General features: G+C 38.6%; 1 protein-coding gene across 1 annotated transcript; it reads right to left on the reverse strand.

The window, feature by feature from the left end:
- Positions 1–11,858: 11,858 nt before the first annotated feature.
- Positions 11,859–19,172, reverse strand: FAM174A (family with sequence similarity 174 member A). Its single transcript, XM_062628504.1, has 3 exons — positions 18,794–19,172; positions 16,087–16,221; positions 11,859–12,326 (listed from the first exon to the last, which is right to left on the reverse strand). Exons 1-3 carry the CDS (start codon positions 19,072–19,074, stop codon positions 12,305–12,307), a joined length of 438 nt encoding a protein of 145 aa, XP_062484488.1. The 5' UTR covers positions 19,075–19,172; the 3' UTR covers positions 11,859–12,304.
- Positions 19,173–72,089: the final 52,917 nt, after the last annotated feature.

A 72,089-nucleotide genomic window follows, 5' to 3' on the forward strand; every position in this document is an offset into this window, starting at 1 on the left:
AGCAAACTCTCCAAAGTCAGTAACGTTTACTCTCTCAGAGATCACTACCCTATCTGCAAAATGGGAACAAGAACTTCTGGTGTTTCTGTGAAAATTTGTTTGGTTTTATTAATTTGAAAGTTTAAGCCACTATTGGCATGGATGTCTTGGAAGAAAGCAAAAAAGAAAGTAGCCAGTGTTCATGTAGAAACACATTTGAATTCAGGAATATGCCTAAATCATGCAGATGTGTGAGGACAACTGTACTTTGGAAATCTGTTTATTAATTGAGTTTCTTTCACCTGCAGTATACAAGGAAACTCCTGTGGAAAGCCTTTTATATATTCATGAATAATTACAAGATGGTTATGTTTATACACAATAATTAAATTAAGGCTGCACAGAAAACCAGTACGATACTTTCCAACATTTATGCACTTGATCTTTTATTGTAACTGGAGGTATTTTTAACTTCTTTATATGCAACATGTATTCCTATAACTTGTGTATGCACACATATACACATATGCACACATACACACATATGCACACATACACTAGTAGTAAGAAAAGCTAACAATCAGAGCAGTTCTCTTTGAAATGTTGCCGATATAAATTTTAACTATCAGTTCTCAACTAAGAGACCAACTATGCTGCTGAAAAGATCATATGATTTAAAAAAAAAACATGCGCTGTGTAAAACTAGATGATTGTTACTTTAAGAAAGTGGAAAATAGCAAAAAATGGAAAACCAAACTTTTGAAAACATGAAGAAGGCCAAAATATTCCCTTATGGTTACTAACAGGAAAGATTACTTGGAACAGACATTACTGAATGCATGTAAACGTTTAAGCCCGTCTTAAACACAGACTCGTATCAAACAAGAGCCTTCAAGCAAATAAATTTATTTAAAAAAAAAAAACAAGGAATTTGCCTAGTGAAACTTGCTTGAATTTTTACATTAATACAAACCAAAGAATAATGTTTAACACAGCATGTAGCTGAATTTTCAATATTGCATACTGCCATTAGATATTCAATGGTTATCTTTAAATTGAATGAGAGCTCCTCTTCTTGGTACCACTGAAGCTCCTAACCTGCTGAGTATCTGCTTTTGAACACATGCAACAAAAGTGGTTTGCAAGGTTTTTGTGTGTTGCAAGTGATCATTCGAATACATCTAGTTTAGGATGAGCCAAAACTCCACAGTCTGTCAGGTTTCACTTTGTACTACTAACTAATGTATTATTTATTGACATGAACACGGTATTGTGTCTGCCAGCATACTTCCATAGAGAATGGCTTTCCAGCAGCCTAGTACAGTTACCCGATTCTTCCTGAATTACATTACTATAATTTACAATGCTTTAAGATCTTAGCTGAGTGGAGATGCTAGAAATAGGTTAAATCCAGCTGACCTCTGTGGGAATTAAGCATATGATTAAGTGCTCTGATAAGCTTGTGTCATGGTTTAACCCTAGCTGGCATTAAGTAATACGCAGCTGCTTGCTCATTACCTCCCCACTGCACATGGGATGAGGAAGTGAATATGAAAAAAAGGAAAAATCAGGTGGTTTGAGATAAGAACAGTTTAATAATTGAAATTGAGTAAAATATAATAATGATAACAATAAAAGGAAACAGAGAGGAATAAAACAAAGAAACGAACAACAAACAGCAGTGCTGCACAATACAATTGCTAGCCAGCCACTGACTGACACCCAGCCCGGCCTGAGCAGCGATCTGGGCCTTCCAGCTGACTCCCCCAGTTTCTATACTGGGCATGACGTGCTCTGGTATGGAATACACTTTTGGCTAGTTTGGGTCAGGTGTCCTGTCTCTGCTTCCTCCCGGCTTCTTATGTCCCTCCTCACTGGCAGAGCATTAGAGACTGAACAGTCCTTGATCAGGGTAAGTGCTACTGAGCAACACTATAATATCAGTATGTTATTAGCATTGTTCTCAGACTAAAGCCAAACCACAGCACTGCACCAGCTGGTGGGAAGAAAATTAACTCCGTCCCAGTCAAAACCAGCACAGTTTGTTTGTTTGTTTCAAGTGTCAGTATTATTGCATAGTAAAAATATTGCAAGACAGAGCTGTGGGTAGTGCAGTTATTCCAGAGTTAAATGTGTACGGTGCTTGTAAATCATTTCTCCTCTTAGTACACTATGTTGAGAATCTGTAAGAATCTATCTCAATTAGAGCTCCTTAAGAGGTAATCAAATACACTGTAATGAGATATAACCATTATGCCTAGATTGCTCCTTCATATCAAATATAGATTTGAAATGAAAAATGTTATTATCTCCTGCCTGTTTGAGCTCCTGTCTGTGTAAAACGAGCTTGGTTGCCTGGATGCATTTGCCTTAGAAAAATCTGTCACAAATATGAGACAATGACTTATACAACTGCCCTGTTTGAAAATGCCATCAAGGTCAGTCTGCCACATTATTCCCAAGTATTTAGGCTACACAGCTGCACCTACATGCACATAACATTGCCACATGACAAGATATCGATGTATCTCCACTCATACCTATGCTAATAAAGCAGAGGGGGACTGCTAAATCGAGATGTAACACACAAAGAAGGCATGATCCAAGGCAAAACTCATAAAATTTGGTCTAAGTTCAGAAAGTCTGGTCTGGGTCTCTCTTCACTACTAATTCATCACACCTCTCTCACGTATTCTGTAGACTCTTTTAATCTCTGTCTGCCATTTACCCTCAAAGTTTACACAAACTTCATCAACCAGTATGGTGCACCAACGTATAATCTACAAGGTGGAAGTGGAGAAGGTAGAGTTCTACTTTACCAAGTAGAAATTCAAGAGACATCTTGAAGCACAAGAGAGTCAGCTTCTCAATCTGCAATAAGTTGGTCATAAAAATAAGAGTAAGTTGTCCAAGTAGTTTGAGTTGTTGGCAGCTTTTGAGTCTACATGCACCATTGTTAGAAAACCCCCAAAATTACAGGTATACAGTCCGATCTCCTCAACTTCTGTTCCCATAAATTTCTGGGTGCAGGAGGTTACATTCCTGAGCCGCTTCCTGGAGCTGGTGCTATGTTCAGCTCAGCAACCTGTTTTTTCTGGGCTTCTGTTGTAATCCAAAAGCAGTCAACACTAACCTTCAAGTGACCAGCACAGAAGTTCAATTAACAATTATAATCAAGTTCTGGTGCACCAACTGGAATATTTAATGTAAGAGACACAGAATTCAGGACATGTATCAGCTCAAACACTGCCAGTCAATACATGAGAAATCCAGTGACTAACACAGGGAGCCTGCTGTCACCATCAAAAGAATAGAGTGAAATGACAGCAGTGTCTCAGCAGAAGTGATTCATGCATGTTTACACTAAGCATACTGTCTTTAAACAATACTGATGTGTATCAGATCAGAACTCCAGTAGCTGTTTCCTTTGATAATCAAGCTCCTGTTTCAAACATGGAGCAACAACTACAACATTGTCAGCAGCAATGCCTTACCTCTGTTGCTCTGGTTCCTAACATTGTACAGTACAATCATCAAAGCTATTGAAAATACTGGGCCCTTAACTTGTGCCAGGTGACCATGAACTATGCTGCTGGGCATCTCCACACACATCAGCTTTGCCGTCTGCACTGACAGAGTAATTATGATCTCCTGCACACTTTCCAATTCACATAAGGAATGGAAAACCCATCCAACCTGGTGGCTTGCAGGTTCATACATTGTTTCTGGACAGTGGTCAGGAGGGATATGTCTCCCTGCCAGCACATATCTAACCTGCTGAATATCTGTCATTGAACACATGCAATGAAAGTGGTTTGCAAGTTCTTTGCATGTTGTAAGTGATCATCCAAATACATCTAGATCGGAATGAATCAAAACCCTATATAGTCTGTCAAATCAGAAATAGAATAGAAAAGGCTGGATTTGTTGAAATATGGAGGAAGGGAAGGAAGCTGATGGCAACTCATGGAATTGTTCATAGTGCAGTATAATGTAATCACCTGCTTCCTATATCCAGTATGTCCCAATACCATCTATGAATGACATCTATGCAAGGAGGTCCACCTTACCCTTCCTTTCATGGCTTCCCAAAAGCAGAAGCCTCCATTCCATTTCATATTCCCCCAGTTGGTGGACAAGTCACATAAAAGGTAGTATTTATGTCACAGAAAAGGAGAAATTCAGGGTTTTTCCAAGACAGAAAATCCCTATGTCATAATGTGCTACTATTTTGTTGCTTTGAAAAGTCTCAAAAATGAAATAAATTTGCAATAAAAGGTGAAGAAATATGTTGGCAGTACTGCATCAGTGTTACTTTGATAGCTGTTTATCCAGTGAAGGGTACTTCCCTCTTAACGATACTAGGATCAGCTCACAAAGCTTGTCTGCTGTGAAAACCAAGCTGTTCTTCACAGCAGTTTCAGTCTGCGACTGGAAGCATCTACTTTTGGATTACACTGGCTATGTGACTTGGAAAGAAAAGCCCCAGAGAATCCCAAGATAAACATGTTTCTTGAGTGCCTGGCTGATTAGAGATCAGTTTGGAAGCTGCTGCTGAAGAGAAGTCTGTTCTGGTTCACAGTACTTAGGCTACTAGCCAGTTCAGCCAAACAGCTGGTAGTAGAATTTTAGAGAGTATATTCTGGAAGGAACGTCACACTACTATTTGGGAGCACCCCCAACAAAATGGCACTTGGCTTTGGCTGGTAACATCTGCGGACGAATGCTCTGTCAGTCTTGACAGGTTACCCCTGTAGCCACACAACTATGCCAGATGTATCAGGGACATTATCCAGAAGTATCCTTGGGACCAAAGCTTGTGAGACCTTCTATTTTCATCATTCTTGGTAACAGCATACCACTTCTCCTATTAAGAATATATAGGCTAAATGTGTAGGCTGACTTTTGATTCTGTATTTAGGTAAGAGAAAGTGCCATCTTTCCACAACCACCAGCTCTTCTGATCTTGCTCTAGTCAGTAGCTCAGTCTGTAAACTTCAAGCTGGTACATGTAATTAGAAAATACGACTTTGCCATGTCAGTAAAGTTCTAGCAGCATATATATTTCATTCTTATGACCTCTTACTGAGAGAAATAAAACCTGAGGTACTAGATTGCTGATTGCTAGCTAGGAAGAAGAGATACACATATACACCTCGGAGGCTTTGTTGCAGATTTTTTAAGGGGATGTGGCATTTCACTGCATGGTCACAGAGTCCCTGACAAGTCCGCCATGCAGATTTCTGGGATACATGCCAACAAGATACAATTTTGAAGAGTGCAAATGACATTGTTGGCAACAATGCAAGTAACAATGGTCAAAATAGGTCAGTCTGTTATGAACCCAATGGTCTTACTGGTCAAAGACTAAGTATGTGCTCTCTTCCTTCCACTCTTAAGAGCTGCAACTTCACTCTAGAGCATAGACAAATTTATCTTGCTTTCTCTACATACATGACTGTAGTTGTCTGTCAGTCTGATACGTTAAATCAAAAATATCCTCCAAATGAAATATTTAGATTGAATCCTGAAACTATCAAACTATTATACCCTTGCCATTTAACTAGGAACATATTTCAAGAAGCTGCAGATTTAATGTTGCTAAGTAAAATACACTGATGGTAGCCTTGTCTCACTTATGCTCACCGGAGAATGGTATATGCTACCCAAAACCGAACTTGTGTGTGCTGTGAGAAAAGAAACAAAATGACAATATTTCAACAGGATTTGGCTCTAAAATTTAATATTCAAAATGAGTCTCACACTTTGGCTAAGGAGTGTTGAGCACAGTTACTTTGCTAGTGACCATTGACACCCTTGGCACTGAAAACCACAACTGAGGTGACAGAACAACAACAACTGCAGCATAACCCAGCTAGATGGCATGAATCTTTAATCCTAAAATTTCCTTTTTTTGGAAGAACTGTTTGGGTAAAATCCTAGATTATAAACCAGAAGTGAAAAAAATACCCTAAACGAAATCTTTGTGACTTGCATTTTTAAAACAGAATTTTGCCCTTTTATTATTTTAAAAAGAAGACAAAAGTAAATCCAACGTGGGATTTTTTATTCTCATTTAAAATTTGAAACATTACAAACAATTTTGTTTGTGATTTCAGTTATGGTAACTAACCACACAAATGGGCAGAATGGTATCTTCAGTGTTATTAATTGAGGAAAATATTTCAATTTTATAGGCAGTGAAGACAGATGTACCTGCACCAAGCATAACACAGTTTATATTCAAACAATAAAATAAAGAACACATTTTACAATTAATAAGTTTTTCACATATTTACTTTAGCTTTCTTTTTCTTGGAACTCAACACAAGTGAAGTGAATTTTCCTTAAGGACAGCTAGAGTTGCCAAGGTAATAAATTAAAATCTAAATCAGTCTTTGATATGTATATCCAAAATATTATAAACACTTCAATACTGCACACTGGAGCTCAGCTATTTCTGTATTATTTTAGCAGAGACTGTGCAACATTGGAAGGAGAAGCACCACAGCTGCTCATGCAAACAAGCTCTGCTCTCACAGCACCTCTGGGAATATGAATGCTGCCATGCCTAGCTTTGATTGAACAAAGCTCTAGAACCTCCATCCTGCTTGCAGATGTACAGCAGATGTGTAGTTACTAATATTTACTTTAGAACCCTATTTTCTGCATGTTTACATTCTAGTACTGAATGGCTCCATAAAATCTATGTCCCTAACTCAACAAAAGTTATTCAGAGCACTACCTTTTATATAGGAAGGGGAGGAAGGAAAAAGGTTTTTATTTTTTATGTTTGTAAAATTCAGAAAATTGAATGCAAATCACTGAAGTTACACCTAAACTTCCAATCACTGAGCTAACAACTAAAACTTCAGATCATCTCCTTCCACCTCATATGGGGGAAAGTTATGCCTAAGGGAAAACACCAACCTTTGACAGCTGTGACTACCAGCAGAAACACTCAAACATGCATGCTGCACATAGGTAAGATGCATATGTGATTAAGGCCAAGAGTTGCTTCAACAGGTAAAAGCAGCTGTAACTACTCCTGCCTGAGAAATAAATCTACATGGCATGAAACAGCACTTCACAAATATCTGATCCAATCCAATGAGCTGATGGATAAGAAATAGGCATGTTAAGTAGACCGGACAGAGTACTAAGTTGATGAAGACAAGCTCCATTATTTAATCTGGCTTATTTCTAGTTTGATTTGTTTGTGGTTGTCCTGGGTCCAGCAGTAGCAGTCATTTTTCTCCTTAGTAACTGGCACAGTGCTGTGGTTTTGACTTTCAGTCTGGGAACAGCGCTTATTACACCAATGTTTTTAGCTGCTGCTTAGTAATGTTTAGTCTGACCAAGGAATTTCTGAGTCTCATGCTCTGCCAGGGAGAAGGGGAAGCCGGGAGGAAGCAGAGACAGGACACTTGACTCAACCAACCAAAGAGGTATTCCATACCACAGCACGTCATGCCCAGTATATAAACTGGGGGCAGTTACCCAGAAGGGCTAGCTCATTGCTCGGTTGGGCGGGGTATGGGTTGGCAAGTGGTGAGCGGTTGTATTCTCTTCACTTGTTATCTCCCTTATCACTATTATCATTGGTGGCAGCAGTAGTGGTTTGTGTTATACCTTAGTTACTGGACTGTTCTTATCTCAACCCATGGGAGTTACATTCGTTCGATTCTCCGCCCCATTCCTCTGGGAGCGGGGTGGGGGGGAAGGGAAGGAGTGAGACTGCGTGGTTCTGATTTATGGCTGGGCTTAAACCACAACAGTGGTCAAGCATTGCCATATACTGAAATAGGAGATTACATATCATTTAGCATCGTTAAGCACACTTCAAAAAAAAAAAAACAACTTTCAGGGCAACTTCATTGGGGCAGATTGAAAGCCTTTTACATTGTGCAACCAACCACAGAGAGATTAGTGTAGACAGTCCACTCCACATTAGTTCTTTCAGTAAGTTTAAAAAGGGACAGTGATTTTTTGCAAGGATAAGGATAGGTGGGCTAATGTTGCACAAATATTTCCCATTGCTGCCACCTCATAAACAGCATCCACTGTCCTCTCTTTTGGACACTGCAGTTCATGGAAGATGTGAACCAGCTGCTTCATTTAAAGAATGCAATGTCTTACATGCCTACACCATAAGAGTACTAGGAAAGAAATAGAGGCAGCTCTGATTAGACAAGACTGAGGGGGAACACAGTAATCTTGAAATATATGGCAGATCTACAACAGAACAAAGCTTCCTACCATTCACTATAGATTAAGTGTAATAGGCTTAAAATCACTAAGTCTGAGATTTAGACTACAAATCAGGAAAAACAAAAGTAAAAACCAATCTACTAAAAAGGACAGTTAAACTTTGAACTAGATTTCTCAGCCTACCTAAACAATCTTCACATTGGATGTGAAAGAATCATCACAACAATGCTAATATATTTGATCAGTGGGTTTAATATGTATCTTCACAAAACTATGTTTTCTGAGTTTAGAAAGATGAGGGGCCTTTGGACTCAGCACAGAGCACTTGCATTTGGTCTGAATAGAAATCCACCTAGCCATGCATCTTTTCTTGGATAGTGGCCAAAGCAGGTTCAAGAGAGTAAAAACAGTGTGAACATATTGCACTTTCCCTGCATGATATCCAGGTTTTGACAAAAAGCTGTGGGAGAATTAGAATTCGTTCATAAGAAAAGAGTAATTTCTACAATGTACAATCCGGTTGCATGGCTGTTGAACTGACAATTCAAGTTTAAAACATGAAAAATTAAAAGCTTGGGTGAGAACATTTATTGTTTCATCTTCCATCTTTATGGATCAGGTTAGGATTAGGATTAGGGAAGAAGATCAATAAACAAAGTGTCCCTTTGAAATGATGGTTCAAAAAGATCTGTCATTTGGTTTAGAATCATAGAATCATAGAAGTGTAGAATCATAGAATAGTTAGGGTTGGAAAGAACCTTAAGATCATCCAGTTGCAACCCCCCCTGCCATGGGCAGACACCTCACACTAAACCACGACATCCAAGGCTCTGTCCAATCCAGCCTTGAACACCACCAGGGATGGAGCATTCACAACTTACTTAGGCAACCCATTCCAGTGCCTCACCACCCTCACAGTAAAGAACTTCCTTATATCTAATCTAAACTTCCCCTGTTTAAGTTTGAACCTGTTTCCCCTTGTCCTATCACTACAATCCCTACTGAAGAATCCAAATTTTGACCTCAGACTATGCCCTTACCATATACACAATCACAGAATATCTCAAGTTGGGACACATAAGGATCCTTGAGTGCAACTCCCTGCTCCTTGCAGAACTACCAAAAAAAAAAACCATATGACTAAGAGTGTCATCGAGATTTTCCTTGTCTGATGGACTTCATGCTATGACCACTTCCCCAGGGATCCTGTTCCAGTGATCAACCACCTTTTCCTCATTTCCAGTCTGAACTTCCCTTGATGCAGCTTCATTCTATTTCCTTGTGTTCTGTTGCTGGTCACCAGAGAGAGATGAGCACCTCGTCTTCTGCAGCCCCTCTTGAGGAAGACTTAGACTGTGATGAGGTCACCCTCAGCCTTCTTTAAGCTGAACAGACGAAGTGACCTCAGCTGCTTCTTGGAAGTCTTGCCCTTCAGAACCTTCTCCATCTTGGTCTCTGTCTTGGCTCTGGACACTCTTAACAGCTTGAGGTACAAAACTGTACATGATACTTGAGCTGGGCCACACCACTGCAAGATACACGACAAACACTTCCCTCAACCAGCTAGGTATGCAGTGCTTGATGCACTCCCACAGTTGGTCCTTTTGGCTGCCAGGGCACACTGTTGACTCATATTCAAATTGCCATCAACCCAGACTTCCAGATATCTTTCTGCAGGACTGCTCTCCAGCCTCTCATCACCCACTTTGTATGTATAATCAGGATTAGTCCATCCCAGGTGGAGAATTCTGCACTTGCTCTTGCTAAATTTCATCAGTTTGGTGACTGCCCAGCTCTCTGGTCTATCCAGATTTCTCTGTAAGACCTCTCTACCTTCAAGGGAATCCACAGCTCTTCTCAGTCTACTGTCATCAGTGAACTTACTTGTGTATATTTGATTCTTGCATCCAGATCATTTATAAAAACATACATATTGTATATTGTGCAAAGTATATTGTCATAAGCATTCAAAAGGCTTATGCCAAAAGCCTTTTGGCTCATACTCTTCCAATGGAAGAAAGCAGGAAATCACAATCAAGTCTTCATAATTTAAGGACTTTATTTGTATCTTTTAATAAAATTTTAAACTTATCCATGCATCCTGATAATATTAAGAAATCTTCCCATTTTACTGTGTCTTATAATGAAAATGCTTCAAGATGTAAGCTAAACTGTGTGCAAGCCACTTGGAATAGATGAGCAACTATGAACAGAGGAAAATTATGCAAAAGTCTCATCAGAAGATGGCACCGCAGAGATCTGGGTCTGTTCTTCAGGGGTTTAGCAGTTAACAACTTGAAACATCACCACTAGTACCATGAGACAAGAAGCCCGTAGCAAACAGCAGCTATTCTAAAACTATGAAGCAGTCCAGCCACACTGGGTCTTTAAAGACCTGCATCTTTCAGTTGTTCTTTAGATTTGAGTCCTTCCCCAGCTCTTACTGGTCAACAGAAAAAATAAAAATAGCTCCCCCAAAAATATATTAAAAAAACCACCATCAAAAGTCCAAAACTAAATAATAGCTATACCATGATAAATTTCATATTGCAAAAATTGTAAAGGTATCTTTAAAAACCTTTTTTCTTTAAATCTTCCAAGATTTTTCTCCATATCCCATTTCTGTCCCCAGGAATTCAAATTATTGAAAAAATCTAGCCTCTCCCCCAGGTATTTCCCATTAAACTTAGGGTATCTCACATCTTGAAGGAGTTTATTTCAGCAGATCAGCTCCCATTCTTTACTGGCCTATTAACATCTTGACTCCAATTGTTACTAGGGCAAGTGAACAAGCTTCAGTACAGCAAATCAGCTGAGACAGGGTTAAAAAACTATACAGCAGAGCTCCTCCTTGCCCCACCACTATAGAAATAACCTTAAAAAAAAATAAGGTATTCCAATTTTGTTGAATCACCAAAAGGGGACTGAAGAATAAGGAAATATAATGCGTCTTTCCCTGCAGCCAGTAACACATTAACTTTGAGGAAACATAGCCAGCCCAACCAATATTGCTGTATTTATGCCTTGATAACTAGATACATACAGAATTTGCAATACATTTTCAGTCATTTTTATTAACTAGAATTTGAACATTCTGTCTGTATTATTGAGATTCCTGCGGAAATTACAACACATTTTAAAAAAATTAGGTTTCTAGGTCACAATGCTTACTCTATTTGTTTTTATAGCAGTAGCTAAAAAATAAATGTAACTGCTATATGCCAACTACATTCACAGGAGTATTACCACACCTTTCACAGTAACAGCTGCCTCTGATGTCACTTTTTCATTTTAGAGTTACAGCAAATTTAGTATTTGACCTAGTTTAAATAGTGTAAAAGTAAACAAGGCTACCTAAAGGTGCTGTTTCACCATAGGTCTGAATGCTGACACCATGTGGACTACAACCCTAAGGTCAGCAGCAACATCTGTTCATTCAAGTTGAAAATGGATGTCCCAGATTCACTCAACAGTTATAACTGGCAGTCTTAACAGCAAGAAGATGCCGCAGTACTGTGTTTTATAAGATTATATTAATATCCTTAAAATCTACGATGTTGAAGTACTACACTGAAGACTAGGAACACTGGAAACAATTTTTATTTGTTCACTGAAGTTTACATAAAACATATTAATTCAGTTTAAAAAAAGTCTCAATGCAAAAGGCAGTAGTTTGGCTTTTTATTTGTAAAGGATAAAACATCTCCTGAACTAAAAGCAAGTTCTAACAATTCTGGAGGGTCCACAGATGCTATGTTCACTTACAATTTAATATCAGCAAAAAAAAATATGTCAACATTCCAGGTAACTGTAGAAAAAGTGTATACCACACTTATGGCATACAAGATTTGTAACAAGCAAAAAAATACCCTGTTTTAAAAGTAATCTCCCTTCCAAATAGGTTTTCATTTTAGTGCACTCTCCCTCTGTAGGCTTTACATTTAGAATCCTTTATATACAAAAAGGTACAACAAATTGGTACAGTATTTATTGCAACAAATTAAGGATGCTATAATATACACAAATTAAATTAGTCCCCCCAGTTTGCATACCCTCTTGCTTCTTATTCCTTGCATGAAGCAGTCTCCTTCTCTGGCTCTAAGATTAAGCTCTTTCACTGAAAGGCACGTACTTCTCTACAACAGAAGGAACAGATGCATTAATCTGAAATACCCTGTTTCAAGAGGAACTTTAGCCTACATTTTTGAAAATCAAACATTACAAAAACCCCACTGAGATATAACATTGTATTATTAAATTTGCATGTAAAAACTCAGAGTTACCATATGACTTTAAACTGAAGTGCCATAAAACTCCATTGATTTAAACTTCTCAAACAGACAGCTCACTTGCAAAAAAACTGTGTTTTTACCATACTGGATATATTTTTAAGCTTCCAAGGCTCCCCCATTCCTGTTCAAACTTTGGTAACTGTTGATAGCAACCCATAACTAGTAGGCTATCAAAAACTGAGTAAGTGCTTTTCCTTGTGCCTTGCAGTGCAGCAAGTAGTTTGCGTGTAACATGATTTAATGAGAATGACAACGTATATTAGTGTGATATGACTTTCAAAAATAATAGAATAATATACTTCAGTTGACACATAGGTAAAGCTGCATGGTGAGAAACCAAAGGTTAGAATTTAAAACTTTGATATTTAACAGTATGCTATTGAACAAAATGGCTAAAACATCCCATCCAGGTAAGCTGCCCAAACTGAAGAGGCACATAGGCTAGTTACATGGATGATGACAACAGTGAGAGTACACTTAAATGTTACAACCAAGGGCACAGGACTTTTTTTCATATAGCCCTGGAAAAAAACAGCAACAGTGGAAGTAATCATTACATCAGGACACCAGGATAGTAACACCGCTATGCTGATTTCAGGAAAGAAGTCAGTTTCTCTGCCTAGCCTTGGAAAGGGTCAAACAGTCTTACCAGCTAAAAAACAAGCCTATAGGGATTTCTAACATGCACATACTGTGCTGTAGAGTATTACTTTGAAAACAACTTATTTTAGTCAAGAAAAATGAAAGCAGAGTGGATACAATTGCAGTTTATTAACAGGTCACAAAGAAAGAAGGAAAAAACACATCTGTTTTCTATAGAACAATACTTAGTAATTTTTTGTCCATAACAAATGTATATGAACCTACCAGAACATGCAGATTCCTGTAAATGTGTTTAGTTTTTTTTTTTTCCTTCCATTATGAGTTATGAGGGTAAGAAACTTAAACTGAATAAGCTGCTGTTGACTGTAGTTAAGCAAAACTGCAACTTCGATTTACTTAACAAAGGACTAAAATGAAAAACCATTAAAGGCCACTCTTCCTTGTTTCCTAATTAGTAGCTCCAAGTATGACTGCATATTTATGCTACCTTAAGAAAACCAACCAACCATACCTCTAAATTACTGCAAATATCGTGACAAATGTAATGATATCTCCTGAGAGTATATGAGTATCATTATTATCAAGTATCCTCAGTGACTCTTGGATTACTTATGCATTTTGTATTCCCTTTGGTCATTCTTGGTTAAGAAGTGACATGAAGACTGATTACTAAACTTCAGTCCAGATGCAAAAGACTTAGTTGAAACAAGGAGAAAAAAATTAACTGAAAGAAACACATTCCCAATTAAGGATTTAAAAAAAAAAAAAAAAAAGAAAAAAAGCACTCTACATTAATTTCCGAACTTCCCTCCCAGCAATGATGTTGTTTTGTGTTTTGCAATGTTTGGACAGTATTTGATAATGCTGCTGTGTAGAGATTTGTGGAGTGCATCCACATTGTTTAGCACCGTCTTCCTCCTACACAGTGTTTCAAGATAAAAAGGAACTTAAAAAATTTGAGAGCTTCTCCCCATAAAAGACACAGCAAGATCTTAATACATATAAACAGAGTATATCCATGTTATTGACTAAACATAACTGAAGTCTCTATTTTCTGAAGCTTCTAACATGATGACTTTGATAACTTAACAACTTACTATGCTTTCTGAGCTATCCTGAAACAATAATAACATCTTCTTTCTTTATTATCAATAGTTATTCTCCTCTAAAGGTATTACTTCTTATCTGCTTAGTCAGTTCTCTTCAGCAAGTTAACAGAAACGTGTTGAAATCAGGTTTGGTTAGATCACTCAGTTACACCAATATAATTACTTTTCTTGCAGTTTGACTGAGAGGTTGACATTATCATCTCTTCTGTGAGAAACATAAAATTTTAGGTCATCTTGGAGCCCTATGAATAAAGGTCTGCCTATACCACAAGTTACATCACTCTATGTATTTACTCCAGACTATGTCATCTTCAAGCACTACAAGTCACATCACTCTCCAGTTTTTCTGGGCTATGTGGACTTGGATCAGAACATCAGGTATTGCTTTTTCAACCAAATCTGATCTTCTTAAAATCAAATACTACTCATCTAGCAGTTCTTTCACCAACAAGATACCACAGTGAGTGAAGAATTGTATTAAATGAATACCTGATGTATCTTACAATACCTATGCCATCAGGTAAATAAAACACTAATACTGTATTCAAACTGTTTGTATTATATATCATTCAAAAGACTATTTCTGAAACAGCCTGGATCAATAATCTACCTTCAAACTACCTGGTGCAGCTGAACTAAACAATGATTTACCATAGCACTTCAATTTGAAGAGAAGATGAGTATTTGGAATTTAGGACAGGGTAGAGGGGTTTTCTGTGGGGCTTTTTGTTTTGCTGGTTGGTTTTTTTTCAAAACACAGCACTAACAATGTGATTTTTTTTTTTGGTCATCATAGTTAAGGGCAAGTGCTGCTGTCTATGGTTATGAAGAGTTTGCTTTAATGCAAGTTAATTTCTTAATCATAGTAATTTCTACCACATAACCATAGAAAGTGCAGTGGCAAAAAAGATTTATCTTTGGACATAATTTGAAAAAATACATACTGGGAGCAGAGACAGGGCAATCCATTAAACAATCATTTCAACGAATTTCCAATATAAACTTTGAAAGGGAATGAATAGAATATGCTTTACCTGATTGAATAACCACAAGAGAAATATATAGGGTCCTTGGTACAGCCCTATTTAGACTTTAGAAGTTCTCAGGCTCATCTCTTAAGCCAGGCAATCAACAGGCATATATATACACCGCAACATCACTCTAGCATGTTTGTATGGCAAAAAATAAAAAAAAACACTTCATCTTAAGTATACTTCCTTTTCTTACTGTTTTCACTTTTGTTTCACCCTTCTACATTCTCTCAGGGACAATAATTAAATATCCAAGAATGAAATAAATGAAATATGTAAAGCAGGTAAGAAAGTTATGGAGTACTTTGGGAACTCCACTACTAAGACTCCAATTGCAAAGTGGATTTATAACAGTTAGAAGTCCTATGCATATTAGAATGTTCTACAATAACATACCTGAATTTATTTTTTTTTTCAGTTATAGTGTTTAGAAATGCACAGAACAAAAAACAAAACAAAACATTAGAAATCCACCCTCTGAAAACCTCTGATACTATTTTAGTGAACTTTCCCTCTAGGGTTTTCACTGCTTCTATTTTAAGGTATGCAAATAAAGAAAAAAAAAAAAGAGAAAGGTAAAAGCTAGTTGCTGACTTCAACACAAGCTTCAGTCACGAGACCGTATTTGTAACAAAAATATCCCACCTTCCCCTCCATTTCTCTGGAACTCACATGCTGAAGACAAATGGTGTTTATCTTCTTGTCCACTAAATTCCTATCCATTTAAAATTCAAGTGATCTTGACATCCCTTCTCCAACTACATGCATATGAGACACAGTAGCGAGCTTTCTCAGTGAAACTGCTTATCATCCATACTCCACCACTGTTGCTAGAAGTAACTTTGACTTCTATATACAAACCTTCGAGGATGACTGGCATCAAATAGTGTTGTATCATCATCATCATCATCTTGCTCTAATGGGGTCAGCTCCATGTTTTCTGTGTTTGTATCCAAAACGCCATACCTTCGGGTTTTTCTGCTTCGCCTTCTGATCCTGAAATGTATTTTAAAACACTTAAGTTCTATAAATTCTTCTCTACTTTCTATTCCCACAATGTATGAAAACTATCCCTTAAAATATAATGATATTGATACTTGTCATAAATTTCTAGAAAAACATAGTATATGTAAAGTGTACACATTTAGGTGTAAGAAATTCAGAGATCAAACAATTCTAAGTGCCAAGAGCTAACTTGAAATATTTAAGGCCAGTATGTTATTTGTAGTTTTGAGTAGAATTACTGTAGTGGATATAAAAAGCCTAAACAAGCACTTCATAGCTAAATGCAAGAGCCAGTGAAAAATGGCCATTTAAAAGTATGCAAAAGCATACTTTTAGCAGAGTCTACAATAAGCAGCTGGCTCTAGGACAAAAGCACTCCCAGATATTCTAGACGAGAAATTAATCTGAACACAAAATAAGAAATGAAGGCAAGGAAGTTCATGCTGTTTATATATTCAAAATTCCTGTTATCTCATGATATACTTTACTTTTTTACTTAATGGTGTAAAAAGGAAAGTGAGTCTCTACTTTGAGTTGAGAATAACCTAAGACAGTCACAGCAAATGTCCAGATTGCCGGTAATGAAAAAAAAAAAAAAAAATCTTATCAGAAGGCTGGCACAAATTTCTAGGTTCAAATGAATGCTGCTCAAAAGGGGATAAAAGAAATTGTAATGTGAAAACTTTCTCTATATAGAGATTAGACAAAAGACTAAGGATAAAAGAATAATGGAGATGCTTATGCAACATACATGGACATGGACAGTGGGATCGAGTGAGCCCTCACCAAGTTTGCTGATGACACCGAGCTGTGTGATGCAGTTGGCACACTTGAAGGAAGGGATGGGATGAGATTGGATGATATCCAGAGGGAGCACATGTGAGAAGTAGGCCAATGCCAACTTCATGAAATTCAACAAGGCCAAGGGCAAAGTCCTACAGCTGGGCCAGGGCAATCGCAGGCAGAGCTACAGGTTGAGAAGAGATTCAGTGCAGCCCTGTGGAGAAGGACTTGGGGATGCTGGGTGACGAGAAACTAAACATGATACAGCTTCAGTGTGCAGTTGCAGACAGATACCACCCATGTCCTGGCCTGCATCAAAAGGTGCGTGACCAGCAGGTTGAAGGAGGTGATCCTGCTCATCCACTTTGCTCTCATGAGACCCCACTTGGAGTATTGGAATTCTGGTGTCCTGTTGTGGTTTAAGCCCAGCCAGTAACTCAGCACCATGCAGCCACCCACTCACTCCTCTTTCTTCCTCCCCTGCTCCTGAAGGGATGCAGAAGAGAACCCCTCCTCACTTGGCAGAGCATGAGACTGAAAAAGTCTTGATCGTAATAAGCATTACTTAGCAACAACTAAAAACCTTAGTGTGCTACCAGCATTGTTCACAGGCTGAAGTTGAAAACACAGCACTGCATCAGCTACTAAGGAGAAAAATAACTGTTACAGCTGAACCCAGGACATGGGGTGCCCATGGGGCACCTCCCATATGAAGACAGGCTGAGAAAGTTGCGGCTATTCAGCCAGCAGAAAAGATGCTGAGTGGAGACCTCTTAGCATCTTAGGTAGTAGATGAGAATTTCCTTCTCCAGTTCCTGCAATGAACTTTCCGTAATACTACTCAGAACTCCAAATCTTAGGAGGTACAGGAACACTGAGAAGTGCTCTTGTCCACTTTCACTTGCTTATGTCTTTTCCTTTAAGATACAGTATCATCAAAATATGGATTCTAAGAAAAATAAAGATCTAAGCCTGCTCAAGAACTACAGAGCAATTGGGATATCCTGGCTTACTTGGACTGCATGTCTTAATAAGTGTCCACACAGACCACTGTCTCTCAACTATCTTTCTGGAATACATGACAAAGGTACTGAACATACACCAGTGTATCTAACTACAATGAAAAGTACAGAGAAAACTTGCTGCACACTGAATGTGCTTTATGCATCATCACAAACTGGGGCTCACCCAGAGGAGTTCACAGTTTGAGCATGACAGCAAGTAAAACTCCAAGAACAACAAAATACTGTGACAGACACTGCAATTAACTTAAAAATCATGTTGAGTTATGCAGTCAGTAGTTTCTATGAGAAATATAAAGGCAGATGACTGATAGCCCATGCTTTTTAAGGGACCTTTCCTTAAGACGTGAAATGGAGAAGTTAAACAGTAAGCAGAAAAGAAATATGTTTACTGACAAAAAGAAGAGAGGAAAAATAACCCAGAGAATGTAAGTTCAGGATGTCAGTGGTGACATGTCCCCTTGAAGAGAGCATGGGGGAGCCAGACAAGGCCCGACAATGTGACCGTTCCAACAGAAGAACCAGACTGAGTGCCTTTCCCCCGGCATTACCCAGACACCTCACCCGGCGGCGCTGCCCGCAGCAGCGGAGCCAGACCCAGCTCATCGGCCCCCATGCGGGAGCCGAGGGGACCCCTGACGCCAATACCGCCGGCCGGGCCCGGCCCCTCAGCGGCCCGGCGGGGACAGCAGCACCTGCCCTGCCCGCCCGCCCGCTCCCCGCAGCACCGATGGAGCCGGCGCGGCCCCCTCCCTCACCGCACGGTCCGGATTACGAAGTAGACGATGAGGGCGGCGCTGGCCAGCACCAGCACGGACAGCGCGCGCTGGGTCATCGGCTGGCCCTGCTCGGGCGGCGCCGACACCTCGGCCAAGCGACTGCTGCTGCTGCTTCGTGTGGCGGCCCCGCCGGCCACGTCGGTGGGGAGCGGGGAGGCGATGTTGGCACTCCGGCGGTGAAGGGCCGCCGCCGCAGCCTCCCCGCAGGGGGCGGCTAGCAGCAGCCCCGCCAGCAGCCAGGGCAGCGGCGGCGGCCACATGTCGGCCTCTGCTCCTCCCGGCGCAGATCTCCACCACCGCACCCCGCCGCCCGCCGCGGCCTTAGCGCTGCCGGGCCCTGCCGTTGTCTGGCCGCCGGAAGCGGAAGCGCTGCTCGCCGGGCGCCCGCCGCTGCCATGGGAGCGCCTGGAGACCTGGAGTGGCTGTCGGTGCTGCTGGTTAAGGGCAGTTAAGCAGAAGGAGGGCTTGGAAAATATTAGTGCTTGAAGGCTGAGACTACAGTTTTGTTTCAGCTGAGGCCAAATGGTGGAAAGATCAAAGAGTCAGTAGGGTTGGAAAGGACCTCTGGAGATCATCCAGCCCACCCTCTTGCCAATGCAGAGCAACCTGGAGCAGGTCACACAGGAACATGTCCAGAGAGGGCGATTCCACAGCCCCACCCTGGGAGCCTGTTCCAGTGCTCTGCCACCCTCAACGTAAAGAAGTTCTTCCTCTCTCAGTATAATTTGTTGAGGTGAAACTTGTGTTTTAGTTTGTTGCCATTGCTCCTTGTCCTGTCTGGGCACCACTGGAAAGAGCCTGGCCCCATCCTACTGGCACCTGCCTTTGAGATATATATATGCATTAGATATGTGCCCTCATTCTCTCTTCTCTAGACTAAACAGGCCCAGCTCCCACAATCACTTCTCAGAGATACTCCAGGACCCTGATCATCCTTGTGGCCTCCACTGCACCCTCTCCAATAGCTCTTTGTCTTGTACTGAGGAGCCCAGAACTGGACACAATTCTCCAGATGTGGCCTCACCAGGGTCTAGCAGAGGGGGAGGATCACCTCCCTTGACCTGCTGGCCATGCTCTTCCTGAGGCACCCCATGACACTCTTGACCCTCCTGGTCACAAGGGCAGACTGCAGGCTCATGGTCAACTTGTCACCAATACTCCCAGGTCCTCTCAGCTGAACTGCTCCCTAGGAGTCAGCCCCAGCTTGTACTGGCACTCGGGGAAAGTGGTTGTGTCTCAGCAGACAACCAAAGGTCATGGAGTAGTCAATGCGTTTTGAAGCTGGTGAGCATTCATGGACATGTAAGACAGGTTAACACTTTGTACAAAGCCTGACATAGTGATTATTATGTTAGTGTCACATACTTTCCTTAAATAAAACGCTGTTCTGGTAGGATAGCCCTTTAACCATTAAAGTCAGTTGTTAATTTTCTTTGGCTTCTATTTTATGAACAGTAAACTACAGTGAGGCTTTCAGGGGTCAGTTGTGCTTAGAGAACATCTATGCACACTGACTGTCAGTTCTTTTTCATTTGTCGTGGTGTAAAAGGAAATGGATAAAAAAGCCAAGGTAGCAAAGAAGCCTTGTGAGTTACATCAGAGTGATTTGTGTCAGCAACTCAGGCGTCCTAGTGATGATTGCACTTTGTGTGGAGATGGAATCCCTTGTGATCATTGTGCTGTGTGCAAAGGGTATGATAAGTGTCCTTGTCAATACCACAGTGAGGAGGAAGAAGAAACAAGGGAATAATTCCCCTGGGTCAGCCGCAATATTGTGGAAAGAAATGTTTTGTTCATTGTTTAAATTGCATGAATGTTCTTAGAAAAGGGGGGAGTTAGGTAACTTAGAGATATGTCCTGTTACAGAACGTTGTAAAATCTGTGCGCCGAACAAATAAACGCATAAGGAGTGGAATTTATGGGGGCTAAGATGGTGGTCAGACTTGTGATAGACATAATAGTTCTTCACCTGGAGACAAGACCCCAGCAACAGGTGGAGAAGCCTGGGAAAAGAAGACAATAGGATTGGCTGAAACCCAAGACAAAAAAGTACAAGAGACTATCCCCAGAAGTTCCCCTCATGCTTCTTGGGCAGAGTGGAGACTCCCCGGTGCACTGCGCGCTGCTTGCTTATTGTCTCTCGATATTAATTATAATAAAAATCAATTAAAACAGGTTGGCAATATTAGGGTGTTATAACAGCCTTGTACAGTAATATTTCTGCCATTGAAGTAATGGGTAACAACCAGATTTTGTGTATGAGCAGACCTGTTTTGATATCACAGAGCCCTTTAATTTTTCTGTTTATCAATCATACTGGATCATGTAAAATCACATATGGATAATTTCAACGGTGAAAATACACTATTAACAAGTTAATTGTTAGTTAACTTGGAAAACAAGGTCTTATGTCACACAAACAGGACAGAATTTGGAAAGGGTGAAACTGTTTTGTATAACGTGCCCTTTTAACTATCATTTCTATGTCTTCCCTTTGAAGAAACATTGTCCTTTTAATGAAAATATTGTTTCAGATACTTTGAACAGCAGTTTTTGTAGAAAGTGCTGTAGGAAGCATGTGAATAAGCTTTCTTGATCGCTTTTTCCGTCATTAATAACCTCTATAGAACTTGACTGATTGAGGTCTTCACCCCTGCAGTTTCTATCAGGCTTCTTCCCCATGAATTCCCTTGGGGTGTGTTTCTTCCTGACAAGTCCAAGTGTTTGGCTTCCAGCACAGTGGCTTATGACTGAAGAACACATTACATTCAAAAGTCAAGGTGGAATGCTTTTAGAAGGTCAGTCACTGATGATAAACTGACCTAAAGAATTGTCAGTGGTGCATGGGTTGTCTAAGATATAACAATGCTCAGGGGAATGTGGTGATTTGTCTCTTGGCAAACTGTATGTCAGATGTGTGTTGGGGGAGGCGGGCATCATTCCATTCCAACACACCCAGTCAGTTGCCAGAACCTATAATAAATGCTCAGAGCAATGTAGAGATATCCCAGCCACTCCAGCCAATGAGCCAGCTTCAGTTGGAGCTCAGCTCAGATGCCTCTATACAAATGCCCATAGCATGGGGAACAAACAAGAGGAATTAGAGATGTGTGCACGTCTATGGGGGTATGATATAATAGGCATCACAGAAACATGGTGGGATGGCTCCTATGACTGGAGTGTTGGAATGGAAGGTTACAGGCTTTTTAGAGAAGACAGGTCTGGCAGGCGGGGAGGGGGAGTTGCCCTTTATGTTAGGGATAGGCTGGAGAGTATGGAACTCTGTCTGGGGACAGGTGAGCAGTCCACAGAGAGTTTGTGGGTCAGGGTTAAAGGGAATATAGCTATGGGAGACGTTACTGTGGGGATCTGTTACAGACCACCTGATCAAGGAGAACTTACGGATGAAGCACTCTATAGACAGATAGGAAAAGCCTCACACTCGCAGGCCCTTGTTCTCACGGGGGATTTAACCACCCTGACATCTGTTGGAAGGATGGTACGGCCCGGCACAAGCAATCCAGGAGGTTCCTCAATTGTGTAGAAGACGACTTTCTTCTGCAAGTAACAGAGGAACCGACAAGGAGAGGTGCCATGCTTGACCTTGTGCTCACCAACAGGGAAAGCCTCGTTGGAAATGTGACTCTCCAGGGCAGCCTTGGATGCAGTGATCATGAGATGCTCGAATTTGAGATCCTCGGGACAGTGAGAAGAGCATGCAGCAAGCTCACTGCCCTGGACTTCAAAAGAGCAGACTTTGGCCTCTTCAGGAACCTACTCAGTAAGGTTCCATGTGATACAGCCCTAGAGGGCAGGGGGGCCCAAGACTCTTGGTTGATATTCAAGGATCACCTGCTACAGGCTCAGGAGTGTTGCATCCCAACCAGAAGGAAGTGCAGCAGGAGGGCCAGGAGACCTCCTTGGATGGATAAGGAGCTCCTGAGGAAAATTCAAATGAAGAAAGAGGCTTATAATAACTGGAAGCAAGGACAGGTGGCCTGGGAAGAGTACAGGGATGTTGTCCAGGAAGCTAGGGACCAGGTTAGGAAAGCTAAGGTCCAGTTAGAGTTAAACTTAGCTGGAGGTATTAAAGATAACAGGAAGGGATTCTACAAGTACATAGCAAATAAAAAGCAGAATAGGGAGAATGTAGGCCCCCTCAGGAAGCTCTCGGGAGAACCGGCTACACAGGATTTGGAGAAGGCTGAGGTTCTGAATGACTTCTTTGCCTCGGTCTTCACTGCCAAAGGCTCTGACCACACCACCCAAGTCTTGGAAGGCAGATGCAGGGACTGTGAGAATGAAGACCTTGTGCCCACTGTAGGAGAGGAACTGGTTTGAGACCATCTTAAAAATCTGAATGTGCACAAGTCCGTGGGTCCTGATGAGATCCATCCACGGCTCCTGAAGGAGCTGACGAATGAAGTTGCTAAGACACTGGCCGTCATATTTGAGAAATCATGGCAGTCTGGAAAAAGGGAAATATAACCCCCATTTTCAAGAAGGGGAAAATGGATGAGACAGGGAATTACAGACCAGTCAGTCTCACCTCTGTGCCAGGCAAAATCTAGGAGCAGATTCTCCTGGAAGGCATGCTAAGGCACATGAAAATCAACAAGGTGCTTGGTGATAGCCAGCATGGCTTCACTAAGGGGAAATCCTGCCTGACCAGTGTGGTGGCCTTCTATGATGGGGCTACAGAACTGATGGACAGGGGTAGAGCAGTTGATGTCATCTACCTGGACTTGTGTAAAGCGTTCGACACTGTCCCACAAGACATCCTTGTCTCAAAATTGGAGCGACATCAATTTGATGGACGGACCACTCGGTGGATAAAGACCTGGCTGGATGGCCGCACTCAAAGAGTTGCCGTCAATGGCTCAGTGTCCAGCCGGAGACCAGTAATGAGTGGCATCCCTCAGGGATCGGTGTTGGGACTGATCTTGTTTAACATCTTCGTTGGTGACATGGACAGTGGGATTGAGTGCACCCTCAGCAAGTTTGCTGATGACACCAAGCTGTGTGGTTCGGTTGATACCCTGGAGGGAAGGAATGCCATCCAGAGGGACCTTGACACGCTTGTGAGGTGGGCCGATGCCAACCTCATGAAGGTTAACCATGCCAAGTGCAAGGTCCTACACCTGGGTCGGAGCAATCCCAGGCACAGCTACAGGCTGGGCAGAGAAGAGATTCAGAGCAGCCCTGCGGAGAAGGACTTGGGGGTGTTGGTTGATGAGAAAATGAACATGGGCCGGCTTCAGTGTGTGCTTGCAGCCCAGAAAGCCAACAGTATCCTGGGCTGCATCAAAAGGAACGTGACCAGCAGGTCAAAGGAGGTGATCCTGCCCCTCTACTCTGCTCTTGTGAGACCTCACCTGGAGTATTGTGTGCAGTTCTGGTGTTCTCAACATTAAGAGGACATGGAACTGTTGGAAGAAGTCCAGAGGAGAGCCACGAGGATGATCAGGGGCCTGGAGCACCTCCCATATGAAGATTGGCTGAGGAAGTTGGGGCTGTTCAGCCTGGAGAAGAGAAGGATGCGTGGAGACCTCATAGCAGCCTTCCAGTATCTGAAGTATCTATAGGGATGCTGGAGAGGGACTCTTCATTAGAGACTGTAGTGATAGGACAAGGGGTAACCGGTTAAAAGTTAAACAGGGGAAGCTTAGGTTGGGTATAAGAAGGAAATTCTTTCCTGTTAGGGTGGTGAGGCGCTGGAATGGGTTGCCCAGGGAGGTTGTGAATGCTCCACCCCTGGCAGTGTTCAAGACCAGGTTGGACGAGGCCTTGGGTGATATGATTTAGCGTAAGGTGTCTCTGCCCATTGTAGGGGGGGTGGAACTAGATGATCTTAAGGTCCTTTCCAACCCTGACCATTCTAAGAGTCTATAAAATATGAGGGAAGAATTATCTTGGTCAGTAGAGATGGCTTAATGTTCTAACTTTTTTAATGTCCATATTTGCAAAACTATGCTTATTAAAACTAATGGTTTCAGTGCTGTATGGGCAGGGAGAGTTGCTTTTTGAAGTTTTTCTACAATAAAAAGCTAGTGCTTTTATTTCAGCAAGGTAAAATAATCTCTGCACTTTCAGAATAAAAAAAATAGTCCAGCATTTATGTTATTTATTTTAAAAGAAATAATTATTGATGTCTTTGTAGACTTCTTTGGGGTTTTTAATCACTGAAATACATAGGTTTTTTTCTTTAGTATTTAGGTCAACTATAAATAAACTTCAAGTTTGTATGCAAAAATGTTCTTTGAGAGTGCTATAAAATAGTTCTTCAATGAAACATGACATAACTTTTAACCTGCATGTGGAAATTGATTTGACAATTATAGTTAAGGGTTTTTTAAGTTAGTTGCCTGTTAGCAATTGTTGTATAATTTATTGCTTGTAGCCAAAGACAGGAAAGAGAATTAAAAACAAGTGGTAACATTCTGTGGTCATCCTGGTATACAGCAGCTTTTAAAAGAGGTGTCCTAGGTTTATTTTTCTCTATTGTGTGTAAACTTGTAACTTTTCTTACTTATGAAAGAAATAAAGAACTTTCATGTCTTTTCACCCAGAAGGTGAAAAAACTTGAGTGCCAGTGAAAAACACTGACACTCCTAAATTGCCTAAATTAATAGGCATAAATAAATAGGCACAAATTAATAGGCATAAATTAATAGGCATAAATTAATGGAGAAATTAATGGAGCTTACTTGACTTTTACCTTTTAGCAAAACAAAACTCGGCAACTTTTTTATTTTTTTTTTTTTCAGTTCCTTCAAATAGGCCTTGTGGATTAATTGAAAGAGCAGAGAAATTACTTTGCAAGATTATGTGAGTGTCAAGGATGTCTGGAAGGAGGCCTTTTCATCAGGAAATGAAATGGTAATCGGGAGAAAGATACTTAGGAGCTCTGTATATTCTTCCTCTTTTCTTCTCTTGATAGTTCAACTAAAATGTCATTATGAGTTTTCTGATAACTTGTGGCAACAATGGGCAAATCTATTTCAGCTCTCAGCCCTATCCGCCTGTTGATGTCATCCTTTGTGAAGTCCTTGTGGGATGACTTTCAGGTGATCTTGAGACATGAAACCAGAACTTACTGTGCTTCTCTGCTCAGATAGAGTGCTACAGCTGGGTCCTCTGCCCCTATAAACTGTATTAAGTTCTTAAGCCTGAATAGCACTGTCTAATTCAATAGGTGTCCAAACCACATTCTAATCACTATTATTTATGCTAACTCAGGACATCATTGTCCAAATATATGTATATTTACCCTTGCATAGATCAGAAATCTTTTCAAGCAATCAATTAAAAAAAGCCCAGTGGTTAATCTATCTCTTTTCTTTTAAAGATTCATTTCCCAGTGATACTCAAACCAAGTAACTACTGTTGCAGAGGATTGCAGAAGAATATACTCTGCAAAGGCGTTACATTTTGTACAGATACGTATATATATAAAAAAAATAAGAAAAAGAAAGGAAAAGTGCATTTCAGGTTTATGTAGTGTTAGCTGGAGATTGGTCTCTGACTGCTTTTTAGAATGCTGCTGAGTGCCTCTTTAGGTAGACGCCTTTAAAAATATAGCTGTTTAGGTCTACATCGTTATTTTAAATGTCTTCAGTAGCTCTGGACCAAACTATTTCAGCTATTGCATGTAAAGAAAGCTTTGTGAAAAAGATAGTATGATTTCCTGTATAAAAGTAGTATCGAGAATCTGAAGGTAAGCAATCATTCCAAAGTTTGAGAAAACAGTGTCTAAAGCATGTTTTGAATGGTATTCTGGTGGTATATGCAGACATACATGAGGAGATATAGGATGGCTCTTCCTGTATGTGTGCAATTACAGGGCCAGAAACTACTGTGTCTGGTAGCACTGAACTGCACAATTCTGTGGTGTTCTTATCATTGTATTTCTGCAGAAATCATCATTAAAATAATTGATTATATTTCTGTGTAAGCTTTAGATGAAATGTCTTGAAGGGTTGGAGGAATCTCATTGTCTTTAATATTATATTTTCATGTTTGTTTATTACCTATTGTCGTTATAATGTCAAAAGGCTCTGGTAGTGCCAGGATCAATTTCTTGTGTTTAAGAACATGAAGTATTTTTATTGTAAATCATAAACCTATGCTTAGGAATATATCACATAAGTTTAAATTCTTTTTGGAATAGAATAATAGTATAATACTTAGTAATAAAACCACAGCATTTTATGCACTCTGTATTTTGATTTCTTATTTTAAGCAGGAGAATAAGAGTTAACAATAAATGTTGCTTTTTAATAGTGCTTTTGTAAAATTGGGTTGCCAGATACTATCTGCTTTTAGTATAACGGCAAATTACTGAAGGTAGGCAAGATACTTTAATTTGTTTCAAAGAAGAAATCAGTTTATATATGGCTATAAAAAAATTCAGTTGTTTGTAGCAGCGGTAAATTGGTATAAGGATTTTAAAATTAGTTCTTATTACTGGTCTGAACAAATGTTTCTGTGGAAGGTTTACATCTGCATCAGTGTCTTCCAGTGTTCTAGTGAACTGGGTTTTTCTTTCATTGCTATCAAGTTTATCTTTAGATCCAGCAGCTTCCAGCAGAATCTAGGCTGTTTACCCATGTATGGAAGCAAGGAAAAGTCATGATTTTTATCATGCATTGTTATACGTGATCTATCACAGTCTATTACTACTTAGTTTTTCTTGGCTGAATTATCTAAATCTGTGGTTCCTACATGTTTTGAGCCTATGGACCATTCCAACCTCTTCCTCTGTCACAGAGACAATGTGAAATTCCTAGAGGTGCTATGTATCAGTTGGAGGGTTGGAGGTTTGGGCTTCAAATAGGCAGTACTGCTTACCGCTTTAATTATGTCCTAAAAATATAATGTATCTTTTTCATGGATTTATGTTTATGACTGTCTCGTTACACACAATTTTATCCTTGATGTCCACATGCGTGAGTACTCTCTTGACTTACATGATTATTTGCATTTTAAAGTAGTACATTTGTTTCTGAAAGTTTTGTATTTTCCTTGCTTGCATTCTTCCTAGCAAAAGCATCAAAAATTCAGTATGTTCCCTCAGTTGAGAAGTATACTGTTTAGGGCGTTAGTGCACTCCCAAAAGATGATTTTCATGAACTGGGAAAAAGAGAGGCAAAAAAAACCCTGTAAAATCTCTGCAGCTTTTCTTGTGTTGTAAACATTACCATCACTATTTTAGGAACAATAAAAATATAATATTTAATCAGTTAGAGAAATCCATTTTTTATTTCCTCTCTGAAATAATACCATAATTCTCTGCTTAGGGCTGCCTGGACAACTCACTAAGCGTGAATTAAATCTCAAAGGTTTAGATCCTCAATGTTACGCACACACCTAGTTTGTGTTGACAGTTGTAAGATTAAGTACAATTGTACTTTGAAGATTTGTAGAGTTCATTATTAAATTTTACCATAACCCAGGAACAGATGGTGGTGTTAAAATAGTCATTTTAATACCTGACTGGTGTTCAACATAAAAGTGAGTTAGAAATATTCTCAAATACAACCTACACCCATGAATTAGGGTGTCAAAAAAGCAGAGTTTTACAATTGGACTTTAACAAATGTTTTTATCTTTCCTTACTCTGAGTCTTCAAAGACACGCTGAGTAAAAGAGGGAAATGAAAAGCAGACCAGATTGGAGTTACAACTGCATTTTATTTGAATTCTATTTATGGTGAGCACTTGTTTGTTTACATCATTTGTTATTTGTTATTGTTGTTAACACATTTAGAGGTGTTACCTGTGAACAATAAAATACATTACAAAGAGTTTTTAATCAGTAACCTGTTATTGAGAATTAGAAGTTTACCAAAAGAATGTATGAAGTGTGTCACATCCAAGCAAAAAAACAACCTGAAAAATAGAGCCCTAAAAAGGGCAGAAAATTTCATAATAGGGCCTGTCTAGGCACAGATGTACTATAAGTCAGGTTTTTTACGGAAATAAACCAGTAAGAATGTCTTGAACATTTACATTGTGTTCTTTCAGTAGGTAATCATGCAGCAGAAAAGAGAACCTATAATTGCCATAACTAATATCTAGAAAAATTATATATGAATGAATTATATATATAAATGAATTATATATATAATTCATGATACAATTTTCGAAATAGAATTTTAAAACAGAATTAGAAGTTTGTATTTCTTAATGAAAGCTTTGATTAACAAAAAAGGGAAAAAAATAGCTTCCTAAAAAATTAATTTAGTTGGGCAGTAAGGAGGAACCTACTAGAAGCCATTAGAATGTACCATGACTATTTGCTAACATACAGACTTGAAAAGTCTCTTTTTGGTTGGTATGAGAGGCACATCTCTGCTGCTGTTGCTGCTTTTGCCTGCAGGAAAGCTGAGTAGATGCTGTGATGCTTATTCTTTGCTCCTTCTTCTTCTCTTTCATGCATCGTTCACGCTCTCATTCTCATCATGGTGTGCATTTTGTGTACTTCATTTATGACCTCTGTCTTTTCCCTTCTCTGATTGCCTCAGAGCTGGGAGCCCATTTTTTTTGCCTGTCTCTAGCAGAGAAGCCACAGAGGTGAATAAACAGCAACCTGCACCCTGAACTCTGAGAGGCTCTGAAGAGGAAGACAATTCCTGTACTTGGTAGTACAGGTAGTATCAGTAAAGAAGAGATCTCCAAAGAGAAGAGCTGCCCCCTGTATGTCTTTATCCTAGGTGCCTGACTGACGTCCTGGGTATGTGGAGCCAAGTCATGACTGCGGGGCAAAATGGTGTAGAAGGGAAAGAAAGAAGAGTGTTGAGAGTAGAGACTTGCCTGGGTGCTGTAGTGCATGTTGCAACATGGTTTGTATTAGTTGTGTTTCCTCCTCACAAGCTTGGTGACCTGGTAACTGCTGATATGCAGTGATGGCCTCCACCTTCATGGTTCAGCTAATTTAGAAAAGTGGAGCAGAGCCTTAGAGGAAAAGCAGCTAAAACTAGCTCACAATCAACTCTAGAGAAATCTGGATTTATATTTATTTTAAGGTATAAAGGTAGCACTTGCCTTTTTGAAACGCTTTAATGTCATCATTTCTGTATTTTCCCAAAATATTTTTTTTCTTTTTTGCTGGACCAGATCGTTGTAACTTAAGAAGTGAAATTCAAGCTGGATGAAAAAAAGGGTCCCTTCTGGATAGCTCATCTCAGCGCCCAGTATTATCCAGTGAGACATTTCTCTTTGCTTCTCTGGTGAAGGACTGTCCATGTTGTTCCTGAATACATAATGTCTCTCAAAAGTACCATGAAGCTTACTTTCTATGAAAGCATGACGCAATGACTGTAATGGAAGATAAAGTAAAAAATAGCGATGCAAATATACAGCTGTCAGTCTGCATTTCTTCTGGATTGATGCCTTTTTCCTAGCGGCAGTCACAGAAGTTTATGCATATAGGGGCCACCAGTGGGCACAAACAAATTTATCCAGTCAAAAAAAAAAATCCCTAAGGAAATCCCATCAAACCTGCCTTCTGTTATGACCTTCAGTTCCTTCCTTCCTCTGTGTTCACTCTCTTTCCTACCCTTAAAACGTTTGCTTTCTGTTGTTGAATGGAGAGTGCAAGTTTGGAAATTTTCAAGGGAAAAGGGTACAGGGGCTGTGAATTGTGCCAGGCAATGTCTCACTTAATTTCTAGTTGCACAGATCTGATTTTTATACTCAAGCAGGATCATAGGACATACTGCTATAACCAGACTGAAACCATGGGCAGGAGAGAGCTTCATCTTCATAGAGCAGGTTAAGGGCTGCCAATTTGAGCAAGGCATAGATATTGGGGTTCAGGGAAGGCATCCTCTTCTGGAGGGAGTTTTAGAAGATTGAGAGTACAGGAAGTTAGGGCAATTAACAAAAGATGAAAGAATGGAAGAGGTTTTTTGAGAGTACTGTGTCTAGAAGTGAGTATGCGCATATATGGCAGGACTGGAGGTTTAGGATTTAGGGAAAATACTTAGTAAGGCAAGCAGGAGGATGGCTTTTCTAGGTCTTATGGTGCAAGGGTGGTAGAAGCTAAAGACATAGGGCTGCAGTGTATAAATTTAGGGTAGGTCACTAAATGACTTCTATGTATACAGGAAAGGAAGGAAATTTTGAAGTGTATATGTGATCTCAAAAGTTTGGCACTTTCTGTGTTGTACTGTTCTCCATTTAAATTTAGAACAATGTCCAATTGCCAGTAGATAAGTTAAATGCAAAGTTTTTTCTTGTCAGTTTCCACGGTCTTGTTCGCCTTCAAGTTCCTTAGATGATCTAGAACCTGATCTCCTACCATGGGCAGTTCTTCAATCTCCCAGTCCCTGCCTTTGCCTCCCATGTCTTGGGCAGTGTGGCTGGAGTTTTTGCTGGTGAAGAGTGAGGAAAAAAATGTCGTTGAGTACCTCAGCTTCTCCATGTCCTGGCTGTCCAGATCTCCTGTTTTCTTTCGGAGAAGACCCACATATTCCCTTGTTTTCCTTTATCACTGACATACCTCTAGAAGCTTGTTCACTGAATGTCTGATCCTGCCATCTCTAGTTTCAGTAATAAAATATAGGTTTAGCTGCTACCTGCATTTTTCAAAAATGGATGTTTGTGGACATAGCACCATTCTAATGGTAGTCAGACTAAACCCCACCATTCATGCAATTAACAACAGGCACTGAAGTTGGGATTCAAAAGCAGCCACTCTTAGACTTAATTCCTTTGGTTGCAGTGATCTCCATTTCATGGAGTATGGTTAGAGTTCGGAGGGACCTCAAAGACCACCAGTTCTAAGCCCGACACCATGCCCTGACTGCTGCACCACATCCTGTTTGCTGCAGTATAGCATCCAAATTTGTAACATGCTTTGAATACAATAATGATTATTTGTGCATGAAATTCTGATGCTTCTGAAAATGAATCCAGTGGTTTGTGTTGTTTACACGATAGCTGTAAGGGAGTTTTTCTTAAGTCAGGACTTGAACTTTTCCTTCTGTCAAGGAGTAACTTGCTGTGTTATCTTAAAGAATTGCACATACCAAGCAATGAGCCCTTTAGATGTCAGTCAAATGTAGCAGCATTATTAATAGCATCCTTTTCAAAAACTGCATTTAAATGGAGAAAAGAAAAACCAAACCTAAAATGAAAGCAAACCAAAACATGAAGCATATTAGAAAGGAATAAAACCAAATTCTCTTAGTGTTTTCTTAAACAAGTAGAAAATAATCAGGCAACTACAATAGTATCAGCTGCAATACTGCTAGATGTTCTGTGTTCTCTCTGGCTTTTGGCAGAGTTATTTTATCTAAAGATTAGCAGCTTTTTATGGGGACCCAAATAATTTTTATCTCCATAGCTGCTAGACTGCTGAAAGGCAGGCATATTTCACGATGTAAACCTGCAAATAGAACGGCATACCTATACCAGCAAAGTGTAAGAATCTTACTGGGAAATTCTACTGGCAGCCGGTCATCTGCAATACAGATCTTCATATTGTGTGATTACAGTTTCTTTTTATGGTAAGTGCTTTAAGAAGGAAAAAAACCCTAGAGATATAAATAGACAATACAGGCAAATAGGTAGGAGGGGTTGTTCATCATGAAGTAAGTGTTCATAGATTAATCTGTTTAATAAGTAAGCAGTGAAGAAATGATAAAAACACTGCCATTTGTTGTTGATGCCCATGGCAGTTTGAGGGAGGTAGAAAGAGGGTGCTTTTACTTCCCTTTATCATAGCACATCACTATGTTTCTTTGCTAGCATGATCTGTGGGAGTTTCTGCTCAAAGACAGTACTATTCACAGAGGAGCAGTGAAGGACAACTTTCTAAAATTGTAGCATCTTTGCATATCAATCAAAGTCCAGGAAAGGATTTCCAGTGAAAACTCTCCCTGTCATGGCTATTTATCTAGCTCTCTGCAACATAAAGGGTCTTAAAAGTTTTGCTTTTCTCATCAAATTATTCTTTGTAGCAGTCAGATGAGTGAATACAAACCACTGTACCTAATTTTTCAAAATGTTTTTGGTTTACTATTTGCTATTGAACTTTTTTGAAATAGAAGTGCTAAGCTAACTGATCCAAGCCAAGGAAACAATTATTTAGAAATTCTTTTACCTATATTTTACAAAGGTCTTCTAATAAGACAAATTTTTATTTACTTTTCAATTTATAATATCCTAAAGCCTGTATTTTTAACAGGAAATTAAAAATGGCATATAAGTGGCAGTAGGGAAGTGTACCAGTTATCTGTTAAGGAACCTTTGCAGCTATCACTAAACTGTTTGCTGGGTTATAGATCATGTGATATCCTTGTATTCAAATTTAAAAAAAAAAAAATTGTCAATGTAGCTGGATTTTCAGTCACATTTATACAGGTTTTAATTTTTTAAAAAACTAGTACATTCTGGTGCTTAAAATAAAAATGCCAAAAAGCGCCTAGATTATGAAGTATTCTGTCTTTATGTGATCCAAAAAAGTGTGGTTTGTTTCCATGTAAAACCATCATATTAAAACACACTCTTTAAAATGTTCTGGCATGGAGTCCTAGCAATTGCAGACATTTTATAATTGTCACATTCTGTGTTGCTAAGTGTCATTAGAAAGCACTGTCTTCTGCATCCATATGGATTTTCATGGTTATGCTGATCATAAAAAGTTCATTAGCAAAGACTTCAAATAACATGGTTTTCTCTTGCACTGTAGTTTGATAGACATGATCTACTTTTTATATAAAAAAAGAATTAAAATCACTCAGCAGAAAAAAGGAGAGCTTATTTTTATTCACCAAAGGGGATAGCCACTCCTACCAAAACTACCACACAAATAAACAGTACTGTCCTTTTCAAAGCTTAACGCTTGTCATCTCTAAGTTTAAACAAAGGGATACATGCTGAAGAAATCAATGACTGTAATAAACATTACATAAATGACATCTAGAATTATAATTATCTGAAATTTCAAAAAATGATGATTTGATACAGTAATACAGGTTGCTTTCCGGTACTTTAAATTGAGATGTTTCTCCATGGTCTCTTATACTGAGTATGATACCAGATGTAAAGTGTCACTGATGACTACTTTAGCCTCTTATTATCAGAGTTTACTCTTATGCATTATTCTTCTATTAAATCACTAAAATACAGGCACAGATTCTGTGATGACCGGAGGCCACTTTAACAAATCAATCCTTAAAGCAAGTTTACTTTATAATTTAATTCACAAAAGTTCAGAAATATGTACATTTTATCATAACTGTGAAAATTCAGTCGTCACTACAGAAAAAAAAAATAATGTTCAGAGCTGTTTAGAAGTACTAAACTATCCTATATTTCATATGACTACTTGCCTGGTTGCTAGAGGTAGCAAAATCACATTGGCTTTATCCCAGATATTATGTTATTTGATCATTTCTCCTCTTGCCAGTATTCAAGTCTTTGTAAGCTGGTTCTTCCTCCATTCTTTTGGACCATCCATGATTGTATGACTTTGCATGAGGGAGTATTGAAAAGATTTCAATATTTGACTTTTCTCTCACTCAGCATTCATTTATAAGCAGTATTGAGATCTGGTTTTCTCCTTCAGAATACCTAGAAATAGATTTGTTCTGCATAATGAAATTGTAGAGCTCATTGCTGCCATATATTCTAAACACCCAAGCCATTAATACATTAAAAAAAAAAATAGAAAAATTCATGGATAATTTGGCGCTCTGTGACTGTTAAGCATAGTCATAAAAGTGCATTCTCTAGTGTGTGGATCAGGAGCTCCTAATATGTGATGATAACTGGGAAGATATACACAGAAAATTAATATTCTTCTGTCTCAAGCAGTTTTTCCTAAGCTGTTGACCACTGTTAGGGACAATATACTTTACTGGGACCATTAGTCTGATTTAAAATCTGGCAAAGAAATTAAAAAATACTAGAGAAAAAGTGTCTGTCTTGCTGAGAACTCTTTTAGATATCATGCCATGCGATGCTATGCTATGCAGTTGTGCAGCTCCATTCAGATCTCTCTCTTCACTCTATCAGCAATACCTAATGAAAGCTTTTGTTATTTTTCCTTTCCGCTAGCTCAAGAATTAAAAAAAAATTTCCTTACACCAGTTTAACGTGTGTTACTCTTTTTCAATTCGTCCACATTAATTTGAAAAGGAATAGATACAGCCATGAAGCACACCTCCCTCACAAGCTAGATGTCGTTTAAGTCATGTCCTAATATGCAGCCTGACTGCAGCAAGACCTGGAAAGCTAAGTGCAGCAGAAACATGGCTGTACCCCTCTCACTGTCATTTAAATTCCTTGGCTAGAAATGCCTTCTGCCTTAGATACCCTGCATCTTCTGATTGCCTTCAAAATTCTTTATGCCTGTGCCCAGTCCCTACTTGCTATTTTTTCTCATTATTATTTTTCCCTCTTAATATGCCAGTTCTTGTCCACAACACTGAGCCTTTTTCGTTCAATTCTGGTAGATAGAGCTTTCTGTATCATCCATATAGACTGAATTTTTATACACATACCTACATTTTCTCCTCAGTGAATCCTTCTACAAGGCCCATTTAAACCATGTTACAGAAATACATTTAAAACCCCAAGACTAGTAAAGGTTAAAAATTAAGCCCAGAGAAATTAAAATAGTATTTAAAGGTTAGACAAGCATTAGATATATAGATTTTTTTATTACAAAAAAGGAGAAAAAAGAAATGCAAAAAAAAAGGAATAGTATAGTAGGATTAATTACAGTATACAGACCCAGTTCAGCATCAGAATCTGTTGGCAGTGATCACTGGACACATGCAGTCATTTAAAGGTCAAACAAATTTCTGTAAAGTAATCTCACTGGAAGTTATAAACTTTAGAAGTTAAGGCAGTAGCTGCTAGAGATAGTTATGGTAGAAAAACAACATAAAAAAAGGATAATAGAAGCTGAAACTGATCAAAAGAGAGAAAGACCTATTAAACACTAGCTAATAGTATTATCACTGCAAATGATTCCCTTCTGTAATACAAAATGTTGTTTTCTGGAAGGCATGATAGTTCCTTTAAGAACAAAAAGTTGGCAACTGGAAGAATGACACAAACCCATCACAAAAGAATATTTGATCTGAGGAAAGGAATCGACATTCAGTGTACTACCAGTCACTGAAATTGTGGTCAGCTTGTATAGTATCTTTTTATCAAATAATGAGGAAAAAGGATTCTAATAACTAGATTAATTTTAATCATAAGGTTAATACAAGGTTATGAGTGACAAGTTATCTTGGAAAGAAGACTGGATTTACCAATTAACCTTTAATTTCTGCCAACTAAAGGGACAGATGGTTACCTAACTTCAGGAAGAAACCTGTCAGAATTAAATGTATTTGATCTAGAACATCTTAATTGGTTCATTGTATTTGCTATGCCAGAATTTTTCTTTTCTCTTCTAGCGTTAGCTTCTGAAAATCATCATTATTAATACAAAGCCTCAGTATTTTGTTAAGTGCTCCAAGCCAAACTTGTGTCTTATGTTCTGCAAAGCATCAGAACTAAATTCTGCTGCATGCTGTGTCAGACTGGAAAGACAGGGACAATTTAATACACAACAAAGTAGAAATTGATCACATTTTTCGTTTTCTAATTTATTTAATTCGTGTCTCCTGTATTATTTTCTTGGATATTAAATCCAGTTTATGTTAAGCCATAACCACGTCTTTGTACTCTGGAGGTTTCTGGACTGATAACACAAAGCTGCACTGATAAGGACCACAGATATGCATGCTTTAATGGCTATGCAAGGGAAAGTTGGGCCGTAACAGAGATGATGTCAAAGAGCTTTTGAGCTGTAATATAAATATCTTAGTTGGTTTGACTAGAATACTCATCAACTATATCACTGAGGCAAGGCATTGCACTGTAATTTTTATTTTCCCCTTAATACTCCATTTAGAGAACAGGATGTGTAAATAAACCCTCTTCAGACCACTTGTTTTGTGCTGGCTGTGGATTTATGAACGAAATATGAAACTGATTACAAATTGTCTATGCAGCTCTCCTTAACAGTGTTTATATGGAGATCACAAGAAAGACTTTCTTTCCTGTACACATTTTTACCTCCCTAGGGTTATATATTCTCTTAACAAAAGCTTTGGGTTTTGCACAGTAGCTAAAAAAGGTCCTGATGACAAAATCTTCTAGCACCCAGCCCCACCATTCAGGGGTAAAACACACCCTGCTGCTGTAATCTCTTTGTCATTCAATGGAGTGCCAAAGACTCTCAGGAATTGGTTTGCACTGTACCAGTACTGCTAGTGCATACAATGGGAACAAACAGAAACTAAAAAATGTGGATACTGCACCCTAAATGCAGATTGCAAACAAAAACCTTTGCCAATGACATGCAATTTAGAGCAATCCTGAAGGCTCTCTGAAGTGTGCTGCCACTGGATTCCTAGAGCCAAGTCCTCAGAGACCCTGCTATTAGAGTAATCTCAGAGAATATCTTTCAGAGTTACAAACTGTAACATTTCGGTTTTCATACAAATATCCAATTTATTCCCATCACCAAGGCCCATTTGTCTCTATAAAAACAATAACCCACAAAATACAGATTTAGTTATTTTAAACATTGCCCTCTAGAAGGTAAAACTAACTGTAATTTCAAGATAGTTTACAGTCCTATAGAATATTTGTATATGTGCCGTCAGATAGTGGATCATTATTTGCTAACTGCATGATAATATACTTCCTTGATTTTAGTACTGAACTTTGTTGTGATAATACTGTACATTAAAAAGAAAAAAAAATGGTTCTGCTACTATTTTGAGTCTGGGAATCAATAAAGGTGTGGCTAATAAGTGGTCCCTTATTTTCCATGGTTATTTACACATTTTCTTGGGATATTTTCATCTTTTAAAACCTGATGGAGTAAAAGCATAGGTTCTTTTCTTAGCAATGGTTAGAGACATAGCAAAACACAGGGCATTTTATGGAGCATAAATCAACTACTTTCTCCATCTACATTCCACTTTACTCATTTTTCAAAATGAGAGGTACTTTAATAAATAGCAGTTCTCACAACTATACAGGCACAGTGATGTTGAAAAATCACCTTCATTCTGGTGAACTACATTTGCAGTTTAAATGGCAGTTAACTGTATCACTGCTGTATATTTTCATCTGAAATCTGTTTTTTTTTTGGAAAGGCTTCATCAATAAGTCTATCAATCCAATCTACACAGCATTAATTTATTTTCTTTTGTCTTTCCTTCTAGTTATGGCTTTAATACATATTGCATTGTTTCCCAAAGATATCCAGTGTGAAACAAGTACTAAAAAAAAAAAAAAAACCAAAAAAAAAAAAGCCAAAAAAATAACCCAACCAAAACAGGGAAGGATATAAATAAACACAAATTTGTGCAAGTGAAATAAAGTTATTTATAAATCAAGTAAATGAATGAGAAAGAAATAGCTAGCACCAGATTTGGAAGGTGATTAACAAAAGTTGAATTTTGATGCCTGATGAAAGTGGACAGCATATTCAGGACAGTAAGACCCATCCAAAATCAAGAGATCAGCATGACAAATCACACAGGGAAGAGTCAGAAGGAGTAGTCAAGTAAAAATAATAGGGCACAAGGTGGGCTAGAAGCAGGGCAGTTGTAAGAGTGATTAGATGACCTAATCTTAGGGCAAGTAAGATCCCATCAGCATACTAGACAGGGAGATAAAGTTCACAACAGATTGTCATGCATTATTTTACTATATCCCCCAATCTGCCTAATCTGGAGAATATCTGCCAGTTACACCACTGAAGTTCCTTGGTACCTTGCGTTTCTACTTTTCTAATATGTAGAACTGCCAGTGTCTGAAAGCCATGTCTCAATGCTAATCATGAGTGGTGCTAGCAGGATTCAGTCAGGACAACCACTCAGAGGCTGATTTAATAGGCCTGCTCATCACATGGTCCAGTGAAAAAAAAAGAGCAGTAGACTGAGAAGACTGCAGCTCAAATTATGTTCTGTGAAAGCTTTTTTAGAAAAGGACAGATCTGTTTTGAAGAACAAACCCAAACCAAACCAAACCAAAGTATATTTTTTGCCAAGCTGAAGTAGGATTGTAAAGTGTAGTTTGAGGCACAAACCACTGCTTTACATTTCCTACAGTGGGCTTAGGAAACTCAATTTTGAGCTTTCTGACTTTTATTTTCTTCATAAAATAAAGGCTTATAAGCCTTTTCTGAACTATGATTTCAAGTAGCTGAGAGAGCGTTTTGTCTAGTAGTCCAAACCTCAGACTCATTTGTGAAGCCAGTCCAACAGAGGGAATGCACCGCTTAGAGTCCAGGCCCTCTCAACCATGCAAAGCAGAACTAACTGTTGTTCAACAGTAATGCAGTTCTCATACTATCCCATTATTACTTGTTTTCTTGTTGTTCAAAGTGATTCAGTTTTCATACTGTATCATTATTACTTGTTTTGTCAGTTTTGAAGAAATTTGTTGATTTAAGAACTTATATGCAATTATCTTTTTCCTTAATTTGATTTCCTTTCCTTTTGTAATTTGCTTTTCCTCATCCACTCTATCCCAGACACCCTATTGATCTAGTAGTGCTAAATTAAAGTATGGGGACAGTGCTGACTGTTTACAAGGCAAATGCAGCCAAGACTTAAGAGAAGCTCTTCTTTGCACATAGGCTTGTACACCTCGTATATGTACACAAAAAGTTAACTTTACTGAAGCTGGTGATTTTAGTATCATAAAACCAGGATGAAAGAGAAATGCATCATCTGTTCAATTAGTAGATACTGAAAGCTGAATTCACTATTAAATCAACACTAAGCAGTAGAAACTACAATAAGAACTGAAAAATTTTACAGCAAAGTGTTTGTGCTTCGTAAAATCATGTTATTGTGTCTGTGTCTCGTCTCCTTGGTCAAAGATCCTCTATTTAAAAACGGAACAGAAACACTTGAAGCTTCTTGCATCTTGGTGTCATTAGTGTTCACAAGCTGGATTATGATAGCTTTCAGCTCCACTGAAATCAGCTCTAGACACCTACTTTCTGTTAGCAGAAAACAGAGGCTGCCTAAATTTTCAAAGCTTCAGCTACTACAAAGACTATTTGGTACCTTAGGTTTTTATTTATGATGGGTTTCTTCCACTGGCTTTCCTGGAAGGTGTTATTTGGCCAAGTGCAAGGTTTTCCACCAGGGTCAGGGCAGTTTGACATGAGTTTACCAACATCAACCGCAACAGATACAAGGAAATGGAGCCAGATTTTGAGGGAAGCTTGAGATAACAGAATAAAGAGCTCTACATCATATTTTGGCTTGTGTAAATGTGGCTATTCTCTCCCCAGATTTAACACCACTTTCCCTTCTCTGAAAAGTGTTTAATTGCTTAAACTGAGGAAACACATTATATTTTTTTTATGAGTTTTGTATTACATGGCTCTGTGCTCAGACTTTAAAAATTCTTTTTATGGAGAAAATGGGAGATTATTATATAAATGGGTGTTAGAAAACTGATCAGCAAAACTGAAAATATGCATTTTTATAATTGAAGTTAACCAGATGGTTGAATTAATGTGCATATTCTGTATAAAATAACTACACTTCAGAAAATTGAAGGGTTTTTGTACACTTTAACTTCAGAAAACTTTGACTTCAAAAATTTTAATATTTGCACTACAGAACTCATCAGAATACATTATATATTAATATATATATTTATGAACAAAAATTTCACTTCAATTTTTTCTTCCAGTCATATAAAGCCATATAACCTTACAGTCCGTTTCATTAAGATGCAAATATTGTGTGTTCATTGCCACAAATATATATTCAATTTTTCTTTGGAAAGTGCAATATAAATTTTAAAGATTAAATCTTTTATTTGCTTTTTCAGCCGTTTTTTATTTTTGTCACTACTTCCATTTCTTGTAATAAGAAGATTAAGACTTGAAGATCTTATATTTTGGATGTTAAAAAATAACTGAACAATATTAAGGTATCTCTTCCCCCTCTTCTCTTGCCCTCCTCAAGGAGATAGTATGCATTTAGATCATGTATTTTTTTAGAGAATTATTCTGAAAAAATAGGGTTTTCATTTGGAAAAAACAAAGAGCAGGTTTTATTAAATAGACTACTATATTTTTAATTTCAATCACATACTCAGAGTTGTTTCAGTTACTGAGAGCTGATGGTTATCTTACAAGTTCCATTTGTTGGAAATATGACTCTTTCTTTCATTTCTTATTACCATGGACTGTCCCTGGCACCTTCAGGACTTACTCATTACACTTTCTTCTTCCAAACACTAGGTGAGAGTCCAAAGTCAGTCAGGGCTTTAACAAAGTGAGAAGGAAAGTAATAACAGAAAATTACCTGGATCTGCAAAATTTGCCTTGCAGGGAGTCAGGGGCTGCTTATACAATGTTGCTTATGAAGTCTCAACTGCAGGAATCTCTCAGATTAGCAGAGTTCCATGTTGTGCCGTGTACCATTTACTGCATAAGCCCTATTACTTCTTTGTGCTCCTCCTTCATTGCTATTAAAACTTTTACACTCCTTTTGATAGAATTTTTATGACATTGTTTTATAACAACACCATAAAATCCTCTTTACTGACTTATTTCTGAGTGATTGAGTGGAACAGTCTTACACTGTTACAAAGAAGAAACCACATCAGAAAAGACTAGATTCACCAGGGGGTTCTGTTGCAGTATAGCACAGCCTTGAATAAAATACCTATCTTAGTAGTATATAACAACCTGCCAGGACCATGTCAGTCTTCTCCTGCATGAAACACAATAGGTAAGAGTGGGAAGAGCACTTAAAGCAAGTTTCCCAGATGTGGAAGAGTCCATCGACACTAGCATGAGAAAGTAGAAAATTACTGAAAGCTGGGACAATTAAATGCTCAAGGGATGTTCAATTACCTGTCAATATAGGTAGAAACTGCATGAAGTATAACAACTTGATTTTGGATTAAGTGGTCTAAAGTTGCTCAGTCAGGAACCTCAATTCATGTGAAGCTAGGCCAAAATGACTTGGCTAATGTCGTACAGCCAGGAAATTTGACTGAACAGCTCTCACTTCCAGGATTGAAGTTTTATCACATTTTTCCTGTCCAGAATAAAAAACCCAACACTCCTAATGTGCATGTTTCAGTTTAGCTTAGCTAAGTAGTTTGCCTTTTTAAACTTCATCATATAACTATTTATAAAGATATTAAAAATTAATATGGAAATCATATTACTCCTTTTCTATTTACAGCAACATTTTAGTAGATAAGTAATGGAGCTGTACAATTTATGTAGTGACAGGACAAGGGGAAATGGCTTTAAAATGGCAGAGGGGAGATTTAGATTAGATAATTAGAAACAAATTCTCTATTGTGAGGGTGATGAGGCCCTGGCACAGGTTGCCCAAGGAAGCTGTGGCTGCCCCATCCCTGGCAGTGTTCAAGGCAAGGTTGGATGGGGCTTGGAGCAGCCTGGTCTAGTGGAAGGTGTCCTACCCATGGCAGGGGGTTGGAACTGGATGAGCTTTAAGGTCCCTTGCAACCCAAACCAGTCTGATTCTGTGATTTTCTCAGAGCTAAACTACCACAATTCATTAAACCCTTCCACTTCAGTTTACTCTCTATACCTTTCTGTAGAATGCCCCCATCTGATCTACTTAATCCCTTAAAGCTTACTCCTGCATAGATATAGTATCTTCTGCTTGGCTCTGTTAAATTTAATCTTTTTTTTCTTTTTTCCTTTTTTTTTTTTTTCCCTATATTTTTCAGTTGCTCAGGATCATTTTCCAGTGGGACCTCTCAGTTCTGTTCTTCACTGTACTGTTTTGTGTGTTCTGGCTTCATGACACTTTTCTGTCACTCAAATAGGCATATTATGTTGCCAAACTTTTTAATGGATAATACAGACTTTCCTGCGTGCCATATTATATTTCTATGCCGTTTGACAGAAATCACACTGAATTATTTTCCAGTCTTAGATCCATGCTATGATACTTTCATCTAATATTGTTTTCTCTTTCAACATGAAGTAGTACCAGGAATCTAATAAATTCAAGTAAAGGCATTTGCCATTTCTAATGTGTTCATCAGACTTGCTCTGCACGACAGTCGTCTCTCATAACTTTTTCTTAAGAAATCATCTTGACTGTTACTCATGTCTTGTAGTGATGCAAGTGTTTATAGATCATCTGATTCCATCACAGAATCATAGAATAGTTAGGGTTGGAAAGGACCTTAAGATCATCTAGTTCCAACCCCCCTGCCATGGGCAGGGACACATTCCACTAAACCATGTCACCAAAGGCTCTGTCCAACCTGGCCTTGAACACCACCAGGGACGGAGTATTCACAACTTCCCTGGCCAACTGTCATGGTTTAAGTCCAGACAGTAAATCAGAACCACGTAGTCGCTCGCTCACTCCCCCCCCCACACTTCCTCCCCCGGCTCCCAGAGGAATGGGGAGGAGAATCGAAAGAATGTAACTCCCATGGGCCGAGATAAGAACAGTCCAGGTAACTAAGGTATAACACAAAAACACTACTGCTACCACCAATAATAATAATGATAAGGGAAATAACAACAAGGGAAGAGAATACAACTGCTCAGAACCTGCTGACCAATACCCAGCCCGACCCGAGCAGTGATCTAGCCGTTCCAGGTAACCGCCCCCAGTTCATATACTGGGCATGATGTGCTGTGGTATGGAATACCTCTTTGGCTAGTTTGGGCCAGGTGTCCTGTCTCTGCTTCCTCCTGGCTTTCCTTCCTCCCTGGCAGAGCATGAGACTCAGAAATTCCGTGGTCAGACTAAACATTACTGAGCTGTGGGGAGTGAAGGCAGTAAGATTTGTGTGAAAAAGAGTTTGGGAATGAGCTCTGAGGTCTTGGTGCTTGACAAGCACTGGGGTGATGAGCTGGGGCGTTGAAGGCCAGAGGATGTGGGGGTTCTGACAGGGTCTGCAACATTGATTGGACTGTTTACCTGGAGAGTTTCACAGTGGCCAATGAGATTAAACGCTGTGTGTATGTGCAGGTTGGAAAGTACCGAACAAGGGATAAAAAGGGCTTGATGATAATAAACGGGGATTTGAGCCTGTGCATCAACTTGAGTCCGTGTTGTGAAATGCCACACTAAGCAGCAACTAAAAACATCAGTGTTATCAGTGCTGTTCGCAGGCTGAAAGTCAAAACCACAGCACTGCACCAGCTACTAAGAAGGAGAAAAATGACTGCTACTGCTGAATCCAGGACAGCAAACCATTCCAGTGCCTCAGCACCCTCACAGGAAAGAATTTCTTCCTTTTATACAATCTAAACTTCCCCTGTTTAAGTTTTAACCCGTTACCCCTTGTCCTGTCACTACAGTCTGTAATGAATAGTTCATCCCCAGCATCCCTGTAGGCCCCCTTCAGATACTGGAAGGCTGCTATGAGGTCTCCACGCAGCCTTCTCTTCTCCAGGCTGAACAGCCCCAACTTTCTCAGCCTGGCTTCATACAGGCGGTGCTCCAGTCCCCTGATCATCCTTGTGGTCCTCCTCTGGACTTGTTTCAACAGTTCCATGTCCTTTTTATGTTAAGGACACCAGAACTGTACACAATACTCCAAGTGATCACTCCTTGATCAGTCTGGCAAGTCTCCTACCAAAACCTCTCTTCCCCTTTTGTCAAACCAGCTCCACCAGCCCCCAGTACACTTTGCCTACTAAATTGAGTCCCATGTTCTAGATACCCAAACCCCTGACTATGGCACCACTGTTCTAACCGTTTATTAACCTGGCCAATCCACCTGGCCTTTTTAAGGTCCTTCCCTTTATCCTAGAGAATTGATGAAAAGACAATCCGAGCTCCAGAGCCCCTAACCACCTCTCCCATGGCTCTGTAGTCCTTTTAATGTTCTCCAGGCTACTGCTATTTATATCACTAGCTATATCTATCTATCCTATATATACTATAACTATATATACTTAAGATACTAATATCTATACTAATATCTGCTAGCTATATCACTATCTATGTCTATTCCCAGGAACTGAATCTGACCATGTCTCTTCTTTTTCCTATGGCTCACTTCCATCCTTTGCATTCACAATGTTAATCTATTTAGGACTTCCAGTTCTTAGAGAAATTAATAACAATCAGTTAGTGATGGCCAAGACCTTGCACAACTGTAAACACTTCCCACATTTCCACAGCAGCCTCTAGTTGGAGTACTTTATCCATATACCCAAGTTAAATGTACAGTCGCACAGCAAAGGGAGACAGCAATAATGCCCACAGCTTTGGGAGTAGTTGTTCAGTGCATGACAAAGCTCACAAATGTTTCTCATCCCAAATCCCTTCCTGGTATCCTCAGCACCATACTAATGTTCATTGTGTAAAAGGAGCAATCAGATCTTGAGATAACTAAGACTGCTCTTTGACTTGATCTCCAACCATTTTTCCCAAAGATAGAAGGATGATGCATACATTAATATGTAGCAGATCCTCAAACAAGGGGATGTCATTTAGTATTACCTTCCTGTGCACAGTCCAATCCAGTTTGTCATGCAGCAATATTGATTTAAATCAGTTAAATAACACTGGGCTTTGTCTCTAATTTTGGAATGAGGGATATACTCTAGGGAGCTGTGTAACACCCCCCCCCCCCCCCCCAACAGCTTCTGTATCAATGATATCAGAGCTAGGTGGAACATCTGATAAAAACACAGCTCTCTTTTCCTTTGACGGACAGTATTTCCCCAGTCTAAAAAAATCCCAGCGTTCATAATGTTTAAATTTATGGCAGGAGAATATACAGTGTTGGGCATGCAGACAGCTGCATCTACTGAGCGTAATCACAACGTTGAAAGATCTGGTGCCAGTGACCAAAAAATTGGTGTACATTGTAAACAAATGTTTTGTAACATTCGCATTCTAAATGAACAAAAATATAAGAAGAAATGTTAGATGAATTTAATCTTCTACATATTACCCTGGCCTGTGCCTTTAGGTTGGTCATTCACGCTGCCATCTCTGGCAGTAACACTGTTACATTTGAAGGTAGTGGTAAAGCTGGGTTTTCAGCTGAGAGCAGCTGTTGATCAACACTGTCTTGTTCGACAGCATCTTGCTTTGCAGATGGCTAGAGTAACTGGAAAGTCTGTTTCAGGGGTTCATCATCTACTCTAGTGGGAGACATCTCCTAGCCCATCAGGTTCAGAAGAACAGCATGATAAAAACATGCAATAGCTGAAAAATGGCGAACCTCTTATTAGGTTTGGTTATAAAATATATTCCATTAGGTTTGAAATCCTGACATTGGAAAATATATTTCCTTATTTATACCAAGATAAAACAGGCGTTCCAAAGTTTTTAGAGAAAATTCAGAGAGATATTTCAAATTAATAATTTGATCATCAAGGTTCTCTAGGGTAAAAGAGACTGATAAGCAAGAACTTGGTGTGTTATGTAATGATCATGCTATTAGCCATTAAGATTGCATGCTCATATAAGAAAAATATTAGAAACCTGATATTTTGCAGTGTCATGTTTGTTAATCCTGTTATTTTCCTATTACATTTGGTTTTGACAAAATTACTTTTTCCAATTTAAAATAGAAGTTTTAAAAAATATTCTCATTCTGCTTTAATAATTCTGTGCATGTCCTTCATTGACTACTGTACTATTTTTCATGTTCATTAGTGAATCAGAGGTGTGCAAAATATATTTTATAATAAAATTTTGAATCTTCTGAGTTTCTGCCGCAAAAATGATCAGTAGAATGTACCAGTGGAATCAGTGTTATTAGTCATTCCAACATGTTTAAGGTTTAAGGTTACAGATACTGTATAGCCCACTACCTCACAAGAAATAATAAAAAAAAAACCTTGGAAGCTTTTTGTTCTTTGCTAAGAGCATTCTTTGCTAAGAGCATTGTTCTTTGCTAAGAACTTTCCAACATGTTTAAATTTACAGATACTGTACAGCCCACTACATCACAAGAAATAGTAAAAAAAAGAAACCTTGGAAGCTTTTTATTCTTTGCTAAGAACAAAAGGCTGAACAACTACAATATCCTGAAAAAAGTAAACATCAAGGACAGGATATAGAGTGTCTGTTTATACATAGTGACATAACTCAAATTAACAGACTAGGAAAAACTTCCAAGAACAATGTAAGTGAGCAGAATCAAAGAATGTTAAATAAATAAGTTTGCAATACTTGCACATGAAATTGCTTGGCATTAAAGTCAAATTTAGCAGTACTAAGTTATAAAAATATATTCTACTAAGAATATTGTCTTTGCAATCTTTAAAGCTCTGAGGTAAACAAAGGAGTTCCTGTCTAACTTATTAACTAGCTCAACATAATAGGTACAAGAGAAACACAGATACTCTTTTTTAAGTAATCTGTAGTTGCTGTAGCAACTGATTCTTTGTCATTTGTCTTTATAGCAACAGTAGAATTTAAATATATTTAGTATGCCACAGAAGAAATAAGCTTTAAAGAAAATACGAATTTTGCTCTGGAGAATGATTTTGGCATAGTAAGGAATACCTGTTGTCAACAATTACTTAAGATGCTAAAATATTTTGTTTACTTTTTAAAAAATCATATATTTAGTGAAGAACAAAAACATACACTAAAGAACACTGAAATTAAATTAGCTTTCTGATTTGGAAAACCCTTTCAAGTTTCTGCTCAGAAGTTTCTTTGAATTTTATGAACACATTTTTTTTTCTGAGAGTTACAAAAGAATAGCAAATGTATTTTCAAAGGCAGGGCATATATGTAGGAAACGTTATGGCTAGAAAGGGTAGTTCATAGTCTTGTTTGCATATAAACCCATAAATCTTCAGAAGTACTTCATCACCCAAATTTGTCTAATTGGTGTGTGACCCACATTGATGTGACACTTCCTAAATCTGAAAAATCAACTGTTGAGAACATTCATTGTAGAGAATATATTCTGTGCAAAAGAGCTTTTTTTTCAAGTTATAGTGAGTTGCTGTGTTCTAGTTAGCCTAACTAGCCTCTTTGTGCTTCTGCCCTATATAATATATATAAAATTATATATAGATATGATATATATAATATTGAAAATAACACACCAGAAACAATCATTTCCAGGTTTTCTTTGGAAAAGCAACAGGTATGTATTTCCATTACTAATCCAAACACTTCCTCTTTTCATGCTCCTTCCGATAGATATAGTGGTTGATACTAAATAATCAATATTTTGACTTTCCAGGTTATTTCTTTCGCTAGCGATGTAATATCGTAGTGTAGTGACCACATTTTCTGTAAACATTCCTCCAGTTCAAAAGTATAGCTCAATTTGACTGTATTCATTCCCATTTTTTGTTCAGTAACTATAAAATGCTTGAGATCTAACTGTGTAAATACCCATAAAAAAAATGTTAAGTTAGGCTGCTTAAATATACCCTCACAATGACTTTTTTATTATCTATTTGATTGTAAAATTGACGGCTTTTTTCTGTGTGCTGTGCTGGTGCATTGTGCTTATGGTATCCAGTCTGAGAACTGCCAAAGTAATATGACATATTGAGCTCACCCACTTCATATGAATTCTTAATGTCAGTCAGTAGTCTATACCACATAAATTGTTCTCTGAAGAAGTGCGTGCAAAAATTATAGGAACAACCAACCTCAATGTTCTTCAGTCTCTTTCTGAGCAATCTGAAAAATAAAAAAGGTTAAAAAAAAAAAAAAATTAATTGGTACTCTGCTACCGGGTAGAAAATTGTGGTATTTAACCTTTCTTCTTCTGATTTAGAGTGTGCTCTGCTTTCTGTGGTGTCTAAGGTGAAGTAAACAACAGTTTTCAATCAGAAGCGTACTAAGTGTAAGGCCATTCATCATCTAAGCTAATGCAGCAGCCAGCTGTTGTAGCCCTTCCTTTTCGCTTAGTCCCAGTGTTGGATTCTCACCACCTTCCCTGCGCTGGCTCTAACACTTGTCTAACAATTCATTCCGCAGTGCTCTGTCAGGAAGCTAACCTGCCAGAAAAGGAAATAGTTCTCTGTCGAATATGTGTGATAAAATAGGTCAGTGAATGGCCATACAACCACTGGTACTTTCAGGAACATGAAGCCAAAAATTACATATTTCCTCTGGCTGCTGTGAAACCATGACCTGTATTGTGACAGAAAACAACCTGACAAGAATCAGACAAAACCTGTGTCTGCTTTATTGCGGTAGTCTTTCAAAGTTGCTGATGTAAAGTATGCCAGAACTCCTAATTATATATCATAACTATAAGGTCTCTTCAGTATAACAAAGGGGGCAGGTGTTTTAAGAGAAAGGTTGCCATGCTTTTCAGTAAACTGGTATTTCAAATAGAAAACCAATTCAATCATTATGCTCAAAGTATTGCTCAAGGAACCAAAATCCTTACCCAGTGTTTCAGGTGGCCAGTCCATTTTTGTTCACACTGTAGCAAATGGGAAAGATTTTAAAATTTCTCTTTTTTATATATACTCTTTAAAATCAATTTCTCTCTTTAAAAAAAAAAAAATTGTAAGCAGATATACAGACTGGATTTATTTTATTTTTTTTTATTTCTGTTGGGTTTTGGTGGTTTTGGGGTTTTTTTCTTCCTTTTAGAAGCTACCAGTCACTGTATTATGTGGGGTCTGAATTCAGGTGTTCCAGCATATGGCATTAGCTCCAGCTCTAGGATAACCTCTCACCTTCTTTTGTGTCTTGTGTCCTAATGCAGTAAATCACAGAATACCAGGATGGATGGGAACTCAAGGATCATGTGGTCCAACATTTCAGGTATTTATTACCCCCTGAAAATCATTAACACTGGCAGAAAGACAAGATAGCTGAGAGGCATGCTGACGTTTTGCTTTGAGTTTCATGTGGTGCTGGATGTATTTCTTGCAGAAACAAATTCTGAAGTGATTAAAGCATAACATGTAAAGCTGCTCTCTTCAAATCTACATACAGTTCATATCTACACCATTTTTCCAACATCCTTTAAGTTGTTCAGTCTCAATATGTTCCTGTGCCCATAGGAAGAGAGGTAATTCTTCTGTACATTCAAAAAAATGAAGGTTCTACAAATATGGCTGTATCCTGTTCACTCTGGTGCACCATGAGGGTATTTTTAAAACCTCAACAGCTCCACATGTTTGCAGGAGAAAGGGTGTGTAGCTATCTGATTAATCCTTACCGGCTTTTTAAATTCTGTAGCACTGCCAATACCCTCTGTTGGTGTTCAAGACCTTTGTTTAGTGTGATCTCTTTCTATTTGCAGTTCTGCAATGATGTTCCCGTAAAAGTGAAGTAAAGTAAAAATCAGGTGTAGCACTTTGTAAACTAATTCCTTCAGTTCTGTGTCATTACACATTCTACTATCAAGGCAATCTGGTGTTTCTTTATTGCATATATGAAGTGTTTCAGACATCCAACTAAAGATTATGTAGGAGCCATGTGGATTTTGTCAAAAAGCTTAGGCATCAAAATCCCATCAAAATCTGAAGAATGAGACATTTAATTGGTGCAGGGACCTTCAAAATTTCACAGAGCAACTCTTCAGTCTTTGAAATTCTGCCCCTTTCATTTTGTTGGAAGAAAGATGCAGGGCTTGATTCAGTTATTCATTCTTGATCTTAGAAATATAGTGCTCAGGGACAGGCAATCCCACTGGAGTAAAGTGCTACAATTGCAATGCTGTATGGATGATAAATCTCTCCTTATACATTCAAAACCCCTGTGAAATATTCTTTTGTATGTTCTGTGTTACACTGCTGATAACAAATCATCAAGGGAAGATAATAATCTGTGAAAAAGCTCTTCATAAACCATTCGTACTACATACTGGAGGTTAATTTTAATGACACAGAGTAGCAGTGAAAATGTGTTCGAACAGACTTTAATATACCAAAGGCATAGTTTTTGCTTTTTTATTCCCTGAACTACACCTAAAAGAAGGTTGTGCTGAGGGGTAAAAATAGATTGTATGGCACATATTCCAACAGTAAGAACCTGATCAGTTCCCCTCATTAAATACTTAGGCTAAAATCCTTTATTTAGACCCCCCTGCCAAGAAATGTTTTATACTGAGAAGTTGGGGAAATAAAGTATTTCACAAATGCATTCTGTCTATGAAGCTCAAATTTAAAAAGCCACTAGCACATGGAACTATACACAAACAGGCATGAACTTCCAATGAGTTTTCATTCACACTTGTTATAGGCTACAGGTTTTTTTCTGACTAGCTGATTATCAAGAGATGAAGAAAGGTGTGGAAGTCTTTAATGAGAGATGTGTTAGCTGTAGTCTGGTTTCTGTTACTACTTTGCTGTGCTGTCAGAATAGTTTTCATGAAGTGCTATTTGATATTAAAAACAAACAAAAAAATTCTTACAAGTTCTTTCTTCAAGAAACTTAGTGTATCACATAAAATGAATAATCATACCTAAAGAAGTTTGATCCTTTGTAGAATAAGGGTGAGTTGTAGCTGAAATGAGTAGCCTATGAACACACATGCACATATGAACAGTCCATACCCACATAGATGAAGAGCTAGACAAGTGTGGACATAGAAGGGCTCTGGTGTATCACACCAGGGGGTGCTAGCCTGTTACAATCCCAGTAAGAAGGGCTGTCTGTAACATATAATTTAAAAGGCTATTTGTTAGAACTAACACTCTGAGGAGAGAATGTTTACATAACCTCCATCCCCTTAAGATGCTGGATAACCCAGGTGGTGGAGCATCATCGCTTGTACTTTGTGGGATCTGCCTGCAGACTCCTGTGTTACAGTGAGTGGCTGAGTTTATTCTGAAAATAAATTTTCACAATCTATTTTCTGAATAAATAAATTTTGTGCAGCACAACACACACCTGAAGGCTGCCAGGTACATGCAGTACATCACAGCACAGGCCTTTGATATCTCAGATTTACTTGTAGTGGCTTCAAAATGACTATATTATCACAGTATCACAGTATCACAGTACGCTAGAGATTGGAAGGGACCTCGAAAGATCATCTAGTCCAATCCCCCTGCTGGAGCAGGAACACCTAGATAATGTTACCCAGGAATGCATCCAGGCGGGTTTTGAATGTCTCCAGGGAAGGAGACTCCACAACCTCCCTGGGCAGCCTGTTCCAGTGTTCTGTCATCCTCACTGAGAAGAAGTTTCTTCTCAAGTTTAAGTGGAACCTCTTGTGTTCCAGTTTGTACCCATTACCCCTTGTCCTATCATTGTTTGCCACTGAGTAGAGCCTGGCTCCATCCTCATAACACTCCCCCTTTATATATTTATAGACACTTATAAGGTCACCCCTCAGTCTCCTCCAAACTATAGAGACCCAGCTCCCTCAGTCTTTCCTCATAAGGGAGATGCTCCACTCCCCTAATCATCTTTGTTGCCCTGTGCTGGACTCTCTCCAGCAGCTCCCTGTCCTTCTTGAACTGAGGGGCCCAGAACTGGACACAATATTCCAGATGGGGTCTCACCAGAGCAGAGTAGAGGGGAAGGAGGACCTCTCTCGACCTACTAACCACCGCCCTTCTAATACACCCCAGGATGCCATTGGCCTTCTTAGCCACAAGGGCACAGTGTTGGCTCATGGTCATCCTGTCGTCCACTAGGACCCCCAGGTCCCTCTCCCCTACACTGCTCTCTAACAGGTCGTTTCCCAACCTATACTGGAACCTGGGGTTGTTCCTGCCCAGATGCAGGACTCTACACTTTCCCTTGTTATATTTCATCAAGTTATTCCCTGCCCAACTCTCCAGCCTGTCCAGGTCTCGCTGGATGGCAGCACAGCCTTCTGGCGTGTCAGCCACTCCTCCCAGCTTAGTGTCATCAGCAAACTTGCTGATAGTACACTCAATTCCCTCATCTAAATCACTGATGAATATATTAAATAATACCGGTCCCAGTACTGACCCTTGAGGCACTCCACTAGTTACAGGCCTCCAACTAGACTCCGCCCCATAGACTACAACTCTCTGGCTTCTCTCCTTCAGCCAGTTCGCAGTCCACCTCACTACCTGATCATCCAGTCCACACTTCCTCAATTTAGCTGTGAGGATGCTGTGGGAGACTGTGTCAAATGCTTTGCTGAAGTCAAAGTAGACCACATCCACCGCTCTGCCATCATCCATCCACCGTGTTATTTCCTCATAAAAGGCTAAGAGATTGGTCAAGCATGATTTCCCCTTGGTGAAGCCATGTTGACTGCCCCTCATAACCCTCTTATCCTTGATATGCCTTAAGATGGCACCAAGGATAAGGTGTTCCATCACTTTCCCAGGGATGGAGGTGAGGCTGACCGGTCTATAGTTTCCCGGGTCCTCCTTCTTGCCCTTTTTGAAGACTGGAGTGACATTTGCTTTCCTCCAGTCCTCAGGCACCTCTCCCGTTTCCCAAGACCTGGTAAAGATGATGGAGAGTGGTCTAGCAATGACTTCCGCCAGTTCCCTCAGCACCCGCGGGTGCATCCCATCTGGACCCATGGATTTATGGATGCCCAGATTGCTCAACTGATCTCTAACCCATTCCTCATCAACTAAGGCAAACCGCTCCGTTGACCTGACTTCATCTAAGGTCTCAGGGGTACAGGGCTCTTCAGGACTGCCTGCAGCAGAGTAGACAGAGACAAAGAAGGCATTCAGTAACTCTGCCATCTCTGTATCTTCTGTCACCAGGGCACCCATCCCGTTCATCAGTGGGCCTACATTGCCTCTGGTGTTAATTTTGTCTGCCATGTATTTGAAAAAGCTCTTTTTGCTGTCCTTGACCCTTCTCGCCAGGTTTAATTCTAAGGAGGCCTTAGTCATCCTAGCTGCCTTCCTACGTCCTCTAGCAGCAGCCTTATATTCCTCCCAAGTGGCCAGCCCCTCCTTCCATGACCTGTAAACTCTCCTCTTCCACTTGAGCATACCCAGCAATTCCCTATTTAGCCATGCAGGTCTCTTGGCCCTCTTCCTTGACTTCCTACGTGTCGGGATGCTCCGATCTTGAGCACGGAAAAAGCAGTCCTTGAATGCCAACCACCTATCTTGGGCCCCTTTACCTTCAAACAGCCTTGCCCATGGGATTTCCCCTAGCAATTGCTTGAAAAGGCCAAAGTTTGCCCTCCTAAAGTCCAGGGTTCTAATTCTACTTGGTATTCTATTATTGACATGTATTAACAATACTAAATTTACATAAAAGTTAAGAGATAGGGTAGGCAAATAAACGCAATCCACCTGGAAAGATTAGGCCAGAAGGGCGAGATAAGAGCTTCTGTGGCCTTTTCGTGGCTGCAGACAGATAGTTATGGCTTTCAGCATTGTAAATACACAATGTACATCTAACAACACTCATTATAACAATTTCTCCCTAATGAGTCCTGATATTCCTGATGGGTACTGCTCTCACAGGCCATGGCTTGTAGCATATGATAACCCCCATCAGTATTATGTCTGAGTTACCTCTGGCCAAATGATTAAATTCTTCGTAGTATAGAATACTACACTTAAAGATGACAGCTTCTATGTCCAGTGAATCTCCACTTCCTATCACTGCAACTCTCTGCAGAGATTCCAGGAATGACTGGTGAATTCCACCTGTAATTCCAGGACACAGGTCTCAAAATGCTGCATCAGTAAAATCTGTTTATATATGTATATATGTGTGTGTGTGTGTATACACATACATATATCAAATATATTCATATATAAATTTCTATTTTTCTTTAAAATCATGTAAATGACAAATGGCTTGAGAGAAGGCAGCTTCAAAATTTGGAACTATAAAGGAAATCAACATGCAGACAAGTTTAAACATTAAAGGAGTTGAAATTAAATCTGGGCTAATAATTCATAAACAATAATTTATCTAATCAATATAGGCCTTATTTTGCAAATCAACCATAAAATGTTTTCTGATTATATCAAATATCATTTATTACTTGATCTGTTTAATTTATTTTCAGAAAAAAAATATGAAATAATGAATGGTTGATGGATTATAGAAGTTATTCATTGGAAGTATTTAAAATTCAAAATTCAAGTGGCTTTGGTTACTTTTAATTAGAAATAAGGCTGGAGCCGTTTTTTATCTCAATGGGTAATGCCTAGAATCCATTACTCATGTAAACACACTCCTGAACTGTTTCTGAATATTTTCATGATATTTACTCTTCTACACAAAACACCGATTCTTCAAAACTCAATGTATATATTATTTCAATGAAACATATTAACATGGTGCCAACTACAACAGAATGTCAATTTGGGATTGCAATCGATGATCTCAGTGATTAATATGTTATTAGTGCTGTTCTTCTAGTAGCATCAGTGATTCATCTGCAAAAAATGCTTAGTAACCTGCTTAAAGGAATAAAATAAGGTTAAAAAAAAAAACAAGAAATACCACTACCTCTTGCCTTAAAACTAAGCAAAATCAAGTACAAGAATTAAGGAATAAATGCCTTTTTTTTTTTTTCAATTAATCATTTTCAATTAAAAAAAAAAAAAGAAAGAATAAAACAAACTAACATTTGTACTTTTTTGTTGTCTTATTATTTAAAGAGGCTGAATAATGTAGAATAGCAATGTTTTGGCACTGAACAGCTTTGGAACTGCCTTCTTCTCAGACGCATCTATACTGCAATTTAACTGCAACATTACTTCTCAAGCTTAATCATAGTTATGCATAATCCCACAGCAGCATTCCTAACCTCTTGTCTGCTGCACTGTCATAAGTCAGACAACTTCCAAGGCTGAAACCGTTGAGAATGTAATGGAATTCAAATAGCATTACTGTTGTTCTGATTTATCAGAATATTTTATTACAAGGTCACTGACTTTGCATGCTATCTTAAGTCTACTTTTCAACATACATTTTTCAAAATAAAAACCATCTGGTCCTCACCTGACAGCCACATTAGAACCTCATCTGTATGTGTCAAAATACTGTCACCATCCCAGTGATTTTCATCTTTATTTCTGATCACTTAGACCTGTAAGTTCATTAAAGATTCTTTGGTATTTTTAACCTAGCTCTTAGTGATAAAATAAAAAATCTCTAGTGTACAACCTTCATGTTTCACAGGAATTCCTCCAAGAGAGGGGTTCAGCAGTAGCAGTCATGTTTCTCCTTTGTGGTAGCTGGTGCAGTGCTGTGTTTTGACTTCCAGCCTGGGAGCAATGTTGGTGAAACCAATGTTTTTGGTTGTTGCTAAGTGATGTTTACCCTGACTAAGGACTTTGTGAGGCTCATGCTCTGCCAGGGAGGAGGGGAAGCCGGGAGGAAGCAGAGACAGGACACCTGACCCAGGCTAGCCAAGGAATTATTCCATACCACAGCACGTCATGCCTGGGGTGGGGGGTAACTGGGAGTTCCCTGGAAGGACACGGGCTTCCAGGTGGGACTTGTTTCTTGGCTGGTGGTATCGTATTCTCTTCCCTTGGTATTTTCCCTTATCATTGTTGTAGTTGGTAGTGGCAGTGATGATTTGTGTTGTACATTGGTTGCTGGACTGTTCTTGTCTCAACCCGTAGGAGTTGCACTCTTTCGATCCTCCTCCCCGTTCCTCCGGGAGCAGGGAAGGGGAGAGCCCCGGTGGGGGGGGCGGCCCTCGATTGTTGTCAGCCCAGCACCACTCACTGGGAGTGAGTGAACAAGTTGCCTGACTGGGTTTAAACCATGACAGATGCTAAATTTGTCTTGCTTTGGACAAATTTTGTCTTTTTGTCTTGCTTTTGGACAAAAAAGAAAGAGTTTTTCAGACTTAATGTTTCATATGAGGAAAGCTTAAGGATTTTCCAGATAAATAACAACTGGAATTGCATAGATAGCCAGTCAATAGTCTACAGCCTATAAATTTGACCCATCTGCTATATTTACTACATATACTATGTGTACCTGCACTGTACAATCATAGAATCATAGAATCTTAGAATAGTTAAGGTTAGAAAAGACCTTAAGATCATCTAGTTCCAACCCCCCTGCTGTGGGCAGGGACACCTTATGCTAAATCATATCACCCAAAGCCTCATCCAACCTGGTCTTGAACACTGCCATGGATGGAGCATTCACAGCCTCCCTGGGCAACCCATTCCAGCACCTCACCACCCTAACAGGAAAGAATTTCCTTCTTATATCCAACCTAAGCTTCCCCTGTTTAAGTTTTAACCCATTACCCCTTGTCCTATCACTACAGTCTCTAATGAAGAGTCCCTCTCCCGCATCGTTATAGAACTACACACAACACCCCAAATGAGGTCTCACGACAGCAGAGTAGAGGGGCAGTATCACTTCCTTCCACCTGCTGGTCATGCTCCTCTTATGCAGCCCAGGGTATGGTTGGCTTTCCGGGCTGCAAGCCCACACTGCCGGCCCATGTTCATTTTCTCATCAACCAACACCCCCAAGTCCTTCTCCACAGGGCTGCTCTGAATCTCTTCTCTGCCCAACCTGTAGCTGTGCCTGGGATTTTTCCAGCCCAGGTGTAGGACCCTGCACTTGGCTTGGTTAAACTTCATGAGGTTGGCATCAGCCCACCTCACAAGCGTGTCAAGGTCCCTCTGGATGGCATTCCTTCCCTCCAGGGTATCAACCGAACCACACAGTTTGGTGTCATCAGCAAACTTGCTGAGGGCGCACTCAATCCCACTGTCCATGTCAGCCACAAAGATGTTAAACAAGACCGGTCCCAACACAGATCCCCGAGGGACGCCACTCGTTACTGGTCTCCAGCTGGACATTGCGCCATCAACCACAACTCTTTGTGTGTGGCCATCCAGACAGTTCTTTATCCACTGAGTGGTCCATCTGTCAAATTGACGTCTCTGACACAGATGTCATGCAGCACAGTGTCGAATGCTTTGCACAAGTCCAGGTCAATGCATGCAAGCATATTTCTGTCTGTAAAATCATGGATAAACATATGACAATCCTACTCATAAAGATTTCAGTTCCACCTGGACCTTTCTTTTGTCTTTGGGAGGAAATTTCACCTCTTACATCTGCTGATACAACAGATAATTCCCTGCTACATGTATGACAGAACTTAAATGTACAGCTATTTTACATTTTTTTTAATTTGTGGGAGACTTACCGTCTCACCAATCTATATGAGTAGGTATGTCTTCAGAGTTTCAGCTGATGCCATAACAAATTTTTGTCACACTTGTGGAGTCTAGGCTACTGACTGAAATTCCAACTTAACTATATTCCACTGCAGTCAATTTATGCAAGTGAATAGAAAGGATAGATAGTCTTTTCATGGACCCAACACCAGATACAATGCACTCAAGCCATTATTTTCACTGCTTTATTTTACATACTTATTCTAATAGTTCCACTTTATCACAACCTCATTACCTTAAAACTGAGACAAGAAGTGGAAATAACAGCATGTATTTTTATTTTTTTTCAAACAAATATATTATGGCTTAAAAGACATATAAAGCATTTAAAAGCTTTATCAGTTAAGGATGACACATATTTTGAGTGTCTGCAATTCAATAGCATTACGGAAAATATTGTAATTATTGGTATCCTTTGCATTTAGCTGATCAGCAGTACACACAATGTCTGTTAACTAAGAATTCTGAATTAGAAATATGTCTGAAATGTTGTTACTGAAGGATTTTCTAGAGGGTTGGACCACAACTTAATCGAAAAGTAGACTTGAACAAGAAAGGAAAAAGTGTTCATATGTGCACACAATAGTAATAATTAATACTTTACAAACAAAAATTCAAATACAAGGAATTTTCAGAGAGAAAATTTTCTGTGCAACTGTAAGATGGTCTTCATTTAATGGTAAGTACAGCATCTTTTTCCTTACAGAACTTCATATTCAATATGACAAAAATGCTTACAGGCCTGCTATTCCTTTAATGGTTCTAGGCCTTACTTAAGGCAAACTACTAGAAACTGCTCATTATAGAATCAAAGATTTAACTATTTTCATGAACTCTTTAACAGGTTAGTTATATGGTACTTTTGCACTTCCCTTATATTTTTCCCTACAAAACTTCCATGAGAAGAAGGCACTGTATTATTCCTACATTTTGATGGCAATCTGAGGCACAGAGATGAGGGTGAAAAATGCTAAGACATTCAGAATACCCTGTCAGAGATGTAGGACCTGATTTTATTGAACATTTAGCATTTTATTGACCTTACAAATTCAAAGAAAAATCCAAGGTAAAGTTGGTGCAGAACAGTTTTTCAAATTAGACTCTAAGTCTCACAACAAATACTCAGAAAAAGAGGAATATCCAACTAAGGACCACCTTAGAAAAATGTGGTGTACATTACTTGCCTGTCTTCACACAGGTTGTGCAAGAAGAAAATCTAGAATATGATCTTCCAAGCATTATACATCTTTTTGAGATTTTTGACTAATAGATTATTTTTCAGAGCTCAGGAAAAAAAATAAATTGAAAGTTAATTGTACAGATTAAACCAAAATGAAATTCTGATCTGACTGAATGATTCTGAAATGAAATTCTGAAATTCATTAACATTTCCTAAAGGTGAGATCACCCAATCTAAGTCTCCTCATTTACTAAACACCTTTCAAGTTTTTCAATAAATGAAGAAAATGAGTGATGAATTTCCAGAGCATCCAGTTTATTTAATGACTGTGACAAGGTCATATGAAAAATGAATTCTTTGGTCCAAGGTTTTTTAATTCTTGTGTATTTAAGTAACAAGGCAACGTGCATCTTTTATTTCCTGATTTCAGATACTTGCTCCAATTTGTAAACATATGTGTACATACATTTGCATTGGGTTTTAAGAAATAAACTGAATTCCATGTTATACAGTAGATGATAGAAAATTAGAGAGCAATGACATGTAAACATCTTCAGCTCTTTTCAAGACTGTGGAAAGGAAATAGTTTAAGACTGCTCGTTGGCTTGCCTTCTGCTAGCTCTCCATTAATTCTCAACACAGTTAACATCTTATTTCAGCATTATTCTCCAGTGTTCTCCTGAGAAACCTAAAAGTTGCTAAACTGATTTTTGTCATAACTGAAGTAACCTGTATGAGTGTAATGTGCTGCAACATTTCTTTTTGATTAATAAATAACGAAAATAAATATCTACAAAACTGTAGTATTTGTCTTTAATTGATTTTAATCCTGACAGATCTCTGTATCTCTAATTTTGATAGTTGGTCTAATTTGTCAGAAAACTACATGGTGCTATCTTTTCAGTTTTCTTTCTGAACCATTATTTCATGTTTCACATTCCATTTTTATGAGGTCATTGATTTATGTAAAGCAGAGACTGATAGAAGATGTTTCTTTTTTGGTTGAACAAAGCTGGATTTCTTGATACAGGAAACTTCACAACTGCATGGACTGTAACGACTCAAAATAACCATGTTTTTGCCACTACCCTACACATGCTAATTTGAGTTTCACACCCCGTACGGATCGTGCAGTAACTAGATGCAGCCTCTTTTACCCTTGGCATTTCTCATCTCAGTTGCTGATGTTTCTCATATTGTCTAAAAATAATACTTTTATAAATGCTCCTTGGGATTCCAGAAGAGCTTTCCATGTGGCTTTTTCTCCCTTACTTTTTCCCTTTCACTTTTAGCTTTTTTTTCCTTTGAGATCCTGTTCAGCAGGACATTAAATAGTATCAGTGGTATAAAATATACTTTACTGTAAGAATTTAACAGAGTGCAGAATTTCAGGTAGCCTTTACAATATTCAACAGCTGTCTATAATTCATTTTTTTCATATTTTAACATAGTAATCCTTTGTTGCTTGGTTTTGATATTTTAATCTGTCATACATATATTTCAATCATAATGAATAAACTTGAGTTCCAATCTATGATTTAATAGCGACAAGGTATTTATTTTTCCTGGTAAATTCCATCTCCCATAAAGGTTGCTTGAAATGTGGATGATTAGTAATGAGATTGAGAGCTAACATAAGAGAAAATAAGAAGACATGGAACTAGGGTATATATATTCAGTTCAGCCAACATCAGTACTCTTGTCATAAATTCATCAATTTTCCCTTTTTTCTGAATATTCTTTTGGCATAGATGTTTCCTAGTGGATTTCAGATAATAACTTGCAGTGTAGTATTCAAACTTTGGCATACAATGTTTTTCTGTATCTTGAGCATTCTACTAGCCCCTTTAGGCACTGGGAGCTTCTCTAAGACCTCCCCAGAGCCTCCTCTTCTCCAGGCTGAACAAGGCCACTCTCTCAGCCTGTCTTCATAGCAGAGGTGCTTCAGTCTTCTGATCATCTTTATGGCCTCCTCTGGACTTACTTCAACAGCTCCACATCCTTCTTTTGTTGTTGCCCCAGAGCTGGATGCAGGACTGAAGTTGGGGGGAGGTCTCACGAGAGCAGAATGGAGGGGTAGAATCCTTTCCTTTGGACTGCTAACCATGCTGCTGGGGATATTTTCTGACTAGGTTTCAATTTTCCCTAACAGAAAAATTCAAAACTCTTCAAACAGTGTTCTGCAATATAAGCTGCAGTGTCTACTTCTCTCTGGTACTTTTGTTTAGTCACATATGAGGGACTTCAGAATGGCCTGTGGATTAGAGCACATCCTGTATCACACACTCTGTGCTGCTCAGATACTGAGAGCAAGTAGGTGGTGATGTAATTTCCGTTAAAATAATACACAAGAAAATTCTATTTTGTTCAGAAGCGTCTAATGAAAACAAAACCCGAGAAAACCCTTGTCTTCAAAAATGTGTTTCATAAAAGGACAGTAATATTACTGTGAGTTATTCTTACTCAATTTTAAAGTACCTTAAAGTGCTTGGATGAGACAAAGGGTCAAAATAGTCAACACTAACACAGGAAAAACCAGATTCAGAGGAATGCATCTGTCCCTCTCTAGGGTTTGGAGCAATCCAAGGTTTCAACAAAAGAAATTTGGATGAATTTTACAGAAATACAATTGTTTCTACAATGAAATAATACCTGTAATAATTCTGATAACAGACCTGCAGAGCATTGCTTCTCATGTATTCATGGGTAATAAGCACTGCTGGTTGAAACAAACCTGAAGCTGAAGCTGTTTTGAGATGTCACCATTTTCCTGAAAAAACTAACTCAACCTGGCCTGTTTTGACAGACTTGTACCAGAACAAAATCAATCAGTGAATTGTAGCTGGATCTGAACTGCAATAGGAGTCAGAAATTTGGCTGGTTCAGTTTCATGGCTGTTATCATCAGATGATACTGCATTTTATAGCCAAAGCAAACTTTCAATGCCTGAGAAAACCCTTTAAAGTCCATATGAGCTGGCCTGAGGTTTTTCTCCTTCAGGAAGCTATGCATGTTTTTAATCAAATGCCAGTGTAATTTACAACTGGCTGACAGTCTGTTTACCTCACAATGGTGCAGATGTCAAGAAAAGATGAATTTTGTCTAATGTGATTGTCCTGGGTTCAGCAGTAGCAGTCATTTTTCCCCCTTCTTGGTAGCTGGTGTAGTGCTGTGTTTTGACTTTCAGCTCGGGAACAGAGCTGATAACAAGCGATGTTTTGGTTTGGCCAAGGACTTTGTGAGCCTCATGCTCTGCCAGGGAGGAGGGGGAGCCAGGAGGAAGCAGAGACAGGACACCTGACCCAAACTGACCAAAGAGGTATTCCATACCACAGCACGTCATGCCCAGGGTGCAACTGGGAGTTAGCCGGAAGGGCTGGGAGACTGCAGGGTTGGAGGAGGTATCGGTCAGAGCTTGGTCGGGCTGGGGGGGCGAGTTATCGGTTGGCTGGTGGTGAGATGATGTATTCTCTTCCCTTGTTATTTCCTTTATCATTATTATCATTGGTGGTAGCAGTAGTGATTTGTGTTATACCTTAGTTACTAAACTGTTCTTATCTCAACCCGTGGGAGTTGCATTCTTTTTGATTCTCCTCTCCGTCCCTCCGAGAGCAGGGGGAGGGCAAGAAAGGGGGCGGAAGTGAGCGAACGAATTACCTGACTGGGTTTAAACCACGACAGTGATTTAAGGTACCATGCTTCTGATAATGTGGAAAGATTTTCTGTAATCCATCATTCAAAATAACCTCCAATATGCGGAGACTATTGGAAACCAGACAAGATAAAAGCAAATGTTTTTTAGAAAAAAAAAAGGATTTACCTCAAATTTATAAAGCAAGAATTTCTGAACTATTTTCTAAATATTGTGCAAAAATACATACTCTCAAATTTAAAACCTAAGTCTTCTCATTGTAAAACATAGCATAACAGAGTAAGACAGTGAAACATAACGGAAAGGACGTGTTTACATGTAAATATTACTTCTTTAAAAGGACAGTGTAAGTAACAAAACCAGAAAAAATGTAAAATTTAATTAGCATGCTAATAACCTTTGATATAAACACAATCATACAAATTACAGCCCACTTTTATGCAGTGCAGGGATAGCTGTTTACACAAATGTGTGTGGTCATATATCAAGCTCTTTAAAATACATTTCACAGCAATTACATTTTCTTGGAAAAAAAAAAAAGTCATTATCTCTGTCAAACACAAAAATTTCACCTATTATGCTGTAACTGTTCGTGTTTCGTACACCTTTAGGCAAGAAAGGGACGACTATAATCACTCAACTTTCCTCCACAGCTGCTTACATGTCCAAGATCTCACCCACTGACTTCTGTATTGAGCATGTAACCTCTGCATCAGGTAGAACTTCTCTTTGAGGATGGCAGCAAGCCATTCAGAAAGCTTCAGTTTCTGGGTTTGGTAGCATGAAGATTCAGAAACAGATAAAGACTGGAGATTGATTTGTATTACTATACCTGCAATATCTCCCCTGTATAATCATAATTCATCAAAATATTCCTTTGATATAATCAAAGTAAAAGAATCCTTGTTTTCTGTTCATTGCGTTACAAGATCAATTTATCTGAATTATTATCTTGTTACATTAACCACAGCTTGTCATGTTTGCTTGGTCTAAGTCACTTGCCAGAGATATTTCAGAATTGCATTACTGAGGGTTGAACATGCTCATCTCATTCACAATTTTAGATTTGAATTCCGACATTTCACAGTTAAATTATAAAATAAAGAGTAAAAGCTAATCACAGCTGAGCATGTGCTCACATAAAACTCCTTCCTGACACAGGTTATTAGTAAGAAGAGAAGCAAAATAAAGCTTCTATTGACCTTACAACAAAAGAAGCAGCATAATACCACTCACCATTTTGAAGGTATTTCATGTCCTCTGCGCTACAGCATAAGGCAGGGATGTTTTGTAGGTTACACTGTGCAGGTGAAGCTGTTTCAGATCCAAATTACACAATTAGAAATAAGAAATTTCTAATGTACATAATCCATATAGAGTTAGCTTTAAAGGTGAAAAGTCAAGGCAGTTTGCCCAAGACACGAGGCTAAACGGTGAGAAGAGTGAGGCATAGATCAAGTAGTACAAATCATCATGATCCATGCCTTGGTCTCTGCCAGGAACACATGAAATCAGTACTTGTTTTGACAGCATTACACTTTCTGTTAGGGAATACTACTTTATTCAAACCCCATTAGCTTCATTTTGGTGATTTCAATATCAAAGTAAGGGAGTAAAGATATTACCACCTAACACTGTATACTGGATGCCTGCAATGTGTGTCTCCAAAAGACAAAAGTCTGTACATTCAAACAACATTTCTACGTGATTTTTAAGCGCAAATATAGCTATTCTCAATCACTTTATTTACAGATAACTTTTCAATTATTAAAAAAAAATCCTATTCCTGAGAAAACACAGTTAAAATAATTGCATTAATTATATGTGTATGTCGCGGTTTAAACCCAGCCGGCAATTCAGAACCAAGTAGCTGTTCACTCACTCCCCCGCTTCATTCCCCTGCTCCCGGAGTGATGGGGAGGAGAATCCAAAGAATATAACTCCCACGGGTTGAGATAAGAACAGTCCAGTAACTAAGGTATAACACAAACCGCTACTGCTGCCACCAATAATAATAACGATAAGGGAAATAACAAGGGAAAAGAATACAACTGCTCACCACCCGCCAACTGATACCCAGCCTGACCCGAGCAGTGATCTAGCCCTTTCGGGTAACTGCCCCCGGTTTATATACTGGGCATGATGTGCTGTGGTATGGAATACCTCTTTGGCTGGTTTGGGTCAGGTGTCCTGTTTCTGCTTCCTCCTGGCTTCCCCTCCTCCCTGGCAGAGCAAGAGACTCAGAAAGTCCTTGGTCAGAGTAACTATTACTAAGCAGCAACTAAAAAAAATGGTGTTAACAGGGTTGTTCCCAGACTGAAAGTCAAAAACACAGCACTGCACCAGCTACTAAGGAGAAAAATGACTGCTACTGCTGAACCCAGGACAGTGTATCAACTACCAATCATAAGCAAAAAAACACTACTGTACAAAACCTCAATGTATTTCTATGTAAAGTCATGTTTATGAACTGAAAAAAGCTTCATCCATTTCCATTGTATTCCTTGGATGCAAAACCAGAATCTTCCACAAGCAATTATGAAGAGACACTGATACTCTTACCTGGCTATTGTGCAAGCAATTCAGCCCCCACTATTTCAGTCTAAAGAAAGGTCTGATGAGTAACAAGATCCCTGCCTTTCTTACAATGCATTTTTAGAGTCAGCATATTATTGTTTGCTCCTGCGATAAAATATGTTCCAAGGCCCTGCACACTTTCCATCTGCCTTTCATATCTGAATGTTGTTATCAATATTCCTGATTTTTTTTAACTATGTATAGGATAGCTACAAAAATTAAAAAAGGAAACCTGATCATCAAAATAAGCAAGTAAAAAGAAGGATGTCTTAGACAGGATCATATTCTAATATGAACTTTCTTTTCCTTTGAGAAAAGAGCAAGGTAAAGAATCTGGGAGAGTATCACCGTCAGTCTAAGAATGAGAGCCTTACAAGAAGATCCTGTTGAGCTATTTGCGTACAATAAGAGAAGACATACATAAGAAGACACAGCCAACAAAATCCAGTTCTAGGAGCTGTAAATCAGGTACATCTGTGTTCGTGCTGTTGTCCTTAAATATTACTTATGAATAAGCAAAATACCTAGTAAGTTAAATACATACAGCATAACTTCATTAATATGCACACTGCATTATAGAATAGACTATATTAATAACTTGCAATAGAATGGGAAAAAAATCTGATATCAAAAACCAGACAGATAATTTGCAAGGTCTTCTACATCTTGGCGGTTACCCTGGTGAAATGGTTCAGGAAAGAGATCACATCTATGTTTTTATGTCAGCTACATGCACTGAAGTCATGCAGGGACAGGTATGGCATCAGCTATGGTTTATGTATTTTATTTCTCTGAAATAGACTCTTCTGAAGCCTTATTCAAGCACACTACTTAAAGAAAATCTAATTTTTGATGTTGCCCTAAATCATATCATATCATATTAGAACCATAATGATCAATTATTTTCCATTGAACAATTTTCCACAGTTAAAAATAAAGTAGTCATTATATATAAGAAAGTAGGAATCATGTTCCCTACTTATGTCAGTGAATCATGACCCTTTTTGTAATATTGTCATTTCTTAATATCTTGCTAATATGAAACTGTACTGTTCTTTTATACATTTCAGCATTTTCACATTGTTTTATGTAACAGGGCACATCCTTTTGATGTTTGACATTTAGTTTATGTTATAAATGTACAGCTGTATAATGACAAGGTTGGAACAAAATACGTGATTACACAGCTTAAGCATTTTAAAAGTGTACATTACGCAGCTTGTAGGATACATCCATTTTTCAAAATAAATTTGACAAAATTCATATCTGATAAATAACACAAAAGAAGTGAAAATTCCCCAGCTGATCCATCAGTCACTGACAGACCAGATTTCCTGTACTTCATTTAATCTTCCATCTGCAGTTTTGAAATGAGTCATATTGGTTAAATAGGAGCACTACAATAGTTAGAAAATTACCTGAGGTCTTGGGAAAACTGCTTCACTCCTTGATCACGGCAAATCTTGCATGTCATCAGAGATCTTGGCCTCACGTCTTAGAGGTACAGAAAGAAATATCTATCCCTTTTGTCCTGGGTTCAGCAGTAGCAGTCATTTTTCTCCTTCTTGGTAGCTGGTGCAGTGCAGTGTTTTGACTTCCAGCTCGGGAACAGAGCTGATAACAAGGATGTTTTGGTTTGGCCAAGGACTTTGTGAGCCTCATGCTCTGCCAGAGAGGAGGGGAAGCTGGGAGGAAGCAGAGACAGGACACCTGACCCAAACTGACCAAAGAGGTATTCCATACCACAGCATGTCATGCCCAGGGTGCAACTGGGAGTTAGCCGGAAGGGCTGGGAGAGACTGCAGGGTTGGAGGAGGTATCGGTTGGTGCTTGGTCGGGCTGGGGGGGGCGAGTTATCGGTCGGCTGGTGGTGAGGTGATGTATTCTCTTCCCTTGTTATTTCCTTTATCATTATTATCATTGGTGGTAGCAGTAGTGATTTGTGTTATACCTTAGTTACTAAACTGTTCTTATCTCAACCTGTGGGAGTTGAGTTCTTTTTGATTCTCCTCTCTGTCCCTCCGGGAGCAGGGGGAGGGCAAGAAAGGGGGGGAAGTGAGTGAACGAATTACCTGACTGGGTTTAAACCACGACACCTTTTTCACATATTATTCACAAATTACTAGGAATGAACAGAATTGAGTACTGTGCAATTCTCAAATCCAAGCCTAAGCCTCTGTATGTTTCTCTCTTTCTTCTGTAAATCAGACAGAATTAGGAGGCTAGACAAATTACCAACAAGAAGCAGAGCTTTGTTTTTTTCATGTCAAGTGTGCTAAAAGGTTTTAGCAACAAAATACTTTTTTTTCAGACTCATGGGAAAGAAGTAGGGAAAACTCCTACTTACCTACCCAGGATACCAACCCATTATATTTCTTAAAAGACAGATGCTGAACAGGAATGCCAAGGATTCTCAAATATGAGGAAAAAGGCATTTAGATTCTGTCTGCAGTTTCCAGGCAAGTGTTCAAGTCACTGGCTAGTGGCAGCTTGTAGACAGATCACTAAGGATCTTGTGAATAGTGTTATTCCACAGTGCAAAATTCTACAACAGTGGGAAATGGCTAGGTTTAAGTAGAGCCCCTACCCCAATAAATTTAACATTTTTAATTAGCTCCCACAGGTGAATTAATTTTAGTCTTTCTGTCTTAATTCTCCAACTTATTTACAAACTATCCAAGGATTGAAAAAGTACTTACATGTTTTCATGTTTGACTACAAAGAACAATTTTGAGTTGTACCACTTGTTTCTGATATTCAAATGCAGCTTTTCCATACGGTATCAGAGAAACACATTTGTATTTTTTGTCCCTATAATTCATCCATAGATGAAAGATCAAATAATATCTGGTGAAACATTCTTTCTTCAAGTGAGAAAACACTAACATATGACCTGGGCTGAAGAACCTTCCTAAGCAGAATAGACACTTGTTCTGAGTCCTTAAAATTGAGCTCTTTATCATTAAAATTTTGTCCTAGTGTTTGAGACTCTTTGAACTGCAGTGAAGAAACAAAGAATTTACACACACCCTGAACTATTTTGAAAGTGAGTCATTTGTTTGTGGTAGAGAAGGCTCAGAAATGAATGACTTCCTACCATTCAGTGAACAGCAAATATTTTTAAATTGTTTTCATCTCCTGTGATATATGTCTCATGATGCTTAAAAAATTGCTCAAACTGGCAAAGGTAGGGCTGAACAGAAAGGATAAATCTCTACTAATTTAAATTTAATTTTTACATTTTTATAATCCTAACTAGATTTGGGAAGAGTTCTCAAAGAATGTTTCTGCTTTAGTTCACATTCTGTAAAATATATATCTATAAAGCCCAAGTCTTTTCTGCCCTAAGTTTATTGCTGTTTCACACTCTCACATGGCTTTGACTATTTCATACACCATTTACTCTATGTCTTTGTGTCTTATCTCCAGAAGACTTTTCAAAAGAATATTTGGAAAATTATAAATGAAAGTACTTGCATATGCTGCTGCATTTCATGATAATAAAAAAAATTGATAATCTTACATTCTAGACTTTTCCATGAAGAAATAAACTGAGGTATTTATGTCTAAATTGAGAAAACTTCACCCACATTCTATCACATTTTAAGAAATGTTAAAAATCTATTTCTTTACTGAAAAATAAACTGCGATAACTTGGATAATGATGATTTAAAATATTTTGAGTCTTAAAAAATAAAGCTCTTTGATCACATCTGTAGAAGCACTTCAGAAACTATTAACTAAAAGTCTTCTTGGAATCTACTTGAGACTGTGGGAATATTTCATCAGTTGAAGTTTTAAAAGAGAAGGTTAAGGAAACTGCCCAAATGTGTAACTGCATACCTTGTAATAATGATTGCAATGGACATAACCACACTTAACAACATTACGTGTAACAATTAAAGCATGCAATTATGACAAACATTTTTCAGGTGTTAATGAGCACACAATTTTGTATTTGAGTTCTACATTTGAATTTACCACTTACAACCTTATTTTGCATCAGAAGTAGTAACTTGGGAGAACAATTGAATTGTGGAGACTCAAGCTTTACTATAGTCAGGTTGCTCATCAGTATATTGCTAGGTGCAAAACAGAGTCTCGGTATATTATGTGAAAACCATTGGCTTCTAGAAAATCTCTTTTAAAAAGCAAAATCCTTCCATAGTCTTGCTAGGTTACTTCATAATAAGATAATCACATTTTAAAATAAATTCTGAACAAAATCTCTACACCCAGCAATATCTGAAAGACATGAATTGCACAAGTTTTTAACTTATCTCTGACCAGAAAGATCCCCTTGAGGCTCCACTTTTTCCAGCTTATATTAAATACATTTTTCTCTATAAATAAGTGTGGTATAAAAATACCCTTAAGGGTGAGATATCTGAATGCAGGTAAATCCAAGTCTTAACCAAAAGGCAAATCACGTGCAATGAGGAAAACTCTCACTAAGCTTTCTAAGGTACATGAAGTCTAAAAATAAAAAAAATAGAAAATAAAGCTGCTTAACAGATGTTAATTATAGATTTCATACACAAGGCACGTGTCTAAAGATGTTCAGATCCTCCATGGGGAGAAGCTGCAGAAGAAGAATGAGCCTTTGTTTTCCTACAGATTTAAGGCTTGAGTGCTCCTGCTTGTGTGGATATCCTGCTCCCTGATAAACAAAATGACCTCAAAAATTGCCTCCTTTTTTAAGCTGCTCACAGAGCTATTCTTTGCTACTTGGCCCTCTATTTGCACAAAACCTGCTGGCACTTACTGTCATATAAATTGTAGGGATCACTAAATCTCCATTAGAATTTATTTAAACCTGCTGTTTGATTTCAGCTTCACGGTTAGGGGATAAAAACAGTTAGGAAACTTATTTCCATGAATGTCATTCCTAAAAATAGCATATATCTAGATAATTTCCTGTATTTATTTCTCTGGCAAGTTTAAAGTTAAAAATCTAAAGTCATGCTTAAAACATGTGACCTCTCCCTAGCCTTATTTTAATCTCAAATGTCTATGGAGACCATGCAGTACTCTTAAGTCAACAAACCCTTAGCTGGGATGTCAAGGACCTTCAGGCTATTTGTGGTGTGTGCTGTCTTTTGTTGACTTCTTCAGCAAGTTCCCAGATTTGATGGTTTGTGTTCTGTGGTAAGACAGGACTGGAATGAAGCCAAAAAGTAACTCCAGCTTTGGAGGCAGAAGCAGCTCATTTTTATTTTGCTAACTCTGTCAGTACAGTTCTGAACTACAAGGCCACACAAAACTTTTTGAAAACTTTCTTTTACGAGGGCACTGATTCAGGAAGCAGAAATAAATATGAAGTTTAAAACAACAGTGGAACAAGGTTCATTGGGACTCAGAATAATGCCTCAAAAGAAAAAAAAAATAAAATAAAAACAGACTGCCTGAGGCTATCAAGTGCAAACTCTGAGCAATCCCCTTTCCAAGAGTTCCCCAGGTATTCATGTTACCCCTATCACCTGCAACCACAAGGTGCAAAATATTTTCTAATGCCTCTAAGAAAGTTTAATCTTTTTCATAAGCAAAAGAAAGCAAGAGTAATTAGGAAACTCACCAGGATACTAGGTTCCTGCTAGTTACAAATGGTTTCTTAAGTGATTCTAACAGGTTGAATTTCTTTCTTAATTTGTTTCTCACATGTAGCACGAGTGCTTTACAAGAAAAAAATTGATGGGGGTTATTCAGAATGTGTATATTACTTCGAGACTGATTGTGGGAGAAAATCTAATCTAATAAATTTTGAGTAACAACATTTTCAGTGCAGAAATTAAGATTTCTAACATTTTTACTGCAATGACACGCAATTACAAAATATGTTTTTTAAAAACCAAGGGTTAAGTGAATTAGAATTAACTGAATTGATGCACAGCATATGATCTTAATCCTGACATCTTTAACATCCCCATAGTGATAATGTTACAGATATGCTATCAGCAATTTGATGTCAGCTATTTGACTTGTAAATTTAGGAACTATGGCAGAATTAAAGCTGTGGTTCAAACCACATGCCATTTTGCTGTCTCTCTCACTGAAAGCTATCTCTACAGTCAAACATACTAAAAACTTTTAAAACTTTTGAGATACAAAATGATATGGGAGTTAGCTATTTGCTGGCTATGATTTATGGGGGAGAACCCTCTAAAATGTCATGTATCAGGGAGCTGACCTTTGGTTTTGTTTGGGTTGCATTTTTTTATCTAAATGTCTTCAAAGATGAAGGGAAACAATGCTATTACTCTTTGTTGATGATGATCCAACAGAAATATTGAGTTTTCATCTAGAAAGCAGGAGATGTTTCAAAGGGCTAGAGAGGAATCAGAACTTCATCTATGTTGAACACCAAAGAGCATTATCTATGTAGTAAGTAGTCTTGGACAACAGCCTTTGCGAGAGACTTCTGCTTATTCTTCCTTTGAATCTTCCCAGCAGCTATGTGGGACAGAGCCTAGAAGCTTAGCTTGTCCCTAAAGCCTGATGTATTGCTTCAGTATGGACACGAATATGCTGGAGTTAGATTCCAGCTCTACAACTGGGTCCCTGGGAACAGATACTTCTCCAAGCTTATTTTAACAGTAGGGTGATAATCTTAACCTTTCATCTGTGCTATTCCCATTGAGCTGCAACTAAGGATATGTCCTTGAAAAGCTGTTTCCATTTATTCAGAAAATGTCTTAGAGTGTACTTTTATCTCAGCCTGTCTTGACGCTTTACCTTGTGAACTTCACAGAATCTGTGAAGCTGAA

The sequence above is a fragment of the Pezoporus occidentalis genome, unplaced genomic scaffold (assembly GCF_034315485.1).
Source record: "Pezoporus occidentalis ecotype Australia unplaced genomic scaffold, CSIRO_AGI_Poc_V1 ctg319, whole genome shotgun sequence".
In the NCBI taxonomy this organism is placed as follows: domain Eukaryota; kingdom Metazoa; phylum Chordata; class Aves; order Psittaciformes; family Psittacidae; genus Pezoporus; species Pezoporus occidentalis.

Coding starts and splice junctions, on each gene's coding strand:
- FAM174A (XM_062628504.1), bottom strand. CDS start 19,074: ATGTGGCCGCCGCCGCTGCCCTGGCTGCTGGCGGGGCTGCTGCTAGCC. Junction 16,222..18,793: donor TTCGTAATCCGGACCGTGCG/GTGAGGGAGGGG, acceptor AATACATTTCAG/GATCAGAAGGCGAAGCAGAA. Junction 12,327..16,086: donor GATGCCAGTCATCCTCGAAG/GTTTGTATATAG, acceptor CTTCTGTTGTAG/AGAAGTACGTGCCTTTCAGT.